The sequence below is a fragment of the Manduca sexta genome, chromosome 25, assembly GCF_014839805.1.
Source record: "Manduca sexta isolate Smith_Timp_Sample1 chromosome 25, JHU_Msex_v1.0, whole genome shotgun sequence".
Classification (NCBI taxonomy): domain Eukaryota; kingdom Metazoa; phylum Arthropoda; class Insecta; order Lepidoptera; family Sphingidae; genus Manduca; species Manduca sexta.
In genome coordinates this window covers 15,770,400-15,831,347 of record NC_051139.1, presented here as the reverse complement: position 1 = coordinate 15,831,347, position 60,948 = coordinate 15,770,400, and the positions used below count along the sequence as shown (strand labels likewise).

The 60,948-nt window shown below is 34.6% G+C and overlaps 2 long non-coding RNA genes and 7 other non-coding genes across 9 annotated transcripts; 7 read left to right on the top strand and 2 right to left on the bottom strand.

Moving 5' to 3' along the window:
- Positions 1-1,702: 1,702 nt before the first annotated feature.
- Positions 1,703-3,422, top strand: LOC119190599. The gene is made up of 3 exons (XR_005113021.1): positions 1,703-2,573; positions 2,656-2,967; positions 3,305-3,422. It is a non-coding gene; the product is annotated as an uncharacterized LOC119190599 (long non-coding RNA).
- A 24,961-nt stretch (positions 3,423-28,383) lies between these two features.
- On the top strand, positions 28,384-28,456 carry Trnak-uuu. The gene has a single exon. It is a non-coding gene; the product is annotated as a tRNA-Lys (tRNA).
- Positions 28,457-28,540: 84 nt separating this feature from the next.
- Trnak-uuu lies at positions 28,541-28,613 on the top strand. Its single transcript has one exon. It is a non-coding gene; the product is annotated as a tRNA-Lys (tRNA).
- Positions 28,614-29,416: 803 nt separating this feature from the next.
- Positions 29,417-29,489, bottom strand: Trnak-uuu. The gene has a single exon. It is a non-coding gene; the product is annotated as a tRNA-Lys (tRNA).
- Positions 29,490-31,407: 1,918 nt separating this feature from the next.
- On the top strand, positions 31,408-31,480 carry Trnak-uuu. The gene has a single exon. It is a non-coding gene; the product is annotated as a tRNA-Lys (tRNA).
- A 4,589-nt stretch (positions 31,481-36,069) lies between these two features.
- On the bottom strand, positions 36,070-36,142 carry Trnak-uuu. Its single transcript has one exon. It is a non-coding gene; the product is annotated as a tRNA-Lys (tRNA).
- Positions 36,143-38,373: 2,231 nt separating this feature from the next.
- On the top strand, positions 38,374-45,029 carry LOC115448958. The gene is made up of 3 exons (XR_003939133.1): positions 38,374-38,496; positions 38,574-38,758; positions 44,847-45,029. It is a non-coding gene; the product is annotated as an uncharacterized LOC115448958 (long non-coding RNA).
- On the top strand, positions 40,704-40,776 carry Trnak-uuu. Its single transcript has one exon. It is a non-coding gene; the product is annotated as a tRNA-Lys (tRNA).
- On the top strand, positions 41,605-41,677 carry Trnak-uuu. Its single transcript has one exon. It is a non-coding gene; the product is annotated as a tRNA-Lys (tRNA).
- Positions 45,030-60,948: the final 15,919 nt, after the last annotated feature.

The following is a 60,948-nucleotide window of genomic DNA, read 5'->3' as shown; positions in this document are numbered from 1 at the left end:
ATCAAGCCATATTCGAGTAATTACTTTTGTGTGAAACTGTGGTAAATTAATGTATGTCCAGGCAAAGCTGTCTACAGCGTAGCATTGCTTCATAAGGCAAAGGTGAGTGAAATTGGTAAAGTTGTGTACTCCATAGTGGATTGTCCGTTCGCTATATTTTTATGTACCTAAAATTCTCGAGATCGCACCCAGGGGCGTAATAAAGTCAACTTCGAGAACCTCATTTGTATTGAAGCAGGGAATTTTTTCATTAATATCATACCGGGGCAAAAGTGATGTTGGGTGTTTCCGCTCAGTATCAGAGTCTGAAGTTTTGCCTCATATGGCCATAGGCTCGCCTCTTATCACACTATGGGACGGAAGATACATGACTAACAGTGGGTGCTCTAGTTACCCCTCTGCCTATCCTACCGGGAATATATGTATGTTTATTGTAATAGCACATTGCCAAGCATCAATCATCACTAGCATAAAAGAATGTTGATGAAGTTAAAACACATTTATTTCAGATAGCCTGCAGGTCCGCCCACGTGGGAAACATTTGTCCGAGATAAATCGACTATAGCACCTAGGAATAATATCGCTTCGTATTAGTGAATTTCTAAATCGGTTTAATACTTTGTAAGATTAGCACGTTTAAACAAACTAACTATTTACCTTTATATTATTAATATAGAAAAGTCATAGCAGGTTTAACGTTCAAACAGCATTGAGAAATTGAAATAAGTACCTATGTGTCGCAAAACTGTTGAATTTCGACCGATTTTTGCTATGGAGTCGAGCGGAGCAAATATGTAAGGAACAATTTCATCCGATCGGTTTGTTCACATTTTCTGAACGTGTGTTCTGAGTTACTTTCATTTTATACTACCTAACTTAAATTCAGATGTAATCTGAAAACATTTTTATTATGCAGTTTAAAATAAATCTTATTTTATAAATGCGAAAATACAATATATATTTGTATGTTTTGAAACGCAGAAAAAACTGAAGGAATTTGAATGAAATTTGACACACCGGTAGACCATGTCCGGGATAAATACTTTTTATTGTGTTTATTTGATCCCATGAAAGTTATTAATCTGATTAAAATATATGGCGCTGGTATCGTATAGTGCTTTAAGGGCGTTTTTAGCGGGAAATATTATCACGCGGACGTTGCCGCGAGCAACACCTATTTACACTATAAATATTGTCTTAATATTTATATGTAAATGTATTCACAAAACAGCTTTTCCCTGTAATCTGCTAAAAAAATACAATTATATATTTTATAGCATTAATTCAACGTAAATCCTTTTTTCTAATAAAATGGAAATTTTAGGTATAAATACAATTTGCAATGTTCTTTATATTAATTTTATAACATTACGCAAATATATATTTTAATTCTGTTTTATGTAGTTTCTTTTGATTCGAAACATCGTTTCAATTACTGTAAGCCTAAATTAATAACTATATCAATATATCATAAGTGATTTGAAAGAACAAAATTTAACTGCTGTAAGCAAGATTCCATATCGATATACATATTACACATATTAAATCCCCATAACTCCAGATCGAAGTCAATATAAAAACAACAAACAAATGAATTGAGAACCTTCTTTTTAGAAAATTCACTAATAATAAGACAGCAAAAAATTTGACTTAGAAATTAATGGTCTTATTCATAATAACACTATCAGAATTATCGGAACTTTATCTGGGCGTTATCAGAGGCATGTAAAAAATTTGTATTTATAATGGTTCAATTGCGCTAAAAGTCCCCGATAAAGATGCTTTGATTTATCGAGCCTGACGCCCGTCTTTACACCTATTTTAAGCGTTCGATATCAAAAAATGGCTGATGTCGGTCAGCTGTTTCGTGTTTGACGCTTGTTGCCAAAGTCAGTCTGTACTTAGAAGTAAACAACATTTCGACCGTGTAGCCCATAATTTTCGTTTCAAGAAGTAATTTTATTTAGTTACGTATTAAAAATGCAAGCTAGGCTGCTTTAGGTGAAAAAATGTGTCGTCAGAAATTCGATCCGTTTTCTCTGGATAATGATGAATTCCGTAAACGGTATCATTTTTCCAAACATACGGCTGCATTTATAAGTGACTGATAGTCCGCGAAGAGTTGCAGCTTCACCGTATAGGTTGTGGCAGATCACCAGAATTGCAAGTATTAGTTAACTGCATTGACATGTTGGAATCGTCATGAGGTAAGTTAATCCTATTCCATATTTATACAGACTTCGGTAAGTACGTATACCTAATGATGAGCTACTTTTAGATTCGTTTTCTTAATAGATGCAAGATGTTGCAGACCTCTATGGATTATCTCAAGCCACTACCGGTGGTATATGTAGCAGAGTGGAGCGTGCGCTCGTATTACATGCTGCAGATTATAATTATGCTCCACTTCTTTTCAGAGGAACCCTTGTTAAGGCTAGAATTTCACCATGTAAAAGAATTCCCATATATAATTGGTTGTATTTATTACACCCATATAAAATTTAAAAATATGGTTGTGATGCAGCCTAATATTATATAGAAAAGGATATTATTCCCTCAATGTTGTTGTTCAGGTAAGATTTTCGGGAATATGTAAAGTTATAAATTAATTTAGGTCTACTTCATTGCATAAACTAAACTCAAGAATTGTTGTAGGTGACTTGTGATGCTAATCTTCAGATCAGAGATATTGTTAGATGGCAAAGCAGCACTCATAACTCCCGGATATTGCAACAAGAACTTTGGTGTGTGGAAACAGCATTTTCAATGTCTGTTCCATAGCATATCTAAAATTTGGCAATGTGAAGACTACTATTATGGCTCTTGCAGTGTTGCACAACATTGCAATTGCTCAAAAAGAAAGATATATGCCACAGAAAAGTGTGTCCGATACTGAAGAGGTGTCAGAATCAACTATAATTATCATCATTGACCCAAAATCTAGACTAATGTTGTTCACACTGAAAGGTAACTAATTATACAACATAATTAAAGTTAGTCATTGTCATTTATTTTTATAAAATTTATATTTTTCTTTCATTAATATATCAGTTTTATTTTTTTATATCACTGGAGCTCATTGTCCATCTGAATAGCATGCAACTCTTTCCTGTGTTGCACTTCTACTGTTGCAATTTATTCTGCAGATGTGGGACAAACCTGAAATTATGCAATGTATAAGCATTCAACATAATATTGAAATAAAAAAATATTTATTCAAATATACATTAGTATCCCACAGGATTATAGCATAAAATTTAAATTACTTAATGATGATTAATTAATACGTCCCTTATATTTCCAGGTGGAGGTGGATTATAGTATACTAATGCATCATATGCATGCCTTAATCTGTGTACTGAACAAATTGTACATCATATTTGATTATATGTTAACTTGTCATAAGAGCCTTTTATATGCCTACGTGATAAATAAAGGTTTTTATTTATTTTATTTGTTATTTTAATCAATAAAGACCTCAAAAATATTTTTACTTTTGGCCTACCTAATACAACAGTATCCCTACATGATTATAGCATAAAACGGATACATACATATCTCCTTTATATTTTCTACTGGAAGTGGGGTCTGAGGAGGCACAATGAGCATGATCTAAAAATAAAATTGATTTATTCCTTTTATATTTCATTGTGCTGTTTTAACTTTTTTATTTGTGCTGAATGCCACCAGGGTACATAATCACTATTGTATATTATCCTAATATTTTTTTATATGAATATTTTAAGGATGGCTATCATAGTGCGTATGTCCAACCATTTTAGCGCAATTTCCTGCATGCGTTCTTCCAAGTTTTACAATGAATTTTGAGAACATCAAATAAATCTTCCTCTTGTATTTATTTTGTTTACTTTTTTGACAAATGCCATTGTGACAATGACAAATTTTTTTTTTTATTGTCTGTTTCTAGAGACAAAACTTGGTAGTAATTGGTAGAACTTATTTTAATTATTTTTTTTCAACGAAATGGCAACATTGTGCACATTTAAAGGCCTTTTTGTTATCGGAGGTTTATGAAACCATTATGAATAAGAAATTTTATCGAAGGTTCGATAAGCTTATAGGACGTTTTAACTATTTGCGATTTATACCTTCGATAAGGGTTTTATTATGAATAAGACCATAAATATGCAGCATTGTGTCAGATAAAATAATGAACTAATAGACATATTTATTTAACCAACTCTTTAATTACCCTTTACTTTAACCGTAAAGAACTAAAAAAATCCATATAAGAACGGAATACCTGATCCCAGTAATACATATAAATCACTGTTTCGCAAGAGAAGACATGATTGAAGGAACGTATTTGAAAATGCGAAGACATATTGCTTGTATGCAGGACAAGGTTGCCCGCGTACTAGGGATGGAAAACCCTCGAAGTAAACTGACTCACACTCTGAATCAGTTCGCGGGTTCATTTTTAGTAAGTGGTCCTTCGTAGTAAACTGATTTACAGAATTAGTTCGCGGATAAGGTTCATTTTTAGTACATGGTGGTAATTTGTAATCGCCCAGTTAACGAGCATCGAACACAATGTAAATGACCTTCCAGCCCCATATAAATGTGTAATATTTTGGAATTAACTGTTCCGAACAGGCCGGCATAATTGTGTCGACTGGCCAGAGGTAATCGTCATTCAACAGTCTAAACCCTACCTGGACCCCACTTCGGTTATACGTGTTAAGTGTGTTTTGCAATCAACTGTTCCGAACAGGCCGGCATAATTGTGTCGACTGGCCAGAGGTAATCGTCACTCAAATTCAAATTCAAATTCAAATTCAAATTTTATTGCACTCCACAATCATTTTATACATAAGATGTTACATTTTAATACACGTGACATAATCGTGGACCCTGTCGGGCACGGCAAAGTTTCAAGAGAGAGAGAAAACTATACAATTAAATACTTATAATAGCTATTTGTTACATGCATGTACATATTATTATATTTTATTATTTTACTTTATACAACTACTAGACTTTTTTATTGATTATGTAAATTTTAGTGTTTTAATATGTGTGTGTGCACGCGTGTGTGTATGTGTATTACTATAATATTATTATTAAATACCTAGTCTTGCCATAAATATTGTAATAAAGAAAAAAGAAAATTGTTAACTGCAAATAACATTTATTACTTTTACAGTGTGTCAGTTTAATACATAAATATAAAACAATTAAAAATATAAAAAGCTTATTCGAAGTGGTCTCCATTGGCTGCAATACAGTCCTTTTAAACGATGAGGCCAGTTATCAATAGAAGCACGCACTCTTTCCATGGGAAAATTCTTCACTGCCAATCGTATAGATTGTTTTAGGGACTCAAATTATCATGGCGTTTAGAGCAAGCTGTACTCTCTAAAACTGACCACAAATCATAATCCAGCGGATTAAGATCGGGACTAGACGACGGCCAGTCTTCAGCTCTGATGAAGTCCGAAACGTTCGATTCCAACCAAGACTGCGTGGACCGAGCTTTATGACCCGGCGCCGAGTCTTGCTGGAAGGACCATACTTGGTTATTGAACATGGTGATGTTAAGGGGCTTAACTACCTTCTCAAGAATGGTATCTTGATACACTTGTGCCGATGTTTTGATACCTTTTTCACAAAAATATGGCTCAGTCACTCCTTCATAGCTAACACCCCACCAAACCATCACTGAAGTCGGATAATGTCCACGTTGCACTCTGTCGACTAATTGGGAAGCTTCCTTAGAGCTTTGAGCATAAATACGGTCATTTTGTTTGTTAAAATGTTGCTCAATTGTAAAAATTTTCTCATCCGTAAACAAAATTTTTCTGTGACCTCCCTTTGCGTACCGCTTCAGTAGTTGTTTCGATTTTACCACCCTATTCTTCTTTAAATTATCAGTTAAGAAATGGCCAGTGCGTCTCTTATAGGCTGCAAGTCCTAAGTCATCTTTTAAAATACGCGACATGGTTCTAGGTGCTATCTTCATTTCCCGAGATAAAATCTTTTGCTTTCGGACAGGATTTCTTCGAATTCTTTCCCTTACTGCTTTGACCACCTTTTTCGTACGAACACTACGTGGACGGCCAGATCTTTTCTGTCACAAACAGAGGAGGTCTCATTGTACCTATTAATAGCCCGGTACACAAACATTTTACTAATACCAAGTGTATGGAGAGTTTTAAAAATTGCATTTGGCTCCATACCTACTTTGTGTAATGCTATCACAGCGATTCGGTTCTCTTTATCACCCCACACCATTTTAATATCGCAAAATATTTTACAATGTATTGGCGCCAAAATGAGAAAACACAATGAACAATCGTATAAAAATGACAGATTCGAAATTCAAATGTAATATTTTTTTATAATTAAGTGTAACAGTATTTATGGCCAGACTAAGTATATTATACATATTATTTTCAAAGTTACACTTTTTAAAAAAAAATATATATATTTGTATTGGTATCGTTTTATTTACTATGTTGTATTATAATATTATCTTATGGGTGGTATAACTAATTATTATAATATATTATCATCATTTAAATATTCGGTTATCTTATAATAACATTTATAATGTAGAAATTTTTTTAATTTATTAATATATAGACTAGTTTTAGTTTCTTCTTTAATACTTTTAGGCAACTTATTAAATATTTTTATAGCCATAACATAGGGACTAGAGGAATGCATGTGTAACCTGGAGAATGGTAAGTTTAATCTGTTTTTGTAGCGCAAATTCATTGAGGAGTTTATTTCCGCTCTTGTTGGGAAAAAATTTGGGTGTTTGTGTACGAATTTCGAAATTTCTAATATATAGATGGATGTAAGCGTGAGGATACGGTGAGTTTGAAAATGAGGTTTGCAGCTATCAGTTTGTTTAATATTAACTATTATTCTGATTAGTTTTTTTTGAAGCGTGAAGAGAATTTGTGCGTCAGTACTGTTTCCCCATAGTATCACACCATAAGAGAGCCACGAATATGCATATGCATAGTAAGAAGACAGAGCAGTCCTTACATCGGTTGTCTTTTTTATTTCATTATAAAGCATAAGTGAATTTTGAAATTTTTGATTTAATTTTTTGAATATGTTGCTTCCAATTTATATGAGAATCTATGTCCAAACCTAATAGTGTAACATTTTTTACTAATTCTAATGTAGTACCCTTATAACTGATGTCAATGTTTAGTGGTTGTTTTTGTGGTGGGTGGAAAGTGATTAATTTCGTTTTTTGGTAGTTCAGTTGTAAGTTGTGTGATGTCATCCAGTTTTCAGTCTTTGAGAGTATATTGCAGATTTTTTCATTAAGATTTGTATGGGATTTACATGAAGTGAGAAGAGAGATATCGTCCGCGAATAGGACGCATGGCCAGTCTAAGATTTTTGGAAGATCGTTTATATAAATTAAAAACAAAAGACAGCCTATAACACTTCCTTGCGGAATCGATGCATGAATATTTTTGCTTAGTGAAAATATTTTTTGTATTTCGTTTGTGGCGTGATTGTAGTTGTCTATTTCTACTATTTGGCTTCTGTTTTGTAGGTACGATTTGAACCAATCGTGACTTTTCCCTCGAATTCCTATCCCGTGCAGCTTATTAAGTAATATTTTGAATTGTACTTTATCATAAGCTTTTGTCATATCTAACAGAATTCCTATGCCATAACTTTTATTATTTATAATGTTTAATGCTTCTTGTATGTATTCATAAACTGCTAGGGTAGTAGAGCGTTCCTTTCGGAATCCATTTTGACTATCATCTAATATATTATATTTTTCACAGAATTTATAAACACGGTTATACATGGCTTTTTCGAATATTTTAGAGGCTGTGGGTAATAAGGCGATGGGTCTATAGTTGATTGGTTCCGTTTTGTCATCTTTTTTATGTAGGGGTTTTATAAGAGATATTTTTAATAAATCGGGAAAAGCTCCTTCTTCAAACGATTGGTTTATTAGACTGGTTATCGGTAGGGTTAATTCGTCGACGCATTCCTTAAATAAAGAAGGTGACAGTTCATCGATACCATGGCTTTTCTTGTTTTTTAAATTTAATATTATACATTTGATTTCTTTGTTGCTTACTGGAGACAGAAATATTGTATTTTCACTAGGATTTATTACAGGTATTCCCTGCGGTTCGAGGCATGACAAGGTTTTATTGGTTTCACCTACAGATGCGAAATATTCATTAAATGTGTTTGCGACTAAAAAGGGATCGGTAGTGATAGTATTATTTATTTTTAATTTTATGTTATATTTTACTTTTTTTATTTTTTTATTTGTGCGTTCATTAATTATATTCCACATGGTCTTGGTTTTATTAGTGGATTTCTTTAGTTGGTTGATATAGTATAATTTTTTTGCTGTCACTATTGTTCGTTTCAAACATTTTTCATATATTTTGTAATGGTTTATAATTATTTTATTATTTGTTTTTGACGTAAATATTTTAAGTAGTCTTTTGTTTTTACACGAGTTTTTAATACCAACAGTTAACCAATATTTTTTAAAATTAGAGCTTACTTTTATTTTACGTTTTGGGATACATTCATCTAAAATTGTAAGTAATGTGGTGTTAAATGCTTTATAGTTTTCATGTATATTTTTATTTGGTTTTATGATTTCTGTCCAGTTTATTGCCTGAAGTTGAGACTTAAATTGTTGTACATTTTTATTATTGTATAGTCTTTTATTAGTGTACCATGTAGTGTGGGATGTTTGATCGGGAAGCTTCATATTTAATATTGTTCCGTGGTGATCTGAAAAACCTAATTCCTTAACAGTTGTGGATAAATTGTTATCTTGAAAGTTTGTAAATATTAAATCTATGCAAGATGAAGTAGTTAAGGTAACTCGTGTTGGTTTTTTTATGTGTTGTGTTAGTCTGTATTCTGCCATGAAATCTAGGAACATATTTGTTTTTGGCGTATTTTCTAGTATATTTATATTGAAGTCTCCTCCTATAATAATTTTATGTTTTTGATATTTTTTATTAATATATTTTAATATTTGTTCTAATTGACTATAGAATATTTCCTGCTCTCTCCTGTTCCAATACATACTTATTAATAAGATATTATGTTTAGGAAAGTCTATTGCACATAATTCAATAATATAATCTATGGACTTGTTTGTGATGTCATTTCGCTCTGTATATTCTATATGTTCTTGTATTAGGATGCAAACTCCTCCACCTGTACGGTTGCTTCTACAGTAGGATGATGCGAGCTTATAGCCTTTTAAATGTATATATTCAATCTTTTCCTTATTTAACCAGGTTTCTGAAATGCATATTGCTTGGTATATAGGCGACTCATCGATGTAGGCCTCTAGGAGATGTTGTTTATTATATAGGCTTTGGAAATTTTGGAATAAGATATTAAAATGCACATTTATCTTTTCGAAATGTATAAATTTTAGCGGATTTCGAAGCAGTAGGTTCCTTTTGTCCTTGGCTTCGTCTTTGTGAGTTATTTGATATGGGCGGGGTACAAATATTTTCTAAATTTCTATTGATTTCTTCGTTGGTGTACATATCTTCTAAGTTAGCTTGTTTCCCTTCGATATATAACGTGTTGTTACGTATCACAGCATGGTGACCTTTCTTTCTAGCGCTTTGCATTACTTCCTGCAGATGTTTTCTTGCTTTCCTTTCATTTTGATCAAGATGTTCTGATATATAAAGTTTAGTTCCATAGAAATATTGTTTATTGGCTAATATATATTTAGCAATTCGTTTGCTTATAAATTCAATGACAATTGGCCGGTTTTTATTGTTATATTTTCCTATTCTATATGTATCCTCTACATACAGGCTTACATCCATATGTAGGATGTCGTGAAATAATGCTATAATTCTGTTATTCATGTCATTTTGTGATTCCCTGTAATATTCCGCCAATCCGTAAAGAACAATTTTCTTGGAATTATTTTCTGGGTTGTGGTAATCATTGGTAAATTTACCTTTTAACTTAATTAATTCATTAACCAATTTTTCTTTTTCTGTTTTTAGGGTTTCTATTTCTCTGGATAATTTATGTATATCATTTTTTCTTTCATCATTTTCTTTTGCTAGGATAACAGTGTCGCACATAAATTCTTCTCGAAGCTTTTTAATTGCATTCTTAATTTCTATTTGTAATGTATTTTGTAATTCTGTTATAATAGATGTATTGTTTTCTTTTAAACGTGTAATTATTAAATCGCTTGGATTCTCCATTGTAATTATAGTTTCTGTATTTGGACTCGATATGACATTGTCTTCGTTGTTATTGTAAATTGTGTCTCCTAAGATGCTTAAATCTTCGGAGCATGTGGTGTCGCTCAATGAGTTTGGCTTCTGTGATTTCTGCCTGTATGTGATGTTATTCATATTCGTTGGTGATGAAGATACAGTTTGTTGAGTATTTAGTTCATGGTCACAAGGATGTATAGGTGTATCAATATTTCCTTTTTTGGGCACCTTACATTGGCAAGCTGGACAACGCCAAGTGTTTTTGTTTTTTGTTGACATGGTGCGGTTAAAGTAGTACTTCGATACACTTGCACATTCGAGATCATATCTATTTTTACATATGCTGCATTCTAAATGTTCCTTTACAGGGAGTTTTTGTTTACATTTTGTACACACGGGAGCCATTTGAAGAGTAAAGTATATAAATTTTATTTATATACTAATTTGTTCTTTAGTATACTAGTTCCCTCTAGCGACAGTATAGATAAGTAGGTGGTTAATCGATCGGTGTACGACTTGATGCACGACTTGATGCTGTGTTTGCAATAATAGATGGCGCTGTGAGAGTAGGTGGGTTTCTTTTTTTTAGTGTGAATTTTCTGGGTATTGAGTGGTTTTAGTTAATTTCACTCTCTTACCTCGCTTAAAACTTGTTTATCTCCTTTTTTAATTGATTTTTATCACTTGGGCCGAGTTAAACCAAAGTTTCTGCATTATTCGATAAGCTTCAAATTTGATGACCGTTAATAACTCAAATATGAATTTTAACGCAGAAGTCCTATAGCTATTGGGATCATAACACTCTATGCACTTTTGTATAACTTTTTATCACTGCACAACTTGTTTTTATTTAGTTCTGAACAAATTAACTATTTTTAAAGTAATTTTATATGGGGACTCGATGTTTATCGCGCAACAGTAGCAACAGTCTAAACCCTACCTGGACCCCACTTCGGTTATACGTGTTAAGTGTGTTTTGCAATCAACTGTTCCGAACAGGCCGGCATAATAGTGTCGACTGGCCAGAGGTAATCGTCACTCAATAGTCTAAACCCTACCTGGACCCCACTTCGGTTATACGTGTTAAGTGTGTTTTGCAATCAACTGTTCCGAACAGGCCGGCATAATTGTGTCGACTGGCCAGAGGTAATCGTCACTCAACAATCTAAACTCTACCTGGATTCCATTCCGATTATATGTGTCACTTCGCCATGCCCATTAAAATAATGGGTTTAAAACTTCATCCCCCATTATATTATTTTTAACTTACAAAGTCTCTATCGCTTTTACTTCTAGAATGAGTACTGTAGTCGGTCACTTGATAATTCTCCTCATCCATGAATTTTATATCGCCTAAGGATACGTAGTCGCGATGCATTCTTTAAGAATTCAGCTCCGGCTCTCTTGACCACAAGCAACGCAACAAAGCCGGCACTTCACGTCTTTGTAACACCACGTGCTACTTCAGTCAATTTGTAGACGAACTGTATGTCTGTTGGTATATTTCATTCATAATACAGCTCAAGCTTTACTGATTAGGTAGAAGCGTTATAAAATATTACACCAAGTATATATTAAGTAAGCAAAGTTTAGTAACCTTATCATTTACCAATCCCAAATGTCTTTTTCTATTAATTTTAAATTTCACAAAAAGTTCCATTACCCATCTTTAAAATTGACAATTTTTTTTCGAATTTTTATGTACTACTAAAAGAACTGTATCATTGGAGACGTAATAAGGTATCGTATCGTAGTTCATCGCGTCCACATCACTAGCGTGTAGTGCAGTTCCAATATGTAAAGCAGTCATCAATCTCTCGGGACGGATCGAACCCGCTACGAATATTAAACGTGCTACGTGATAGAACGTGACTAATCGAAAATTAATCGCGGAGTGTTTTATGAACGTCTTCGGTCATACAGCGAGTGTTCATAGTCTAAATTAGATGCCATATTTAACATTTTTTTTAAGTGTAAACGTCGCGCGGATGTTTCGAACTTGTAGCTGAAAACAATACAGTACTTTGGAACTGAGTTTTTGATTTTTTTCTTTATTGCTTTGAATGACGAGACGAGCTTGCCGTTCGGTTGATGGTAAGCGATACAACCGCCCATAAACAGTAGAAACACATTCCAACACCTTGAATTACAAAGTTGTTTGGTACTCCACTGCGCTCCCCATCTTGACACATGAGATGTTAAGTCTTATTATGTCCAGTAGTTACACTGGCTACGATGTACTTCAAACTGGAACATAACAGAGACTACACACTGCTGGTTGGCGGCAGAAATAGACATTGCGGTGGTACCTACCCAGGCGGACTCTCACATATGGAGAAGTACCAACAGTTTAAATATTTTACAATACCTAATGACTTCACGATAACACAGAAGTCTATGGTTGCTATTCTAGAGTGTTTAAAGTCGATATTCGCACACCCGTTCGTCACACATTGCCTTACCAGAATCGGTGGCGTATTTGTATTGAATGCACGCTACGATTATTGCGCTGAAGTCTTGGGTTCGAAGCTTGGATCAGGTAAAGTGATACTAAATTTTTGTACTCAGTGTTAGACCGGAGTCTAGGAAGGCCCAATATATGGCAAAAGGTCCACCCCCGATTACATGGAACATAACATAGCTGTCTAAATGTACCTGTGTTACACCTCTGCCTACCCCTAAAAAGGGAAAATAGCATGACGATTAAAAACAATCATCATTTCCAGCTTTAAACTTGAACCAAGAAATATTTCTTTAAATCCTGGAAAAGCCGCTACCCGTTAATATCGCTGCATTAAGGGCATATTCCTGTGCCCCGTCTAATTTCCCTCGGGAACTGTTAGCCACGTGAAATACACGACAATAGCTAAGGGAGTCGACTCAACTAAGAAATTATGGCCGCGATTATGAGGGGAATCATTGCTGTATTAATCAAAATGTTTCTTGAAATATTACTTTATGGTTTGAAGTTATTGGAATATGCTAGTTTGTTGGAATTTGCAAGACATTATCCAAGGCTGCAGTCTTCGAACAGTCGGGAGAAAATTAGACTCAAGAAGCCGCGATAAAATCTGTAAAATAGATTTATATCAAGGTATTATCTAGTTGACTGCCTCAGTGGCGTAGTTGTACTGCATGCGCGGTCCGGCAGCGCTCTGAAGTCTTGGGTTCGAATCCCGGGTGGAGTAAGGATATTTAGGTATTTCTGTTCAATATTAGCCCTGAGGCTGGAATTTGTATCTGATATGGATCACCATATCATAACCTATCAAGGTTCGCCCCCTATCACATCATGGGACGGAATACACTTGGCGAAACGTGGGTGCTCTGGTTGCGGCTCTGTAGACCCCTTCTGGGGTAAATTCGTGATGTGTGTTTTAGTATCTAGTTGTTTTGAATTCTCAAGTCTCTGGTTTAAATCGTGTTTATTTAAAAAAGTATCAAAAAGACAAGTTGCTTGCCTGATACCATACGTAACTCTCCCATAAATAATAGCTACACTACTTACCATTTTGAATTGCAAAACATGATACTGCATTAGTCATTGAATACCTAGTAATTACGGTGGCAATTTCACCGAAATACGTCAGTGCTTGGACAATTATGTTGAGCAACAGATACTAAACATGTTGATTATCTAAATCATAACACATTCACATGGTTCCTGTGTTTTGTTAATGAATAAATACGTCAGTGATCATGATATCAAACAAGATTTGATTAATAAAGTGAAAAATATAGTCTAGTTTTTTTTTAATATGGGAGTATGAGGAGAAGTGAGTTGGTGCTGATCGGAGTTGACTTACGGAACAATTAGTCGAAACATACAAGGTTTTGTACATAAGATTTAAAACAATATAGCATGTTCTGTTTGCATCTGTATATCTGTCCCTTTTATTATAATAATGCTTTTTCACGCGTCTTCACTCGCATGAAGATGTTTCTTGAGAATAATAGTCCTGTTATATATTTTTTTTATAATAAAAAGTAGCATATTTTACCAGGGTCTTAAATTATCTCCATACAAAATGTTATCGAAATCCGTTTAGTCGTTTTTGAGTTTATCGCGTTCAGACAGGCAGACAGACATAGCGGGTGACAATGTTTTATAACGTATTCCATCATATTATATTATAATCAATCATGTATGATATTGAGTTGAACCGTTTACACAGCGCACGCAACGAAAGCCTTAAAAAGGAATAAAATTTCCGCGTTTTTGTAACATTTTTCATTGATGTTCCACTTCTATTGGTTAAAGCGTAATATTATATAGCCTATAGCCTTCCTCGATAAATGGGCTTTCCAACATTAAAAGAATTTTTCAATTCAAACCAATAGTTCCTGAGATAAGCGCGTTCAAACAAACAAAACTCTTCAGCTTTATATATCGAGTTTTTGACATACTATGTAAAATTATATAGAGAGTAGTGTAAACGTGCCAGCTTTATTAAACTGACCTATAATTGTGCTAATACACTAAATCAAAGATGGCCACCAATAATAATTAGTAATCAATGAATCAGTTAGTGTTGATCTAATTACCGCATTTGTCTTCCCAGCGAGCCATGGTCCGCCTCGTGATGTTGTCCCGTGGAAATTATCATGCTTGGGACGGATTTAGACGCGTTAGTTGGTTTCAAAATACTGAAGCATGTTCCGTGAAGTAAATATGAAATGGAAGTTGTGGGTAGCTTGTTTTGTAAGCATACTGAATTTTACTTTGAAGGAGGTTATCCTGTTTAATATAAGCATTTATGAGATCTTATGTTCTGGTGCTTGTGGCTCCGGTTGTCTTTTTTTATCACCAGCACGAATATATGTTAAGACATAGACCAGTGATTCCCAAAGTGTTCTATATCGACCCCTAGGGGTCTATGACAACAAGCAAGGGGTCTACGTCAGCGAAAAAAAAATTTGGGGGTCCATGAAATGAAAATGGGGGTCCACGATAGTGGATCTCAACACATACACTGATAGTACCTATTTACTTACATAATACTATCTTATAATATCAAGACATATATATTATATATTATTTATAAAAGTACCTATGAAGTAAAAAAAATATTATATATGTTTATAAAATTGTGTAAACTAAGTTTTAGGATGTTGGTATTCGCTTTGTGGTCGCAATACATTTTGAACTTGTAAAAACCTGAAAGTCGCAGTCCCAGAGCTTCGCTAACTTGCGCTGACTTGTTTAATTCGTCACTGTTACCAATCTCCTAACGAAAAAAAGAAACAGACTGTACATAATTAGCCGAGGAGATTTAAGATTAACCCTTACAAAATTGACGCCAAATGTTGATATTAAATGTTGAAATTTATTATTAAAGCATCAGGTTCATCCTTCTCACTAAAAATATTGACTTATTGCTTATGTTATTTTATTTATAGTTTATTTTATGTTTATTTAATGTTACGTATATTTTACATAACAGATACAAAAAATTTTTTTGAGTAGTTTTAATTTAAATTCAATCAATAAATGTATAAATTAACATGTGTTTATACTTTAAGTTTTAACACTAAACTTCACTACAGTTAGAAATTTACAGGAAATCAATATCAGGTAAGTAGGGGGTCTACCCAACGCGGAAAAACATGGCAAAGGGTGTACGACACAAAAAAGTTTGGGGAACTCTGACATAGACAAACACAAAGCCTCTTTGTGTTATGGGAGTAGGCAGCAGTGGTGAAGGGTCCATATAACTCGATTCCTATCGGCTTCTCTTTATATAGAATCTAATTGTAATTAGAACGATTTGCAGACTGCATTCATGCATGTTAGTACATATATGTTGTGTCGGGTTCCCTTTTAGAAAATTTCACTCGCTATTGATCGGCAGGACAATGTTGTTTAAATTTATGAAATTGGAATGATTCAAATGTTCAACTGTTACATAATTGTGTGCGCTTTTTTATTCTGATTGTTTTTGACATGCAATAATTTACTAGTAAATAAGTGGTTATTCTGAAAAAAATTTAGTTTGCTTAGCTTCCTTAATACGCCAATTCTGCTGTGTGACTGCCACAGCGACCAACAGCCCAGGAATATATACACAAATTATATGTACTTTGATAATAATAAATATATATGTAATAAATTAAGTCGATAAGCTTTGTGCTCAGGCGAGTAAATAGCTCTAATAGCCTCTTTAAACAGGGGGTCAGATACCCCTAACAACTTAATAAATCCGACCCAGTTTACAATAATGGTGGGCCATTACAAATCTGTTCAAACATACATTTGTGCGTCATATACCGGCTGAATATTCAGCGGCCACAGTCATTAGTAGACGATCGTTAATCCACGCTCTTTGATGAACCGGAGTTGGGTTGTCTCTATTTTCGACTTTGTAATGAAAATGATGATGTTTACAGCGTATTATGTTTATAGAAATATAAATAACTAACTTTTGCTCGCAATTTCGCCCGCGTGGAGGAGTTTTTGGGATAAAAGTCCCGTTATATATTTTTCCGGGATAAAAAGTAGACTATAACTTTTTTTATTATTTAAGGTGGTAGCTCAAGGTCCATTTTCATACATTTTGTTTCGGCTTTAATCTGGGTAACTAAACAAGTATTGGCAAGTAAAGAATTTAAATTCACGTCTAGTTAGTGATTAGTTCTCGCAGTTGAAGAAAAACGTAAAAATAATTAATAATCATGGATATTTCGGCCTTTAAAATTTAATATGACGAAATTTTAAAGGCAGAAATATCCATGATTATTAATTATTTTTACATTTTTCTTCAACTGCGAGAACTAATCACTAACTAGACGTGAATTTAAATTCTTTACTTGCCAATACTTGTTTAGTTACCCAGATTAAAGCCGAAACAAAATGTATGAAAATGGACCTTGAGCTACCACCTTAAATTATTATTTTAGTAATTTCCTGTGTGCTTTCTATTTTTAAATTTAGAGTTTTTTAAAGAAGAATTCTCGGGAAGTATTTTGTTGCAGGGTGACAATCGCAGTGTATAGCGCTTAGAAATTCCAAGTTATGGGTTATATTTGGAAAAAAATCATGATGATACCACTAGGTGAGGTTTCTGATCTAACCGTCAGTACCATAAAAACTGTTGAAGTACCAACCTTTGTCACTAAGAATAACAAAGCAAGAACATATCACGCCTTCATCCCCAAAAACGTAACCTAAGCTGCAACCAAGATACACACTTTTTATGTACCTAACGGCCTGCAAATAATATATTAAAAACGCCTATTCATATTAGTTTTACACAAAAATGACTTGGAATATTCCGCCAGTTATTTAAATATGTTATAATGTATTTTCCGCAGTTGCCAGTGAAATGACAGCGACGCGACGCGACGTCCCGGCACTCCAGGCGTCAGCTTGGCAACTTTCGCATGTTACAATTTGTTCACACGTTCAGACAAAGGATATTAAACTATATTCCAAGCTATTATAATCTCATCTTACTTTTAAGTCATATATTTCCAATGGGAGCGAATTACCTACATAAAGGTTACACACACACACACACAACATCACGCATTTATCCCCGAAGGGGTATGCAGAGGCGCAACCAGGGCACCCAATTTTCGCCAAGTATGTTCCGTCCCATGATGTGATAGGGGGCGAGCCTATCGCCATATCGGACACAAATTACAAACTCCGGCCTGATGCTGAGCAGAAAAACGCAAATATCACTTTGCCCGACCCGGGATTGGAACCCTCGACCTCAGAGCGTTGTCGAACTACGCATGCAATACAACTACGCCCCCGAAGCATAAAGATTACCTATTCATTAATCCAGGACATAGACTAAATAGTGTCAAATATCATTCCGTTCCGTTCAGTTGTTTCTGCGTTTACTTCTAACAAAGATACAAACAATTACAAAACGCATTTATAATATTAGTAATATAACATAAGGTAAGAATGGATAAAGTAAGATGCTTTTATCGAAACTGTAAAAACCTCAAGCGAGACAGCGAGCTTAGCTAGTTTAATATAACGGGGAGTTTCCCCATTTTCTCGTTTTTACAGTAATTTCCTTGAAGCAAACTCGATTATGGCGAAGGAATTAAATTAGCTTTTTCATAAAAAGAAAACACAAGCCGATATTATAGAAGTGAATGTTGCAATTACGGCGAGACATTGGTACGGATATTTAATAGTATTTAAAATAGAAGAAAATTAGCCGATATTGCTACTTTTAAGTGCATGTTTTTGAATTAGATCCTTCGTGTAGCGTTGTATTCATTGTTAATTGATTATGTTTCGTTTGAACGTGAAAAAAAATGACATAACAGAGTTCTCCATAATAATTTCGAAGCATATAAAGTCTAATTTCAGTTTGATGTAAGAGCCGAAATGGAAAGAAAGCCCATGCGCAAAAAAAAAGACAATTTTATGCATGACTGAAATTAAAGAAATAAGAATAAGTAAGACTTTACCTTGACATACTTACCTACTTGTCCCAAATTTAGAAATACGTCTTGATCAGGAAAATAAAAAACACATCGCCATGTTGTAGTAAGTCATGTAAATAATTGCAATAAATTAACTTTAAAACATTATTTTTTCCTGATCCGACTGAAATAACACTATGGCCACCTCGTATTAGATACATTCTGATTCTAAATTCAAATCTCATTCACCATAAACAATCATAAAGTACCACATTAACATTCTAATTTCAAAAAGGACTTTAAAATGAGGTTCGTAAACTAGCTAAAAACTAAACCTAGCGGTCCACGGTTTAGTTCTTAAGCGCGGTGTGGTAAGCCGCGAGATTTCATTTAATCCGGCCCAGCGCCCGGCTCGCATTGACGTTTAATCGCCGCCCGCCGCATTTAATTTAACAAACTCTTGTAAACTTTTTTTTCTTTACCACACTGATCTGGCCTGGTTCCTGGCTCCTTTCATTAATTCCTTTCGCATTACGCCTTTCCCTTGCATTTGCGTTATATCGCCCTTATTTCTTAGAATTTTAATTTTAATCTTGGTTTCTTTTGATTAATGTATTTTGATGTAAGTGTTTAATTTGATGTGCAAATCTTATAATGACGTGTTAAAGAACCTAGTGAATCTTTAGGAGATATTAATGATGCCATAAATGGTTACAAACACGACTTTTGTTTGAATGACGATGACAACAAACCGCTTGCCCAATGGTAAGCTACATAACCTTAATAAGAAAGAATATAATCAAAAACTTTGAATCATAAAGTACTGTATATTGTACTGCGCTTATCACCTTGAGTTTTAAATTGTGTAATCTTATAAAGTATAGTAATTACACTGGCTTCACTGCTCTTCAAATGATTATATACTTACAATTTATATTTACACAATGCAGCTTCGTCACATAATAAGGCATTAACGTCTTACTTCCTAGACTTTTTAATAACGATAGAACATGGAGTGGCTCGTTCCAAGAACCCTAACTGCGTCTAAATTAGATTACCACATATAGAAAATCCTTTTCCTTTTCCTGTACTCCAATTTACTTCAAACCAATAAAAATGTATACAAACTTCCGCCAATAACTGCAAACACGCGCGCGTCCGAGCGCAGCGTTAATAGAAAGGCAGCACAAATTACATTTAGCCACGAAAACTACGATGATATATCACGAACACGCTGCATTCGTGTCTGCGCCGATTACTGGTGCACGAATTCATCCAAAAACCCATTTTGAACTGAAATACCTTTTAATAAGATTGATAAAACGATTTTCGTGAAGAAAATTATAAAAAAAAATTGTGTTTTCATTGATACTAAAATAATTTTGACAAATTGTAATTAATTGTATTTTTACTAATGCTCTATACGTATGGTAGAGGCAAGGCAACAACACACCACAATAGCGCTACCGTAGCAAGAGGGTATAATATGAAGTTAGCAGTTGTAAACGAAGTGAAGTTTGCTCATTTGAACAATTTAATATCTCTGGTGATTAGTGTGGCTAATGAAACTGCAGTATATCAAACTTCAACTATTTTGCGTAGTAATTGATAATTTTGTAAATATAATCTATAAAACTCCTGTAAGATTAATTCATTATCCTTATCTAATAACTTTTTACTTATATACAACGCACGGCATACCAACTAAAACCCCGCAGCGGCCGTCTTCGGCGCGTTAGAGACGGTTGCGGACTTCCTCAGACGTAGAGTGTCTAAGTCTTCGTCCGCAGCCGCCCCTGCATGGTACCGCCTAGCGGCCCGCCTCTTATTTGGGGCTCAGAAGCCCCCGCGCTCCGATCATGAGGCCTACTGCACACTGCCGTCCATCCCGGAGGTCAACCAAGGTATGCAAAGACGCATAAAACGCACTAGGACAGCCTCCTGCTGCCCGCCGACGACCCCATCATGGCCCCTATTAGTCGCCCCTTACGACAGGCAGGGGATACCGTGGTGGAATTCTCCAAACGTCCCCATTCCACAGGGCGGAACTATTTGCTACCTTGGCGCAATTAATTTGTCGCTCTTAGACGGACACTTTTCCATACATAGAGATGGTTCTCCTTGCCTCTGCCTTCCATAAATATATGAGACCGCTCTTGACGTAGGTTTCCACTCATGATCGTTTTTCTTTCATAAATCGGCTCGTTTCCCTTAACATTCGTCTTTTACCTAGTATTTCTTATCTACTCCTATTTAATATTGTTCTTTATTAAGCTATAACCTACTTTGTTGTACAAAATACCATACAACTATAATTGTTTTATTTCAGATTTATACTTTATATATTATGTCTACCTTAACTAAATTAATAAATAACTGCTATTTTTGTAAACATACGTTTCCCTAACTTTGATGACGTTGGCGGAGCATAGGAACCCAGTGCTTATAGCCATAAATAAAAGAAGTATAAATTTTATATCGATTTAAAATCGACAACCCTACAATCGATTTTAGATATCGATTCTACAGGCCTAAAGCTAACATTTAATTGAATACTCCACATGCCGCGTTCTATTAACTTGTCACACATTCACTACAAAGGATTAAATGGCGTTGTACGCGAACAGGAATCCGTTTGACGTTTAACTGACACGCAGCCCATTTTCAATATCTATGGATTGATGGGGTGTAAGTTTGTAATATTTTTGATAAACGGAAATCTATGACAGGAATTTTGTTGATTAGGCACGTTAAAATTGTTTAGGGAATTTAGATTCAACATTTTTTTTTATGAAATCCATGTATGTTGTTAAAATTCGAAGAGTTTCAAATAAAATAAATGTATGCAAAATAGAAAGTATATTAAATTAAAATATTATTTGTATTTACTAATCTGTGAACTCTATCATTTTGTTTTGGTGAAAAAATCATAACTAGTTTGATATCTACTTAGCGTGTATGGTAGGTATTTTTAATCAGTTTATATATTCATTAAGAATTATAGCACTTTTTGATGTGTTGGAACTACGTAAGGACAAGAAGGTACTTACTACAACTGTCTCATTAAAAACCAACATGAAGTTATACTTAAATTAATTCTTTATTTTTGTAGCGTGAATACGTGTAGGTTCACCATCACTTTCTTTTCCTTATCTATATTTCATTTCAAGGCGGGGTGTATCTACCACTCTTCTGCTACATGACTGTTTATGATCCGTAGCCACGACCATCAGGTGGTCATCGCTATAAAAAAACCTAGGCAATAACCACTAAGCAAAATCTAGAAATCTAGAGACGTAAAAAATGTAAAATTTAAATAAGTATTTCAAAACCTATTTACAAAGAAATTGTATACGTATAATCTAGTTCATATCAAAAATACACTACTCAACTACATTTTCACTCTCTATACAAACTTAAAGCCATCAATATCTTTCAAACTTAAAATATTTTTCATGAGGTAAACATAATTTTCTTGCAGTTAAAGAATTTCTTCCGCTGTAAACTTTCTCAGCAATGATTGATTACAGAAATAATGCCAGTATGTAATAACCAAATACTGTGGATATTATATAGACTTAAGCAAGTATTTTAAGTAGATAGATCTTAAGTAGATATTTAAGGATTTATTATGGTAGGTCTCTTATATGTAAGAGTTCGCCTGAGTAGGTACTACCACCGCAGTGTGTTTCTGCCGCCAAGCAGCTGTGTGTAGTCACTGTTGTGTTCTAGTTTGAAGGACATAGTAGCTAGCATAACTACTGGACATAATAAGTCTTAACATTTCATGTCTCAGAATCCCTGTAATTCAAGTTTTGGATGGTGTTTCTACTATTTAAAGGCGGTTATATCGCTTACCATCAGGTGAACGGCAATTTCGTCTCGTCATTCAAAGCAATTAAAAAAGGTAATGAACTATTTATTTAACAAAACTTGAGCTGTAGCTTAAGTGGTTGTTGAAACTCAGTCGGCGAAGTCCGATGACCGAAATTCAACTATCAAAATCCATTACATTTTGTGACTTAAGATATTATTTATATGTTTTTATCTTTTTATTAAATAGCATCGATCTTAAGATGCTAAGATGCTAGTTGATATCACGCTTTCAAACGAACCGAAAGCGGCCCTTAACTCTTTTTATGCGACTTAGAATAAATGAGAAATTTGATAATGTAATGCTTGTTTGTTCTGGTAGCATTAAATTAATACTTGAGCTACTGTTCAATTCTAGTCCCAACTTGATCAATTAAATCTTGCCTTAATATGTTTTCGATAACAAAACAAATCAGACTTGAAGTATTGTATTGAGAACCCCTCTTCTTGATTGAACATTTTATTATCAAATTTCTCAAAAAGTACCATGCACATGACTTTTATGTCTAAACAAGATTTTATACAAAAGTCCCGCATCACACACTATACGAGACAGCCAATGACCTTAAATCTAAACCCATAAAAATAGCGGACGACTTTACGGGTGACGTTAAAATTTATAACCGCTGTAGACTGGATGTATGCGTAAACATATTTTATTTTCTACAAGATTTAGCTTTGTAACAGGTGAGGATTTTACAGAAAAAAGAAATAAATTACCTAATGAAAAACATACCGACTGACTGTAAACGTAATGACTGCCTCGGTGGCGTAGTTGTATTGCACGTCCGGTACAATAGCGCTCCGAGGTCCTGGGTTCGAATCCCGGGTCGGGCAAAGTGATATTTGAGTTTTTCTGCTCAGTATCAGCCCGGAGTCTGGAATTTGTGCCCGATATGGCGATAGGCTCTCCCCCTATCACATCATGGGACGGAACATACTTGGCGAAAAGTGGGTGCCCTAGTTGCGCCTCTGCATACCCCTTCGGGGATAAAATGCGTGATGTTATGTATGTTTTATGTATGAAAAACGTACGATTGCTAGAAAAGAATGTTTGAAATGTTTTGTGAACCTAAGTTCTCTTGTTTTTTTATAATATCTTACGAAACTTCTTCATGTTAATTCATTTAAAAAAGAGCCCTCTAGTAGATTTAGGAAGAATCAAGCCTTATATTCAGTAAGATAGTGTGTAAGGTTTTTGTTGGTGTCTGTGTTTTATATGGGAAGCTTAGTGTGACACAGCGTTCCTGCACAACTACGTATGTGCACTTATATAGCTGCGCAAGTGTGTGTCCGTACATAGTGCAAGAATAGCCGATCTTATCCCTATCAAATATCTCCCAAAATCCCTAACCTAATTTATAAATTGTAAGAGGTGTCTCTTCATATCCCATCCAACGCTCCTTTCCTTAGAGCACTATTCACATCCTACTATCAATCAATTCCTGTGTAATATCGCGTGTCGTCAAACGATGACACCACTCCATCATAGTCATCACCTTGAACTTGATGACGTCATGTTGGGAACAAATTCATGCTGCGATAACGGTGCTTTGTAATTCAAAGTTTATATTATATAGGCGTCTTACGAAGTAAATTAAATATCGGCTTAAGCATACAATGTATGAAGCGAGGAGCAAATTTTAAGCTGACCAGAAAAATAAAAAACCTCATCGTGCTGTGAATAAAGTATGGACCTGATTTCTTGAGCTGACAATGTTAACTTTAAAACGAAAAAGCACGAGTTGGGCCACTACAGCAGGTTTTTTACTTCCTAGTTAAGCTATATCTGACGGCAAGTATCAAGACTACTCATGAACAATAGCAATGCCATTGGAACCATGATTAACTAGTGCATCATTCTACGGCAAACGTCAAGACTATCCATAAACAATAGCAATGCCACTTGACCCATGAATTACGAGGGACATAATTCTAATAGCCTACTAAGAACGCAACGATATTCACGTATATTTGGAATATCAATCAATTACAAGCTTTTGACCGTGGCCCGGCCCACGTGAAAAAGTTTTGCCGGGATAATAAATATTTTCCCAGAGTCAAAAGTCAAAAATCTATATAGCTTTAGTCAATAATATTACTACTGACATAACTCAGTAGTGAAAAAAATACAAAATTGGTACACTAGTTTCAAAAACTAGTTCCTACAAACCTACAAACTCACAAACTTTTTCTCGCTAGAATATTAGTATTTATTATCTTAAGGAAAATAGATTTATTTTATCGAGCACTAAAAAACCTTTTAATCTCAAGATATAAAGTTCGCATCCATCCTTTCGCTTCCGTAGATCCATCTTCACTATATCGATTAGAAAAACTTAAATTGACTTACTTGAGGTATTAACTTTTAAAAATTCAACTAGCGGGTTTAATTTTCTCACTCTTTCATTATAATTTATTAACGAAATTTACTTTCAACACTTTTTATTAAAGTGCAACCAAGTAAATAATTCGGCTAAGGTTAACGCTGCTTTAGAAGAAACGACGTGAATGACTACTTGATATTAACTTAAGGCACTTGTATTTCAAGTTTTCTTTAATTTTTATCGGTGAAATACTTTGTCGCCGCAAGATAAAATCCAACTACTCTCCCCCGTGGACATGTCCGCGTGAAATTCTCAGTGGAATTAAAAAAGTCGGTCGTCGACCCAATTTCCCGCTGAATAAAAGTAGGTCATCCATGTACCGCAAGATGGCGCTTTATTAAGAATGGAACGCGACTTACAATCTAAAACTTTTCGTATAACTTTATTCCAGAGAGACCGAGCTAGATCAACTTTTAATCCTAAAACGTAGTAACTCACGAAGAATATTTTTTTGGAAAATAAAAATATTTAACACAAAAGTTCTAATCCACAACAATATTTTATAATACAATATAAAATTTAAGCCTTTGTCTGAATGCGTTTATTTCAATTAATACCATTTTATTTTCTGTTCCCGCGACGGATTTTAATGCGATCGGATTCAAAAGCAAAACCACTAGTAAAATAGTTAACTTTGTTTTTCGGGGATAAACTCTGAAACTAGTAATATGATAAAAAAATCTCTTTTAAGAACTTATAATGATATTTATTTTATTTGGAATAATTATTATAATACCCTATTCAGATATGATTTTAACAACAGTTAAGTAATTTTGTAAAATCACAGATATAATTGATTGTGCGACAATCCCAAATTATCGAAATCTTTGTTTACAGAATACCAATTCGCGTGATATGCGTCATATCTCCCTGATCGGTTAGTAGGTGCTGTTTGCTTCACCACTACAACACATTCTCACATTCTGGCGCTATTTGATTGTGAATTCAGAAGCGAGCCCTTACAGAATAGCACAGCTGGTATCATACGAGTTAAGTCGTGAGCAAATCAAATTAAAAACAATACATTTCATTCATTAATTCACATAAAAGGCGAACTTTGATGTTTTTTGGTATTGATTATGTTTACGAACAAAAATATTTGTCTATTAAAATTATTTGAGAACATGGTTTAGGGATTTCGAAATTTAAAAAAAATAATTTTATCTAAAAATTAAACCGCCTTCAAAAACCACTCAAAACCAAAAATTAATTTCACATAACAAGTATATATTGGATACCAATTTTGGAGTCGGTGCCTAATTAAAATTGCTAGTTAGCTATATTTCTTGCATAGTCCATCTATGAGCTAAATTTCTTTCAAATCAATTAAAAGGAGTAGGTTTGCGTATACTACTAACAAACATACACAGTGAAAGGTGTAATACCAAGCACATGTGTTTCATCTTTTTATTTCCTCTTTTTTCGAGGCAGGGAGTGTAATACACCCACATTTGACCAGCTATATGTAACAGGGGAAGAATTTGGGTAGTATACAGTTCACAAATTTAAATATTTCCTTAATAGCTTCCATTTGCTGTGATGCGGCGGTGCGTTCATCTCCGGTGACGATCTGACTTGCTGACTTTTTACGCTGGCAGCACATTGTTTTCGTATATTCGTTAATGTATTTATCTAGCTTAACTAGCAATTTTAATTAGGCATCGACTCCAAAATTGGTATCCAATATATAATTGTTATGTGAAATTATTTTTTGGTTTTGAGTGGTTTTTGAAGGCGGTTTAATTTTTTGTTAAAATTATTTTAATTTTTTGCTTTTTTGTGTTAGTAATAAATAAAAAATAGACCGTCTCAATGGCATAGTTGTGTTTCGCTCACGATACGACTATCGCGCTGAGGAGTTACACCTCTGAGTACCACTGAAAAGGGGAAAAGGTGTGATGCTATATATATGTATGTAAGAAATAGATTCAAGCAAACCTAACGCAAAAACACAACTGATATTATTTGGCTCACAGTACGACTATCGCGCTGAAATGTTACACCTCTGCCTACCACTGAAAAGGGGAAAAGGTGTGATGCTATATATATGCATGTATGTAAGAAGTAGAGTTCACTAAACCCCTACACATAAACACAACTAATGTGTTTCGCACGCAGTACGACTATCGCGCTGAAATGTTACACCTCTGCCTACCCCTGAAAAGGGGAAAAGGTGTGATGCTATATATATGTGTGTAAGAAGTAGATTCAAGCAAACCTAACGCAAAAACACAACTGATATATTTCGATCATACTATAACTATCGCGCTGTAGTGTTACATCTCAGCCTACCCCTAAAAAGGGGAAAAGGTGTGATGCTATATACATATATGTATGTATGTAAGAAGTAGAGTCAATTAAACCCAACCCAAAAACACTACTGATATGTTTCACACATAGTACAACTATCGCGATGAAATGTTACGCCTCTGCCTACCGCTGACACGGGGAAAAGGTGTTATGTTATAGGTAATAGTATGTGAGAAGTACAGTCAACCAAACTCAATGCAAAAACATAACTAAATACGTCACAGGAAAGCTAAATTCGCGATTTCGTTTTCTTGGACGACATAATTATTCTAGTTTTTTAAATTTTAAAACCAAACTACCGAAGCGATGTTGAAAAAAATTTTATGGGACCAATCTGGAGAGAAATTCTTTCGAATAAAAAAAGAATTTTCCAAATCGGTTCATAAACAAGCGAGTTCTGAGGTAACAAACACACAAAAAAAAAAAAAAAACATGTCGAATTGATAACCTCCTCCTTTTTTTGAAGTCGGTTAAAATCATCTATAAAGAGAATCTTCTACAATGTTGACATGTTAAAAAATACAAACACAAAACACCAAATCCGCAGCACAACTGTATTCTTTTTTAACTCTCTTATTTTGAGAAGATTTATAGCGTCGGGATTTGTGTTTCTTCTCGGCTTTTGTTTAATGGTAAATGACTTTATTTAGGCACTTAAGCCTCTCTCATTTGCCTCAAACAATTTTATTTTACGCAAAAGGGGAGATTAATGGACGTTACTAATATCTTATGGCTTGCAAACTTTTGTTGTGGATTGGTAGCCATTATTAAAGATTTCAATATGGCCGACGTATTTTAAATTTAGAACGCTGACGAACGTTATTTAAAATATATTATAGAGTTTAATAATTAATTAAGTTACGTTATTTAAAATATATTATAGAGTTCAATGATTAATTTAGTCAATAGTCAAATTTGTGGAATGTTCAACTTAATTTTAACATAATGTTATTTATGAAGAATTTTATTAAATATGTAAATAAATTGACTGTATAAATATATAGTATCTGATGATTTAAACATTTATCTTACTGTTTCAAAGATGTTAAAGAACTTCAAGAGGCTTGTTCCTTTTTAAAATTATTTTCTATGGGATGAATGTTACTGATTGCAGGCGAAGGCACTTATTATAAAAACAGCCACCTTAGAATCAAGATTATACACATATTTTTGGGAAAGTTCTCATAGCCCGGATAGCTCAGTCGGTAGAGCATTGGACTTTTAATCCAAGGGTCCAGGGTTCAAGTCCCTGTCCGGGCGGGTTATATTTTGAACTTACTACTACAAAATTATATTTGTTTATAACTTATTAAGTAAGCCTATTAACTGGAATAAAATAACATAGCCCGGATAACTCAGTCAGTAGAGCATTGGACTTTTAATCCAAGGGTCCAGGGTTCAAGTCCCTGTCCGGGCGACTAAAGTTTTGGTAAAGTCATCGCAAGATTTTAATTTTATTATCACAGCTTTAGATGACTTTACAAACACATAATTTCACCCAACAATTTACTTACTAAAAATAATTGCATATTTTTTTCCGTGACATCTCTTCCCTGCTAAATTCTAGCCGTTAACTTATAATTTTAGAAGTGCTTATATATTATTATGTTTTAATTTCTAAAATTAATCACAACAATTAAAACACCAAGATGAACTTACACATCTTACTGGGGATGTTGTTTGGCGTGAAAACAAAGAATCCATATCGAGGGCGAACTTGTTTGAGAAATGATCTGAAAATGTTATGAGTAAAAACAATTCTCCTCACTAACGGCATTTCTGACGTAAGTCTAGATAGAGAAGAAGTGAAATCTGAATTAAAGAGGAAATAGATACCTTTTGATTAAATTTCGTGGAACAGGCGCAGATTTAAATATGTGTAGGTGATACAAAATGTGCGTAATAGGGACTTGACTTGGACTTTTGGATTAAAAGTCGAATGCTCTACCGACAGAGCTATTCGGGCTGTAGGACCCTAGTTCCATTAGCAAGGAAATATGATTCCTTATAAATGTTACCCCTAATATAAAATGTCCATAATTATATAAGTAATTTTAATTATTACTTAGAAATAATAATAATTATTCCTATACATTGTTTTGACGTATCATAAGTGCAACTTTGTTCGCCTACGTGATAAATGAAGTTTTTAATTTTTATTTTTTAAGGTCATTTGCGAAGTAATAGGTACGTTTGTAGTAATAAATCCAAAATGTACACGGCCCGGACAGGGACTTGAACCCTGGACCCTTGGATTAAAAGTCCAATGCTCTACCGACTGAGCTATCCGGGCTACACACTCCTTACCATAATTTATATTCCTATTTCTGCGTATTTCTATAAAATACAAAACGTAGAAATACGCCAATTGACACTGTCATCAAGGGCGTGGTGACATACACTCTCTGGCACTTTTAACTGACACCTGCCATGTAAAATACGCGCTGAGTGCTTCGTTACGAGGGAAAAGGTTTCCTTGTTAAAGATAATATGCAAAATGCGTAAAGATTTACATAATTTCAAATATTACTTGTACAAATATTAATAGGTTCTCAAGTCGTAAGTCCATAATTTTTGTACTCCTCCCCCCTCCTGTACTTTTAAATAGCAATTTTTTCGATAATTTCGAAATTTTCTTTAGGGACAATGCCCCCGCGAGCCCCTACAAAAAAGCCTTGGCTATATACAAAGCTACACATAATGACCTTGTACTTATTAATAGCAATCTTTTCGATTTTTAGAAATTTTCTTTGGGCACTGGTCCCGCGTGCCCCTACAAAAAAGCCCTGGCTACTTGTACTTTTTAATAGCAATCTTTTTGATATGTTCGAAATTTCCTTTGGGGACACTACCCCTACGTGGCCCTACGAAAAAGCCCTGGCTATATATAAAGCGCATAATAACACGCTCCACTTATTTTAGCGGAGGTTTCGCCGGGTTAGGGGACTTAATAATTATTCATGGTGTTGTGCGAGTGCACTAAGAAATAATAAGAATATGATATCACAATAAAAACACAAGCGGAAAGTTGCACCCTTGTAATGAGGGCCATAAGGGAAGTTAGTCTATATCAAGAACTTTGAATAACAAAGATCAGCATAACACAAGTTGCGCTGGTTATCTTAAAACGTAAGGCATGCTACCTAATTATTACATTGACTACATCTTTCAAGTCAGAATACAATCGTATATACATCTGCTAGTGGTGAGATACAAGAGATAAATAAATAAGATGAACTCGTACTCTACCATAGAGTTGATAGTTAGATACGACGTAGAACTACGAGTATACTATGTAAAATTCATGACAACCTTGTGAGAGCTGTATGTATTCGCATTCGAAGAAAAAAATAATTTTCAATATCGGTCTACAAACGGTTTGAGTATTGGTCTTAGCGACGATAGCCTAGTTGGGTGTGGAACGGACTGCCGAGACGAATGTCCGCAGGTTCAAATCCCAAGGGCACACACCTCTGACTTTTCTAAATAATCATGTGTGTATTCTTTGTGAATTTATCGTTCGCTTTAACGGTGAAGGAAAACATCGTGAGGAAACCTGCACATCTGAGAAATTCTGTATAGAAATTTCGAGGGTGTGTGAAGTCTACCAATCCGCACTAGGCCAGCATGGTGAACTAAGGCCTAATCCCTCTCAGTAGTAGAGGAGGCCCGTGCTCAGCAGTGGGTAAGTATATAATACAGGGCTGATATTATTATTATATCGGTCTACAAATAGCGGAGTAATCGCGTAACAAACACACAAAAAAAACATACAGTTGAATTGAGAACCTCCTCCTTTTTTGAAGTCGGTTAAAAAGAAGCTAAATGTTGTTTCAATTACGAGTCGTCACAGCATGCACATAATACAATATGAGTGAAAGGATAAAACAGGGTAAAAAGATGGTACATTTACAAACCTATTGTTATCTATTTTAAAAGGTTATCACAAATAATATTTTATATACAATATTTCTTAAAGTATTATTATAACAAAAAGTAAATACGTTTATTAATTATTATACCTCAATACGGCACAATATTTTCAATAAAGTACAAACTAAAAAAACATTAAACAGATTAGCTTAATTTCCTAAATGTTGGTATTTAAAAATATTATACTTATTACTGGTGACAATTTGAAATAAATTATTTTATGTTGGCAACACGAAAGAAACCATTTTTATAGCACTAATTTGTATTAAATACATGTAGCCCGGATAGCTCAGTCGGTAGAGCATTGGACTTTTAATCCAAGGGTCCAGGGTTCAAGTCCCTGTTCGGGCGATAATAGTATTTTGTTTCGTTTTTAGTTTAAGCCAACATTTCTATCAGGTTGATCTGGAATTTTTTAAAGGAGGTATTTGTACAGCTGTAGTCTTCTCGTACCCGATGATGATGTATATTTGTAATGTAATGATTTTGCTATCAATATAAAATTGGAATATAAAGTTACTTTACATTTAGCCGTAATTTCCATCTGAAAACGTAAATTTTATTTGAAGTTATTTTATATTGTGTTCTTTATATTTTCAGAATGAAATAACTAGTAAATAATAAGTTTAGTGCTTAACAACTCTTTACAAAAACATCTTTTTATAGTATGAACTGAATCTTTTTTTTTCTTATAGAGACTGCGTTACCTACAGTTAAAACATTCCATATTTTTTACAAATCAATAGTACATATAAACTTGTATTCAATAATATCCTTCCAAATAGACAGATGCTAAATATAATCAGCCAACACATTACATCAGTATCTTATAATATCAAAATACCCAATTTGCTCACCGAGACCGTGCGCGGCTGCGGACTGGACTCTGGAATCCCAAATGTGATTGTGGACTTACCGGCCTCGAGGCTTAGGACCTGGTTATAGAGATAAGTTTGAGTTTGATTTATTTTGCTTATATTTTTGTTACAAATGTATTTTAATTATTTTCTAGCATTACATTGAAATTGTTTGACGTGCACCTACAATGTTCTATCTCTACACCACCTCAGGTTGACTGGTAGAGAATGCCTCTGGCATTAAGTCTGCCTTTACATGTTTTGTATGAAATGCAATAAATAAATAAATAAAAATACAATATTATTGTTTCCATCGATACATATGTACTACGTACTAGATTTGGCTTTCCGTACACTCATTGTATTCGACTCAATTGTACTGCAATCCGTACACCTGACTTTTGTATGATTTCTACATTGACAGCGTGTGGTTATATACGGATTGATGCCCATAATATAAGAATTCGATTCTAAGTGTAAACCTGGACGTGAATAAAAAATATTAGTCAAATAAGTAAAATGATTTGTTGTAAATAAATAGGTTATAACAGTGACGTTTTGGTTGCCATTTTAGTTCAGATTTTGAACAAATAGTTTATATGGACGTTCGTGTCTATAGAATATACGTCAATGATTATTTCTAAATAATAAAACACTAATAGAGTGCAATAAATAGCGACTGTCAGCCCATAAATGGATATTTTTCAGATCCAAAACCCATTATACAAAATTAATTAATCTACATACATAAATATCCATAGAAACGTCATATAACATAAACATCTAAGTAACAAATCCCCGATTCCAATTTAAAAACTGGCACACGAGAGAAAAAAAAAACATAATCCCCACTAACGATTTAAAATCCGAACACGAACCGGCGCTAACCGCGCTAAATCAACTTTGAACTTTACCTGCATCTCTACCAAGGATTATCGGTAATATTTTTCATATTGAAGATATGAATACCTTTGGTAATGAATGCCTTTTGCCTCTCTCTTTTATTCATGTTCATGGCACTTCATATGATGTTAATCTATGTTTTTATGCATGATATAAGACTACTGTATCTGATTATAGGTAGTGTTAGTTGTCTTACTAGATTGATAGAGAAATGGAACTCAAGAAAGCTATTGATGGTTTATTTTCGCTTGTAAATAATTTGCAAATACATTGCAATACGACACAATGATGAAAACTTTATAAATTGTACACCATACGACAAATTAATTACTAATAAACAGCATTCCAACAAGCCGTAGTGTATAATTAAATATATAAATAAGTCTTTGTATTTACTTCTTGTACATACATTTCTTAAAACATACATGTCTATATTCATTTATTATTTAAGAATAATATTTGTTTTGTATCATTTGTGTTTCATGTATGTACGTACAATAAAGAGTTACGTATATATGTATGTAAAGTATGTATATGTATATATGTTTATTATATATTATTTTAGATACGTCTTCACCTCGTCATAGGCCTCTTGAATTTCGCTAAAAATACAGTGAATACCTGAAAGTAAATAACTAAATCAAAATCTCACCAAAATGTCGAAACAGCAAATAGTAGTTAGCGTGAAAATTCGAAGCGGACTCCGAAACTGAATAAACAAAACAATAAATTGCTGCAACTGCGATCGCGACTCGTTAACGCTCGCCGTGTCGCTTCGACTAACTGCGAAACACTCGGCGAGATGGTGTGCCCGCAAATGTAAGTTTATTGGTGGTAGGTCTCTCATATGTGAGAATCCGCTTGGGTAGATACCACCGCAATGTCTATTTCTACCGCCAAGCAGCAGTGTGTAGTCATTAGTGGCGAAAGGCAAAAGGTAATCCAAGGCAAAAAATGGCCTTAGATAACATATCGCGGTCGATTTAAAAGAAACCAAAAACTAAGTCAAACATAAATAAACCTAAAAGGGAAGCCGGTAGGAATCGGGTTGTAACGACTCCCCCCCCCCCCTGATAATCTGTTGTGTTCCGGTTTGAAGGGCATAGCAGCTGGTGTTACTTCTCTTGGGCTCAGAGACGCCCTTGCAGAGTAAGCATGAAAGTAAACAAGGTTTTCCGTGGAACAAGAACTTATATTTTTCTAATATATTACACGTTAGAAGACAACCGTAAGAAGTTAGCACACAGCGCTTAGTAACAGTACATTATTAATTCCAAATACAACAATTCAGATACCATTATGCTGCCAGTTTACAGTACATTATAAAGAGGCTTGGTATTTGCCTATGCAACCTCAACAACTTCTGCCTAGTGTAACACATCGAAAGTCGCAGGAAATATTCCAGCTCTTTCTGGACTATGCTACAAAACAAAGAGCCATTTTTTCGAGTATTATTATTTTTCCTCTCCTCTAGGTACTTCGTATATTTATGTAAAGTCTTGTATTCTCAGATCTTACTTATAAATTATAAGTAACGTAGACCTTCCTGGTAACAGAAAATCCAATATCAAAAGTTATAACTTACCTTAACTGCAGTACTCACGCTAAGCACGAGATTTATACGCTCATTTTAAATTGCCCAATGGCTCAGTAACAGAGTACTTGAGCTGTAGACTGGAAGTTTGTGAGTTCGATTTCTAAGTCAAGTACCAAAATTCATCTATTTTAATATTATAAGTGCCTAATATACCGACGGGCTTGTTTCCAACATTATTCGGGCACATAACTTTGGAGAATTATGATGGCACTATTTGCTTCTCTACTTACCCCTTCCACGATAAAACTGTGCGAGGTATTTCAAACCTTATGTCAACATAGACATCCTCGTTAAAAACTGCGAATGAAGAGTTTTCGGCTGTTTAATAAACACGAAACTGCTTTCGAAGCGGCAAAATTGTTTATGCATTTAATAACTCAATACAAATGTTTGTGCGTTTGTATAAGGAATATTACTTTGAAAGGGAGGCGAGTTTTAAGATTAAATGTCTATCTTACTGGTATTTAAAAGAGTAACATTAAGTTTTATTTAATTATTGCGAAAACTACATACGTATAGGAACTTATTAATGGTTCGTAAATTTCATGGCTTTTATTTTATGTGTAAATTTTGATTCTGAGTAGATAATTTTGTGGACAGAAGTTTACGCTGTTGATACAATAACACGTATAAAGTTTAGAACTTATTAATAGAAGTGACTTAATTTTTTCTGAGTCGCTGTCAAATTAAAATCAGTATGTTAAGATCGCCGCTACTTAATAAACAGACAACACCACCTCAAATGATATCTTAAGTCTCTGATTGAGACAGCTTTTATTTATCGAACAGCGCGCACTCAATGGGCAATACGCGCTCAAGTGACAGCTCAAGTTCTATTTATCGAATTACTTACCGAATACTTTAAATATCTACTTAAGACCCTTCTCAAAAGTATGATTCGTTTATTATTACAGCCCTTAGTGTCACTACTTATTAAAAGCACGTATTGAAAATATATCTACACATAGGTTTTGAGTGTAATAATATCAATAAGCATAATAGTTACTTGTACAAATAAATAATAATAATATCAGCCCTGTATTATATCAGTTCCCACTGCTAGGCTCGGGCGCCGTCTACTACTGAGAAGGCCTCAGTCCTTGAATAAAAATAAAATAGTTTATTTTATCGATAAATAAGTGAAACTGCGGGCCTTAAATGCTATCGTACATTTACTGAAATAATTTGTTATTTCACTAATGTGTATTTAGTTAAAGCTGATTTTAGGTGAATAGTATGTTTAAATAATTTAAATTGACGTTTATAATTTTTGGGTCAGCAAGCCGGTTGTGTGTTTAATAATTTTACTAGATTTGAAGTACATTCAATTACAAAGTAAACTTTACAATTTATTTATGATTGCTGCACAGATATAATAAAAAAAATCAGCTTTTCGTGTTATGCGTAAACTTAAATAAAATATAACAAAATATAGTCCAAATAAGGACTTTAACCCTGGAACCTTGGATTGAAAGTCCAATGCTTTACTGACTGAGCTATCCGGGCTATGGGACTTTCACCTTGTTAAGGCCTGTATTTACTGAGTTAAGAAGTGTGTAATAATGAATCCAAAATGTAAAAGCCGCCCGGACAGGGACTTGAACCCTGGACCCTTGGATTAAAAGTCCAATGCTCTACCGACTGAGCTATCCGGGCCATACTAATCTTGCATAAATAGCTCGCTATTTGGCACAGGCTTTTAACTTAACCTATTTTCGGGTTGAATATTGATGGCAAATATTTCATTTTTAGCGGTGCATAATTTTTGTGTGGTGGCATAGAATGATAAAGCGTTTGTCATTGTATTATAATTAAAACTTATAATATTTTAAATCTGCTCTCTGTTTACCACCTACTACAAAATATATACATTAGAATTTGGATTTATTACGTGTGTCTTCAGTTATATTTTCCGAGAATATTTAATGTAGAGACAGGAACTATCTTAGATTTTATTATATATTACACAACTTACATAATTATTGTAAATAAATTGTCGACTCCGTATGCCGTGTTCAGTTTTATGCCTGAACCACGCTGTCTTGTCGCAAACTAGATTTCGACTTAGCAAACGACTTAGTATATATAGTTTTTGTTAAGTTCCACTATTAGTATCACAAAAGTGAAGTATAAATCTCGTAAAGCCGTTGGTCATGCTAATTTCTGGTTTTACCGGACTATGGGAGTGAAGGAACAGTGTGTACCTGTATATTACGCATACCCATGCACTATAATATCTCCTGCGTATCTGGCTGATCTCCGTTAACATTGGAATCCGTAGCCGAAAATCGACTAAGACAATATTTTTTTATTTAACGGAAGGCGTAGCACAGATATTTTTTTTTTATTAAAAAGAAAGGCATAGCACAGAAAACAATCATTATAAACAATACTTAAGCACTAAATTATATTAAGACTAGATTGTCTTCCTTAAACCTATGCCCTAATTGAAATTATTCATTCATTAAAGGAAGTACATACATATGGATAAATACTTAACGAAAAGGACGATATGTTTTCCCATTATAATGTTCATAATCGTCCTATACGCAAAGTGCTTCGGGGATTCCAGCATAATCGAAGGTAATGGCGGGTAGAGGGATTAGAACGGCCAGAGCTATAGGGATTGTGGTCACTGACCCGCGTTATACTATAAATGAGATTTCCGGAATATTCTACATCCCATTCGAACGTACACGTGTGATATTTATTGTAAAACTTTTGGCTCTATGATAGAGGCACCTTTGTCGGTAAAATTGGGTAAAATAATTTAAACTAAAACAGGAAGACAGACTGTATTAAAGATTCTTTTGTAAAATCAATGGGAATAAAAAATGTAGCACTAAACGTTGTCATTATGATATTAAACATTTAAAATTATTAAGTAAAATTTATATAAATTAAAAATGTCTGTTTCTTTTAGTGTATGGGTGATTTGTGTTCGAAAATTTCAAAAGGGGTTTTGGGCTATGATGCCTACGGAGTTGAAAGGTAGCTTACTATATACATAATAACTATTAAATTATTATTACAATAATACTCCATTGAAGCTGTTATAATCTCTTTAGGAACAACATTGACGTTACTTTAAAATCTTGTAATTTACCTTCGAATCCCAGGTGGGTCAGAGGGACCTTTACGTGACCTCTGCAATCAAAGTGAAAAGGGTCAAACCTCTACGCTTTACTTGTCGATATAGATTTTATTGTTCGAAACAGGGGTCAATTGAACGCAGGGCTTAGCATATTATTATGCATAAACAAGTAGAAGAATTTTAAGGTATTAAAACAAAAAAAGTTGGAAATCAGAAGTCACAACACTTTCCAATTTTATGCACGATTTGAAATGTTTGCATTTTAATGACCAAAACTTTTACCAAGACGCCATACTTATATAAGGGACTCATGAGATTTATAGATTACAACAATTTTGGGCCCGACGATATTTAAAATCAAAATATTTTTTGCGGATCACGCAATTATTTTATTTCGATGAAAGAAGACGCCTAAACTCCAGAAACATTTTTAGTTAGTGTTAAGGAATGAAGTTTTGAAATTCTTGAGCTCAAAGGAAATCTTGTTACTTCACGTACCTAATGTTCTAGAACCCGAAAAATGGCGAAATGAGTTGCTAATTCCGCCGACAGCAAACACAAGTTATATTACCATTAAACATAATTATATATTTTTATATCATATAATTTTATAATAAATATTTTATTTTTAAGAACCTAATTTCCAATCGCCGCAACGTAATTTCGAATACATTTATATCATAATTAAGGCTGGCTTGGACAACGACTTACTAAACCTATTTAGTGCTAAACACATTAAAACTTCGTGCTGTCACTGTCATCTTTTTAAGAGTTAACGAAGACAACACTGATTAAAACATATTTAGCGTTGGGCAAAGAGAATATAATTACGGCGTTGGGATCAATGGACTTGTTTCCAGAGCCGTAATGAATAAATTTAAAAAAATTAAAACATATTTATCGTTAATCATATTCAGTAAGTTATATTATAATTCTCTTTGCAGTAAGTGGTTGTGCAAGTCAGCATAATAGAAGTTCATATTCGTTCTACAGATAAAACAAATTCCAACAGGCACCAAAACCTGTAATACCAAATCCAACATTCCAACGTCCCATACCCAAAGGAAAACAAATCGTTCACATCTCGTGTTCCGTGAACCGATTGTTTCGTGAACAAGCGCGATACATTAATCAAGCAGTTATCGATGTCCGGTCCGGGGAGCACTCCGACCACTCAGGTATCCCGACACAGTTTTCATTTCCAATTCCATAAACATTCGCTTTGTTCCTTTTGATTCTTGTTCGGACGATTAGTTTGTCCTGGATTATGCAGTTGAATGAAGAGAACATCTCGCTCGCCTGTTGGTAAGCAATAGGACTGTTAAACAGTGGCAACACCATACAGAACTTTTAATTAAAAAAGTACAGAAGGCCTTCGCTGCATTCGTCACCCTGATACATAGAATGATGTCTTTTTATGTGCGCGACAAAGTGACCTCACTGCACCTGATGGTAAGTGGAGTCAGGTCCAATAGAATGTCGACTGACGAGTGATGATTACCCCTCGGCAGTCCAAACAATTATGCCGGCCTGTTGGAACCGGATGTACACAGGCTAATTCCGGAACGCGATAAACTTACGTGGGCCACCATGTCGGGTTTTAACACCTTGCGTACATGGTCGCTATCTGCGCGGATATAAAATATATCCTACCATCTGCAAAACTACTACATCTAGCTTTTTAGATTATTTTCACAAAAAGTTTGCTTATGAGATTAATTATTTTATTAAAACTTCACTTTGCCATAAACAGATCTCGATCGTCGATATCTTATCAAACTTTTAAACACAAAATATCAGTAAAGCAATTACACATTTGTAATTAAATGTTGCTTCTAAACACCTTAGAGTAATCGATCCAGTATACATTTCCATAAATTCAATCGAACTTTGTGCAAAAACAAAACGCTGCACGGCCTGATTTGCATGGCTTGCAGTAGGCCAGTACTTTTGACCAGCCTACCGTGCACTGCCTTTGACAGCCGCCTTACATACGCTTTGTACACCTTCATAATAAACTAGACAAGGTACACAAAGCCTACAACCTTCTATACATATTATGAAACAAAGTCACCTTTTCTGATTGTCTGTATGCGATCGATTTTCTCAAAATCTACTGATCAGATTTTTATGAAATTTGGTATGGAGATAGTTTAGGACCCTGGAAAGGTTATTAGCTATGCCGAGAAAATATATAGCGGCACTTTAATCCCGAAAACTACTTTACGTAGGCGAAGTCGCGAACAAAATCTTGTGCTTTATAACAATAAAAATCAAGGATGAAACTAATCTACGAAGGTACCTGAGAAGTCTCTGAAAAAATTTGGAAAATATGTGAAATCTGCCAAGCTGTACACACACCACGCCACCACGCTAGTTGTACTAGCGTGGTGGACTAAGGCCTTAACCCTTTCAGTAGTAGTAGAAGAGTAGTAGCAAAGGAGGCCCGTGCACAGCAGTGGGTTAGTATCTCATGCAGAACTGATTATTATCATCAGTAATAAGTCGTCTTATCGATATATATAAAAATGAATCCCTATTTCCCTGGGTCACGCCATCACGCGTGAACGGCTGCACCGATTACACAATATTTTTTTTTGTTGTGTTTGTTATTGTCAGGAGAAGGTTCTTATGAAAGAAAAAATTCAAAAAATTGCGCGGTAAATTAGAAAGTTTAACAACAATATTAATTTCACATAACTGTCATTGGTTTGAAATAACCTCAGGAAATAACTGTTAGCGATCGACAGAATGCGCGCGTGCATACATAGTTAAGACAGGATAACGTCTGTCGGGTCAACTAGTTTGAAATGTATATCGATGGAAATATGCGTGTCGCAAGATGTCACGGCGTCCTAAGATATCAATACAAAAATAACGTATTTACAGAAAATATGCTAATATACGCATCAAAACGTGCAATCACGATATGGAAATAATATGAAGTATTTTTCATTGGGGTTTCGCTATTTGGCGTGGCATATTGGGTAACCGTCAAATGAGCGCAAAATTTCTGTATGACAATCTTCCGCTTTATGATGATGTTAGAACTCTTTGATTGCCCATAAAAAACTATGATATGAGAGGAATTGTCGAAGCACATTTTTGGCGATTGTTAGTATAGCCCGGATAGCTCAGTCGGTAGAGCATTGGACTTTTAATCCAAGGGTCCAGGGTTCAAGTCCCTGTCCGGGCGGTTTACATTTTGGATTTGTTACTACAATATTATATCTATATATATAAAAATGAATTGCTGTTCGTTAGTCTCGCTAAAACTCAAGAACGGCTGAACGGATTTATCTTATCTTGGTCTTGAATTATTCGTGGAGGTCTAGGGAAGGTTTAAAAGGTGAGAAAAATTCGAATAATTGCCGGGAAAATCCTCAAAACAGCATTTTTCTATTTCCCATACAAACGTTTACTAAAAAAAATTGAAAGTCAATTTGTAATTTATTACCGCTGCATAAAGTTCAAATTCGCGTGCGCGTTGGAGGATCTAATATCGCGTTCTGAAACTCAACAAAAGTGAAAGTGAATCGCGAACGCGACAAAATTGCATAGTCTCAAAATACATAGTACATAAATAGTGGTCGGCTTCGAGAAACTCAATTTTAGCTAACTTCAGTTGTTAATATAATATATAACTCAAAGGTGACTGACAGTGATATATCAAGGAACAGCCCAAACCATTGGACGGATCGGGCTAAGACTTTACATGCATAAAGCTACTATGACGTAGGCATCCCCTAAGAAAGGATTTTGATAAATTCTACCCTTAAGGGGATAAAATAGGGGATGAAAGTTTGTATAAATGTTCTTAGATTTTCGACTGATTGAACTGAAATTATAGATTGGGGATAAAATTAGTTTGAACCTATAAGTACCGGGAAAATATGTAGCAAGACTTTTATCAAACAGTGGAATTTTATCCTGGAAAACACCTTCACGCGGGCGAAGCCGCGAGCAAAAGCTAGTCTATTTATAATTTAGTAACTAGGCCTATAAACAGGAATAAAATGATATAGCCCGGATAGCTCAGTCGGTAGAGCATTGGACTTTTAATCCAAGGGTCCAGGGTTCAAGTCCCTGTCCGGGCGGTTAACGTTTTGAATCAACATTGTCAATTTTTCTAACGTAATTTCGTAATTTTTTCTTCGTAAATTCGCAAAATTTTTTAGTTTCAAAGTCTGCTCATGTGCAAAAATGTATAAGACTGAAAATGAAGAAAACACGGCGGTATTTTTATGACGTGGGTAGATATGAACGTGTGTAGCTTATAGCGAATGAGGCGGGCGCGTCTCGCCCCATGTGCTTCGTACAAAGCGATGTGTTGAGCGAGGTATTACCATGAATAAGAATTTTTTGGGATAAAAAGGGTACATTATATGCGTTAAATAAATAATATTATAATTCGATATGTGTTTCATTCATTCATTCATTCCATTAGACATTTTTGAAAATACGCTTGCCATACTCAGGTGCCGAACCGGCTTAAATCCAAAAAAAAATGTTCTTGTATGTCATCAATCAATAGGGCCAATTATAAGGATCAACTCTCTAATAAACATGCTAAATTAAATGATAAAATAAAAATAAATACCCAGGTGGACTCTCACATATAATATACCTACCAGTGAAATACTGAATATATGGAAAAAAACATTCAATAAGTAAACATCTCATAGTTCTCTAATTTGGAGATAGAATGACGAGGCTCAGACAACGGAATCCCTCATCTTAAAATAAAGGACAAAGGACAATGACGGATGACCGAGCTTATGAGTGCCAACGACCATGCCAGTACGGGCACGACAAGTGCCTCCACTGCACCTGATGGTAAGTAGAGTGGGGACCATTAAAATGTCGATTGACGAGAAATGTTTATCCTTCGCCAGTCAACACAATTACGCTAGCCTGTTGGAACCTGATATACACAGGCTGCACCCGAAACGCGACACAGTTACGTAAGCCTCTGTGCTGGATTGGATCGGATCTTGGACCTAGGCACATAGGCAAAGGATGGGAACACCGTAGGTTCTTAGTCAGTAAAAGTCTGACACGCCCTCCCGCCCATCCCAAGGCGGGAGATAGTCAACTGACGATTTACCTACGTAAAAAAAAAAAAAAAAAAAGCCTCTGTGCTGGATTTTAACACCTTGTATACAGTGGTCGCTATCGGACGGATATAAAATATATCCTACCACCAACAATAGGTTGAATAGAAAACGCACACGTTGGCACATGTAACAATAGAATAGAAATGCCATAAGCAGCCCCCATCCGAACAATATTCATATACCACCCCATAATACTTATCCCAGTAAATCCCAAACCATGCCCACCACACATCCCCGGTGCTATTGACATTGGTTCCGTGGTATTAGGATATCAGCACCGATCGCTGCACGGTGACCGCGCACCGGCTATATTCAGCGGCTTATACACCAGGCTATGCGGCTTCGATGAAATTGAATTTTTTGAATTCACCGTTTATACCATTTGTGATACGTGCATTTCGGTGATATGATTTGGATTTGGAAATCAGATTTTCGTCGAATAGAATTTACGGAGTTCCATTGCTATTTACATTATTTAATATATGGATTTCGGTTTTTTTATAATAAAATGTTCTTTAACAGTGTCTTAGGGAAAATAGGTGATTTGTACATTTCTGTAGATTGGTTTGTAAGTATTACTGGGGATTAATAATTATCGCTATGACAAGCGCAGTATAGACGTTTGATGCTTTGAAACTTGAGTTTTTACATCGCTAGCATCAGATAATCATGACGTTCTGAGCAACTATTAAAAAATCCCCATTTTTAACGGAGTTCAGCCAGGTATGCAGGTGATATTATAGTGCCTAAATGTGTGTGCAATATACAGCTGTACTCTCTGTTCCTTCACTTTCATAGTTCGGTGTGACGGCAATCCAGAGACCGGAGGGAGATACTAGGACTAATATGTATAGCATTTAGAAGCTGTAGCTTCATGTTTTCCGGACACGGGAGTATCTCATCACCAAATTCCTGACTCCAAATGACAACTGAATCATTTTTAAGATGGTAAAACCCAGAATGTTTTATGATCCGACCCCGGATTCGAACTTGGGACCTCAGCGTGGCGGTCGCATTCATACCGCATTCGAAATAAACTACGCCACCCAAGCATCCATCTATTATTGATTTCTACCATAACAACTATTAGCAACTGTTTTCTTGTTAAGTACAGCATCTTCCAACTACTACACCCCCCCCCCCCGCTCCACCGAGGAAGTTCTTGTGCACTTGGTCTCCACACCAAATACAGGCCCATGCGAGGGAGGACATTTGTCGCGGAGTTAAGTACACAGTTAAATGTGTATACCTCATGGTTGCCAATTCCCATTGAGACCTATGACGGTTCGCGAACGTTTTTTGTCCTCCACCTATCCTAAGAGTTTTCCTTATCCTTCCTTCACACTGCCTTCCCAGCTATCCTCCCAACTTTACTCTAGGTCCTTGCTAAGCCGGGGGATCGGTGTTAATTGCGGGGTCCGATATCCAAAAACAAAAAATAATCCTTATGACTCGCTTAGAGGATCCATACAACACACATTCTTCCAGCAAACACTAAACAGAATGTATTACTAACGTATAGAATGATATATTGAATGAATTTGTTCAAATTGTTTGCTATTTCTACTGAGAAACACTCTACGTCAGTTTGAATACTTGTCCAAAGGGAAATCAGCGGTGGCCAATAAATAACGTGTTCCTTACATACGCCACTCGCTTTATTGCCTTGAGGGATTTGTTAATTGTGCTCGTAAAGGTCAAGAATTGTCCGGGTAGTAGAAAAATAGGGAATTTAGTAGTTGTAAAACGATTTTTGAGAGCAATATATATTTTTTATTTAAACACAACACATGGTTTACAAGCGGACTTAATGCCAAGGGCTTTCTCGCATAGTCAACCTTAGAATGGTGCAGAGATAGACAAAGGCAAGAATATAATAAAAAAAAACAGTATACATAAAACAATTGCATATATGCTTATATATTTATACATAAATACACTTAAAATGTAACGAACTAACTACTTAAACTTAAAATCTAACAATAATTCCAGAAATCTCATTTGCAAGTCAGCCGTATGGAGGACGATCTGATTTCGATATTTTTGCGTATTTTTTAAAGCATTGAAAAATATGTCTCCGAACGATAGTCTTCATCATCAGCCACAGGATGTCCACTACTAAATATGTGCCTCTCCCAAATATTTCCAGATATACCTCTTGGAAGCGGCCCGCATCCAGCGACGTCCTGCGACTTTTGTTACGTTCTCAGTCCACCTCGTGGGTGGACGTCCGACGCTGCGCAAGCCAGTTTGTGTCCTTCACTCTAGAACCTTCCATACGCATCTTATGATAGCTTTGATATAAAGCAAAACATTAAAAATTCTATGTTTATCTTGTTTCTAGCGTTGAATATAGGTTACTTATAACACAACCTCCAATGTAAATCTTTAAAAAATAACTAGAATTGGACGTATACAGTACAAAATCTTTATTACTCAATCCCATTTACACTTGTTCAATTTTATTCACTGGTTGATTCACGATGAACAAAACGGGAACGTTGTGAATACATTAATTGAAAATGAAACGAATGGATTTCGTTCATAACAAATGTATATTTAATTAATCGATACGCATACATTATACATCCTGTTTAATACGCCTGTTTATGTAATTAAAATATTAAAGGGTTTTAAAGGAAAATACCGCAAATTAATATTATAATAAATAATATCAGCCCTGTATTATATACTGTCCTATTGTTGGGCACGAGTCTCCTCTACTACTAAGAGGGATTAGGACTTAGTCCACCACGCTGAATTAGTTTGGATTGGTAGACTTCAACAATTTTGAGGTTATGCTCAAAATTCTTATAGAGAACTAAGGTATGCAAGTTTCCTCACGACTTTTTCCTTCACCGTAAAAGCAAGCGATAATTTACAAAAATACACATATGATTTTGGAAAAGTCAGAGGTGTCTGCCCTTGGATTTTGAACCTGCGGACATTCGTCTCGGCAGTTCATTCCACAACCAACTAGTCTATCGCCGCTTTTTACTGAGTTATTAGGACAAATGAATTATGAAATGAAATAACAATTCAATAAATTTGGCTTAAGGTTCTACGTGCGTGACCGTCCTGCACTAGAGTCAAAACCTCACTGTTAACTTTTGTCGAGGTAAAACTACCATAATATAATCAAGAACCTGGTTTATCCAGTTCTGTTTCTTTTAATAAACATCTTAAGAAACATTCGTATTTATACCAGTAGGAAATAAAATAAATAACAAAAACCATTAGCATAATTTATTAAAATCTCAATGATAAATAAATTCTCAATTTTCTCTAGAATTCAAATCCCCAATATTTCATTCTAAACGAGTCATAAATCTTCATTCAAACAGATGTTAGAATTCATTAACTGGAAGTTATTTTTCATAAATTACAAGATGTCTTGAATGAGCCTTGAATACACAAACGAGTGGTTTCACAAAGTTGTTTTTACGTCGCTTTTATGGGTGGTAAAAAGATGCTAGCCTACAAACCCACACTAGGATAGCGTGGCAGTCCAAAGCTTCCACCCTCTCAGTAACAGAGGAGACCCGTGCCCAGCAGTGGGACAGTAATCAGTATATACAGGATTACTAATCTGGTATTATTAAGAAGACTCCTGAAATATGGTGACCTGGGAAGTGCTGGGTTATATTCGTAGTCAGTCTTTACCATATGTAACAATTTTCTATTGTATTTATGTGGCTTTGGAATAATACTCAGTGCGTATAAGGTATATTGCACGTCAAATTATGATCCAAATGAGAGACGCTGTGCAGGAATGGTTCAGGTCTAACCAGTGCTAGGAAATTCTGACAAACATCGTGCTTGGTAACGAACGCCCTTATGTATACAGGGTGATTTTGACATAGCGTTACTAAATGAAACCACATACTCGTCTTCACCTTTGCTGACATTGTGCCAAAAATCATTAATTAATAACGAATATTTTCACCAAAAATCCTGGTATCAGTTTTCAGAATTTTTGATCACTTTGATATATGGCGTGTGTGAGTGTATTTCTGACTGAAAGTATGATGTGGCCGCTGTGACGAATTCTCTTAGAGTAGTAGTAGTGGCGTTAGGGCAAGTAAAATTAAAATGACTTTTTATGAATATTAATTTTGTTCGAAAGTCACACTTTTTTATTTTACATCTACGGCTCAAGTAACTAATTGTAAAGTTTTATTTCCAAGTATATAAGTATATGGTTTCATGTAGTAACGCAATGTCAAAATAATCCTGTATATTAATTCGGTTGTTTATAATAATTTTGACTAAGAAAATAGGCTCATTAAATATGATTGGCAGTTCCGAGATAATTCAATTATCGCAATTAATCAAATTATAATTTATTAGAACATAACAGCATTAATCAATTAATGAGAAGTGTCACCGAAAGTGCTCGAGACATCTGTGTCTGTAGCGGAAGAAAATCTTTAGCGGATGAACAACACCTCAGTCCCCCCGTGACCATGAAGGCTGCAAAGTCTTCGAAATGTCGGGAGAAAATAAAATACTAACACCACAATAGAATCCGAAAATTAATTTAATTTCAATGTCTAACATTCGCTTAAACATAAGAAATCATTACGTAATACAAATAGTTTTCTAAAGAGAGAAGAGACAAGACCAAACAGAAGTTTTGCTGGTGATAGGATATATTTATATCCACCTGAATAACGACCTCCGTAAACAAGGTGTTAAAACCCATAATGGCCTACGTAAGAGTGTCGCGTTCCGGGATCAGCCTTCATATATTCGGTACCAACAGGCCGGCATAATTATGTCGACTGCCGAGGGATCTTTCGTCAATCGACCTTCTATTGGACCCCACTCCACTTACCATCAGTGAGATCACTTAGCCGTGCACGTATAACAGCATTTTTATGCCTGATGCTAATAATAAATAGCCATAACATGTTTAATTAAAAATTTCTGAACGACACTGCACTGCGTCACTGTTCACTATGGAATATTGTATAATTACTGACATAAAATTATAAAAAAACACTACAATACCACAAATAGAAATATTCCAATACAATTTCTATGCAAATATACCCTTTAAAAATGAACAAGTAATTTATTGTTAAATTTTTCATTAGTGTAAAAATAAACAGAGTAGAGCTCCTCTGGCCTCTCATTATAGGAACCGTTCAATAATGCCAAGAAACGAGTCTAACAACGAAAGGCTCCATCGAAATATTAATTAGCCCCTTTGTGTTAAATGACACTCTATTGGAATTTTGCGAACGTCCAACGGAACGTCGCGTCGGGTAAATAAAAAAAACCGAGCTATTCGACTTGTTATGTTTTGAAAACATTTTAACGAGTTTTTAAATGGAATTGCAATGTTCGAAATTTAAAATCATTTTTTAATGTGTTTTGTTGATGTATTGACTGTTATTAATGTGTTGTTGCGGTTTTTAAGCATTTAGAATGTTTTTCACTCAGTTTTTCAAACATAATTTTGACACATAAGTTATAAATTCAAGAAAATAGAATGCAAACAATGGCCAGTATAATTACCGTGTGTCGAAATACATTTAAGCATCCTAAATTTTCCAAAAACACGCGACTTGTAAGTCAATGTGGTTTAATTTTGATGTTTGTGATTGAGAGACTAAAACTTCAGTCACGTGTTAGTCAAACCAATCCCAATAAAACGACAAGGAGTCATAACGTGTTTTTTGCCAGATTCTAAACACACCGATATTTAACCAGTATTTTCCGTTGTTCGAAAATTGAAAAATAACCATTAATATAAAACTGTCTTTCCGGATTTTACAGCGGTTTTTATATTATAATGTAGTAAAAAATAGATTTATTTCAATATGTTTCGCGTAAACATAAGAAATCATTATAGAAAAATATCCAGTTATAATATGTTATATCAAACCAGCCATCTCATTCATCTCATCTATACTATTATATAAAGCTGAAGAGTTTGTTTGTTTGTTTGTTTGTTTGTTTGTTTGAACGCGCTAATCTCAGGAACTACCAGTCCAAATTGAAAAATTCTTTTTGCGTTGGATAGCCCTTTGTTCGTGGAGTGCTATAGGCTATATATCATCACGCTATACCCAATAGGAGCGGGGCAGTAATGGCTAATCTCAGGAACTACCGGTCCAAACTGAAAAATTATTTCTGCGTTGGATAGCCCTTTGTTCGTGGAGTGCTATAGGCTATATATCATCACGCTATACCCAATAGGAGCGGGGCAGTAATGGCTAATCTCAGGAACTACCGGTCCAAACTGAAAAAATCTTTTTGTGTTGGATAGCCCTTTGTTCGTGGAGTGCTATAGGCTATATATCATCACGCTATGACCAATAGGAGCGGAGCAGTAATGACTAATCTCAGGAACTACCGGTTCGAACTGAAAAATTCTTTTTGTGTTGGATAGCTCTTTATTAGTGTAGTGCTATAGGCTATATATCATCACGCTATGACCAATAGGAGCGGAGCAGTAATGGCTAATCTCAGGAACTACCGGTTCAAACTGAAAAAATATTTTTGTGTTGGATAGTACTTTGTTCGTGGAGTACTATGGGGTATATATCATCACGCTATGACCAATAGGGGCGGAGCAGTAATGGCTAATCTCAGGAACTATCAGATCGAACTGTAAAAATTATTTTTGTGTTGGATAGCACTTTGTTCCTGGAGTGCTATAGGCTATATATCATCACGCTATGACTAATAGGAGCGGAGCAGTAATGGCTAATCTCAGGAACTACCGTGTTTGAACTGAAAAAATCTTTTTGTGTTGGATAGCCGTTTGTTCCTGGAGTGCTATAGGCTATATATCATCACGCTATGACCAATCGGAGCGGAGCAGTAATGAAACATGTTGCAAAAACGGGGAAAAATTATTAGTTTTGAGAGCTTCCGTTGCGTGCGCTGCGTAAACGGTTAAAGTTATGCAACAATGATGTATGATGGGATTATTCCTCTTAAAAATTTCTAAAAAATATATTATAAAACAAAGTCCCTCGCTGCATGTCTGCCTGAACGTGTTAAACTCAAAAACTACCCAACGTATTAAGATGAAATTTGGTATGGAGACAGTTTGAGAGGCTCCCGGGAAACTACTACTTTTATAACGGAAAACTTTAGCCTAAAAAACTGTTTAACGCGGGCGGAGCCGCGGGTAAAAGCTAGTTCTATTATATATACAGTTGCATTATAGAGGATATGTAACCTTATCTTATGTCCACTTGGAACACTGTCATATGGAAGTCAAGTGATAAACTTACAATATGTATCACCTTTTTAAACAACATAAACAAAGGAAGTTATCATTTCGAAGTGTATTTTTATTTTATTAACTGATTTGGATAATTCTTTTTTTATTCAAAAGGATATACTTCCTAATTGGTGTAATCAAAATATTTTTGATATCAGTTCAGTATTTATATCTTCTTTATTGATTTGCACGTTACATACGGTGTAATATACAAATACATTAAAAGGTCCGTCAAGTATTATTGCTATTATGCTGCTAATCCCGACTACAGACTGGAATCTTATTATTCCAACCCAATATTCTTACATTGGTATAAACAAACTGAACCTTCTCGAGGCGTGTTCGCAAAGAACTCAATAGCACTCTAAAACTGCTTCAAAGTTCATTTAACACCCAGTACAGAAAAAAGAGGTAAAACTGTTCCGCGGTTTACACCACTAATAGAAGGAAATCTATAGATAAAAGGATTGTATTTGTCTCTCTGTGGGTAGTTTATAGAAAAAACTGGAACAAATTACTATTTATCAAAGAGCAGAAATTTATAAAAAAGAAGATCAAAAGTCACCCTATAAGTAGCGTTTTGAATGTACTTGTATTTCTTTCTATATGTAGTTTCTTAAGAAAACTGTTTATCGTTTTAAGACTAATTGTAGAATGTGTTATACAAATATATATATATATATATATATATATATATATATATATATATATAAGTGCAAATAAATAAAAAAATCTAACCAAAAAGCTTTCCTGAATATACTAAAGTGCTAAGACATTTTCACGACGGTTTAGTAAATTGCGCTCGCCAAATATAATTATTATAAGTTGACCAAATACAAAAGTCACGCTTGTAATTAAGCTCCTAAATAGTAGTCAAATGAGAATAGTCCTCTACATTAACTGTTAATTATTTATCTTATAGCATTCATTTAAACGCTGTAAAACATGCTGTAAGGCTAGTAATACATTGGCTGATAATAATTAAGATATCTCGGCGTCCTATCCATTGACAATATCTTTAGAATGTGCAGTATGAATTCGCACAGGATAATTAAAATCTAGTCATGTGTGAAATGAACCGTCGGTCAAGGGGGTTCTTTCGGGATTCTTACTAATATAATAATAATATAATAATATCAGCCCTATATTATAAGGTATATTGTTCTACTGCTGGGCACGGGCCTTCTCTACGATCGAGAGGAATTAAGCCTTAGTCCACCACGTGGGCCTAGTACGGCTTGGTACACTTCACACACCTTCAATATTTTTACAAGGGACTTCTCAGGTATGCAGGTTTCCTCACGATGGTTTCCTTTACCGTTCAAGCGAGCGATAATTGATAAACAATACCCATATAACTTATTAAAAGAGTCAGAGGTGTGTGCTATTTGGTTTTGAAACCAACCAACTGGGCTATCATTTCCTTCATTCATGCTTTATAAATACACTTTAAACTTTAAGTAACAGACACAAGGTATGTTTTAGGTAGTACTAAATAAATATCAACAATGGATAATTAAGAACACGCTGAATACAGGTTTTTGACAGGTCCGTCTGAAAATCTTCATGTCACTGATAATGATTTAAGCAAATAAATTATATTCGGTACTAACTTTTCCATTTACACAATTCAAGACTTCAAAGCTGGTAACACAATAACATTACTTTGACTGGAATTGAACCTGAGACAGCCTGGCTGCCGTACCGCATGCGCAATACAACCACACCGAGGCAGTGAAAGTTTTCCAGTAATATGACCTTTAGTACAAATCCGGCCATAAACAGATTTATCCCGCACATGTCTGGCAGCGGTCCAGTTTGCAACAAGTTACCGCGGCGACAATATTGGGAGGGCGGGTTTTGCGGCTCGTGACGTTTCTTAGAGCCTGTCATGGATAAAAATTAGTGTTATGGAATGATATTTTGTTTGAATATAATATTACATAATGATTTCTTATGTTTACGCAAATGTTAGACATTGAAATTAAACTAATTTTCGGATTCTATCGTGGTTAATATTCTATTTTTCTCCCGACGTTTCGAAGACTTTGCAGCCTTCATGGTCACAGGGGGGACTGAGGTGTTGTTCATCCGTAAAGTCGAAGTTAAAATATCTACCTACATTTTACAATTATACAACTTTTTAAATTTTTTTAGCTGTTGGTGATCCTATCTACGCAGAATGAGCTCACAGTGTCTCGAAGTCTGAAAATACAAATAGAAAATAAAATACTAAAATATTAACCGCGATAGAATCCGAATTTTTTTTTAATTTCAATATAATATTACATTTTTAGTATTTCTATATTATATCTATATTAGGCTGCAAAGTCTTCGAAACGTCGGGAGAAAAATAAAATACTAACCGCGATAGAATCTGAAAATTAGATTAATTTCAATGTCTAACATTCGCGTAAACATAAGAAATCATTAGGGATAAAATTGATAAAAAAAAAAAAACACAATATAGAACAAAGAAGCCATCTCGGGCCGGCAGGTAGGGGTGTACAAAAAGAAAGCGTGTCGCGATCCTCACCGATGAGGACATGAGCCCAAGCTAAGCTATTATTTCATTGCCTTTAATAACCAATTCACATTTAAACCACAAACTATCAATCATCACCTCTCAAAAAGGCCATGAACAATCGTTAGTATAATTCAACATTGCCAAGGGGGCTTGCCAAAATTGCCCTAACTACACGACGATTGCACTACAAGCGTTGAGCGTTGTTGGTGAGACGAATGGCCGCCTCGTTTGAATTTTGATGAGGCCCATAAGAGTTGGGTTGTGTCCAATTTGAGCAATTGTCTAGTAATGTTAAACGGTTTAGTTCAATTAAGGATGTTTGTGGGTGGATGTATTTTTTGGCTGGAATGTTAGTATCTTTGGAGACATCACGTGTTTATTCCTTTACAGGGGTAGGTTTAAGTATAATTTTATATTTCCCCAGCCGTATCAGACCACATAATATATGACACGAATTTAATTAATATCAACAGTTATAACTTTACTATTAGTTATCAGCTTCTTTCAGTAGGATGATTCATGGAAGCGTAGATCTGTTAATACGGCATGTAAGGAAAAACAAAAGAAATTCCACCCAATTTCCAATTGAGATTTCCACTACAAAAAGCGCCCTAGCGACTCGCTAAAGATCTCCATTTTAAATTGCCTCGCGATTCACTTTCACGATTCAAAACAAAACGGCCAATTACTCTTTCGGGTCACGTGATCCTTTGTCCCTTTCGCTCTCATTGGCTTTTTATCTTCCGTCTCCGGTTACCGAAGTCTGAAGACATTACACGGGTAATCCAAGCCCATTCCACATTCAAATTAAGTATGATAAAATAACGTTTTAATATTCACTTGTGGGTGCACCTGAGCTTTATTAGATGGCTAAGCGTGATGGAATGGATGGTGGGGTTCTGGATCGAAGAATACCTAGGATTATCAATATAGACACGATTAATTTACACTTATGTTATAGGGGTTAGTTTTGCGTGTTAATTCCAAGAGACCAGAAAGGTATTTCTGAAATTCGCCACCGATTCTAAACTATATTTTGTGATGAAATTCGCAAACACCATTCTAGCAACTAAACTAACTTGGCTTGCGAATTTCATTTTAAAATATAGATTTTATGATGAAATTGCAAGCCGAGTGAACGAAGTATTTTCTTTTCACCAGTTAAATACAGCTATATTGAAACTACCATTAGACATTCGAAGAGTGACTAACAATAACACTAATCAATATTTAAGAATCTTAGAGTGACCCACTTGAAATAATCCATAGAAAGGGTCCAAAACCTATCAACAGATAAGGAACCCTAAGAGTCGTAGTATCGCAATATGGCGCGTTTGTACGCCCTTACATTTTAATATGTTCCGCGCACGAGGCGCACACGTCCTTACTGCCGAAGGCTCTATCAAGGATATTGCTTAGTAATGCTATTCAACGGCAAGAATTCCATTTTCTAATATAGATTATGTAGATAAAGGAATAATGGGAAGGTAAGCATACAGTCTAGCGTAGGCAGTGTGCCTTGTCAGTTTAAAAATGTATTATCGATTTAAATACTCATGCTTTTCATCCCCTATGAGGTATATACAGGCACAACGTTTCATTTAAAGCATATGAACCAAATTTATACTAAATTTTCAATAAATATGTCAAAGAATGTCTGTGCTATCCAATGTTACAAGGATAACAACTCGCTAAATTGCACCGTAAATTCCATTCGTGACGGTTTTCATCTAGCTTCTCCTCCTATAAATGTCCGCATACCTGAGGTTAATTACCTTTTACTTCGATATTTGTCTCTCGATTTGTTCGGAGCAGTCGACATTTATCACACACATCCATTTATTTGATACATTTCGTTGCAGTCTCACCAATGAATCGAGATTCCGTTCCTCCATTTCCTTGATATGCGTCATCAATTTGCTTTCCAAACCGTATTTACGATACAAAAATAACAAAAACTAGAACGACGTCAGACCAAACATAAACTTTGTAACAAATTACAAATTTCCAGAACCGATCGCTCGTGATGAAAGGGAGCGGTTTGGCCGGTTGATTCCGTTCCGTACAAAGCGGCTCGTGTCCGGCGGCCCGGTGGCACATGCCAGTTTTTTCCCAATAATCACGTCTGACGTTTTGTTCAACTTTTCACGGTATTATTCCGGTTGTCGGTGTGATTTTTGCGTGGAATAATGTAGCAGAGAATATTTTAGAGTTGAATGTCGTTTGATAAATGGTGTCGTGGATTTCTGGAGCGGTTTCAGCTAGTTTGGTAAAGAAAATAATTGATTTCCATTATTTTAAAGGTGGTAGGTCTCTCATTTATGAGAGTCCGCCTGAGTAAGTACCACCGCAAAGTCTATTTCTGCTGCGAAGCAGCAGTGGGTAGCCACTGTTGTTTTCCGGTTTGAAGAACATTGTAGCCTACTTGCTATTATACTTAACTACTGAACATAATAAGACTTAACATCTCATGTCTTAGGATGGCGACCACAGTAGAAAACCAAACAGTACTTTGTAATTCAAGGTGTTGGATGGTGTTTCTGTTTATGGGCGGTCGTATAGCTTACCTTCAAGCAAACGGCAAGCTCGACTCATCATTCAAAACAATAAATAAAAATTGAAATTTTCGAACAAAGCCTGTAAAAGAACGTAAATCTCATTTCTTTGCCGGCGTAGCTATGTAGCTTCATGATGAGCGTTGTTAGGATTACGATAAATTAAAAATGAAATAAAATAACAAGGTAGAAATAAAATAACAAGGTATTGCGAAGCTTACCATCCAATATTTCTTAAGGATATAAACGTCGGGCGCTATTTTTTCATAATAGAATTTGTAATGTAGCAATGATATGGAATATTAAAATATATTAAAGATAATAAAGAAGTAAATACGCCATTGGAACGAATTTGAAGAATCTAAACCTTCCTAAATGGAAATATTAGCTGCCTATTTGTTGCTATTGGTTTTAAGTACATCAATTCTTATAAGTTATTCTCAGAAATTTGTTTGTGTTCGTACGGAACACTTTTCATTTGATTTGTTATGAAATATATTTTCTTTTTTAATTATAATCATTGTAATTTAATGTCACTTACTCATTAACACAATTATTTCAATTATAGCGTTTCATCAGACAAAGTATTCGTGTATAATTATTTTACTATTAAAGATAATAAACAGCACACCACATGCCAAAGCTAGCCATGTGTAGCCAAGCCAAAACCCTTCAATCGAGCCAGCCAGAAGTATTAACATCGTCTATGGTCCGCCGTTGATTGTTCGTGGCACAATATCCAACTATTAAATCTACGAATATAAATACCCAAGCATACATATCAGGGGACACAATATTATTTGCACTTGCATTACGCGGAACGATTTCCGTCTAATTAAGTATAATGATTAAGTCATTTGCATTTCACATTTCTGTTTTACCCAAAAAACATAGCAAAATACCTAAGTTCAAATCAGAATAAAAACTACAAAAAACAAAGTAGTTTAATCGAAACATCTAGAACGATTTCTGGAACACTTCAGAAAGCCATGACATTCGTTAATAGAGTCCACTCTTGTTTCCTTTGTCGTGTTTAATAACTGCTAACCGATGTTCTGATTTCCCGCCTTTGTTGGGTTTGAAATGGAAGTAATGACTTTGAGGTTATGCCGGACATAACCTCAAAAAAGCGGTCTTATTGTTGTTTTGATTGGATTTCTAAGTTCTGACTAAAGTATTATTACATGACGTATACATAGTTGAAGTTGTGTATGTGTTTTTCATGACGTGATTTGAAATATGGTATACATTATTTTTTAATAATCAAATTACATATAGTTATCCTATATAATATTACATTAATTTTATATTATAACTAGTAAATAATTTTAAACGTATATATTTTAGTTCATAACGTCTAGTTGCATAGAAACTAACGTTATAAAGTAGAGAATTCTCATTGAGGAGTAAAGTTTATTATTTTTTGTTAATATACTTTAATAATTTTGTTATATTTATTAAGCAACGTTACTTTGTCAAAAACTGCGCTGATGTCTTGTCCGCAAATAATTATTTCAATTGAATTGCAAAATTGAAAGTCTTTCACAACTCATACATGCCTCCCAAAATAATCAAGCCCAGAATAAGAGTGAATGTTGCGTATTATTTTTTCATACAAACAATGTTCCAATCCGACTTTGTCGTCAAAAAGTTACATCATAATTTCAAATAAAAATTCCCCAAAACTCCGCTAACACGTATATCGTTTTAAAAACTGCGTAATCTCCGTTCTGACACAAAACCGATGTTATCTGTGATTCATTGTCGAATCTCTGGGGTAATGCGGGTTTACGTGTTAATTTATTCATTATTTTATTGACAAAAACATTGTTAAAATTTAATGAGATTGTGGTTATTGCAATAAAAATATGTATTTTGTTTGTCAAAGGGAGAAAGTTGATTAAAAGGTAATGTAATTTTAATAAAGTATTGCTCTTGATCAGACATATTGATTGTAAAAGTAGCGGCGATAGCATAGTTGGGTGTGGAACGGACTGCCGAGACGAATGTCTGCAAGCCTAAATCCCAAGAGCACACACCTCTGACTTTTCTACAAAATATGTGACGTGTATTCTTTGTGAATTATCGCTTACTTTAACGGTGAAGGAAAACAATATAGGGCTAATAGTATTATAGTCAAAAAAAAGGTTGTCAAAATGCAATGTTATTTTAATTAAGTAGCAGCAGGTAATCAAGTTTATTGCTACTGACCAGTGATATTGATTATAAAAATTTAAATATTAAAAATAAGCGGATTTAAATAACAAAATTAAGAACTGACAGTCTTATTGCAAGTAGTAGCCCTTAGGCTGTTCTCTAAGACACCAATGCCTAAAAAAATCAAGTTTATAAACTTTAATACCGCTTAATTAAAATTACTAAGAAAACGTTAAAGAAAACTCATTAAAAACGGATACAAGACAGAACTCCGTGGAAGCCAATAATCGTTCTTATAATGAGTTAACAGGAATTAACGACAAAAACGGAGAATGTCGAATATTCTTTAATTAATCTCGGAGTTTGGGGGAACTGTATTTCAATGTTAAATTGTTGGAGGATTTGGCGGTTTCCTGGTTAGGGAATTTGATTTCATCCTTCTTAAATCTTTTTAAATAGTATAAGCTTGACTAAAATCACTTTATAATGTAACGATTCGTAGGATTTGTTGAGAGTTTTATGTGTATTGTTAGGAACTGAAGCGATTTTGAATAAAGAAAAAGAACTACTTATCACTGACTACATAAATATTTTCACTAATATTTTACCATCTTACCGATACGACTTGTCAACGACAAACTACCTTGGTCTATCAAACGCTCGGTGTTTTAAGCAAAAGGTATCACAAATACTCTTACAAGAATATTTTTATCCTAACAGTATGTATTTAGCTTGCTGATAATGTATCTAGCATAGTGGTTTCTATAACGATGAAAGAAAAATGTTACTGGTGTACATTCGATGTAGTGTAACCTTTGCTAATAGTAAATAAATATTTCCAATCATATATGGAGCTTTCTGTATAGTTCAGCTAAAGATATTAAACATTATAGTTAGTTATAGACCCGAAATCGGAGTTTTTGTGCTCCAAAAGTTACTATCAATTGCTAATAAGTCTTTGTCTTATTTGAAATGTTAGTGACAAGATGTCACAGCGTCCGAGACTTTGGCAAAAATACTTGTGACTCATGGATCATTTTTGGCGCAATGTTAGCAAAGATAAAGACGAATATGTGGTTCTAGTTAGAAACGCAACGTGAGAACGAACCTGTGAATTGTATATTTTACAGGGTTTATATGCTTGATATTTTTTTAGACACAACACCCATCTCTTACACAAATAAAACAAGCCCTTTACAACTTCCAACAAAAGAATGCGAACTTGCTTCAACATAATTTTATTACTTTTCGATCCAATATGTTATTTGGTGATTTGTTTGCGCCGGTTAGTTGGGAATTACTTTGGCCGAGTTTCTAATAGTTTTCTTTATTGGATTCTGTTAAGTGAGATTAAATGGAGGTCGTAGTTTCATGGAGGTAGGTTTCTCAGATACCAGGATTTACGTTTGCTATTGGTTACTTAACTTCTCGGAAAGTTTGGATTTAGGCTTGTTTGATTAACGCAGCTCTCAGAAATAAAATAAAAAATAATGATGTGCTGGTGGTGGGATATAAAACTCTGAGCTAGGACGAGTAATTTTTAAGTTGGAAAAACCTAGTTACAATTATTTTTGGCTCTACCCGGAATTCGAACTCCGGAATTCAGCGCCATAGTTGTATTCGTACCGCATAGGTCATAAACGCCACCGATAAGAAAATATTAGAAAAATATGATTAAGATGGTATTATACAAAACTTATAAGCAAATTCGACTAGCACTTTGTGAAATTCAGTAATTTCGTATCGAGAATAGGTAGTGAATAAGAAATGAGGCTTTTGTTTAAAAATTCGCCAAAACAAAGCCATAAATAAAGCTCTGGAAGTTCGCCCGCTCGCTAACGATATTTATCCGAAGCTTCGCACAAAGCTTTTTTAATTCAAACTAAACCCAGAAATATTGTGTCTGAAATGTTAATTAGATGTTAGAAATGTAGCTAGGTCTTCACAAAACTGGGGTATCCAGTACTGTTTTTATTTTTACACTGTAAAGCAATACTAAATACTTTTTATCGATATCAACATTGTAGGTAGTACAATTACGCGGCATTAGATGTAAAATCTAACGTTGCGGTTTCTCATTAGAAAGAAAGAATAATTTTAATGTCGCGGTATACATGATACAAAAAAAGCAAAGGGTTTAAAACATATTCCATGTCCCAACTGCGACAACTAAGTAAGTATTTCAGCACAAGTTACGTCAAACAACAACACAACCAAAACACAGTACTATTTTTACTGGCCACCTGACTTAATTAACATACGCTAAATCAGCCATAAACCACAAACATAATATTATATACTTGATTAGTTTTTGCTTGCGACTTCACCCGTTTGAAGGGGTTTTCCGGGATAAAAGTCCCGTTATATATTTTACCGGGATAGAAAGTAACCTACAACCTTCCCAGGGCCTTAAGCTATCTTCATACCAAATTTCATAAAAATCTGTTCCGTATATTTTGAGAAAATCTATAACATACAGACAGAATAGAGGACTTTGTTTTATAATATTATGTATAGATTATATCAAACGGCCAGTGCCTGAGATTGCAAGTCGACGCGCACCGGCGCAATTTCATTGAAAGTGATACAATATTAACCACAATACAAATACAATATTATTAATTGAAAGTGATACAATATTATAGAGATATGAAAGCAATTTTTAAAATTAATTGCATATTTAACGACAATTACATTACGCTGCGATGTATCGATAAAGCACTATACGATCAACCGATATTCAATACGATATTTTGGCCATACGATACGTCTCGACATATCGTATACATATCATATGAACGTATTGTATAAATATTTTAGTGTTTTATTTTTCTAATTTTCAGATTCACATTTCATAACAAAATTTGATAAACAGATACATTTAGGGTATGAAATATTATAGGTGTAAATATTAGAAATGTAGGTACTTGTTTAATGATTTTTTTATGTTTACACATTGAAATAAAACTATTTTGCGGAATATATCACGGTTTTTGTATTATAGTTGTCTTCCGACGTTTCGAAGACTGCAGCGTTTATGGTCACGGGGCGGACTGAGGTGTTAGTCGTCCGAAATTACTCTGTATTTTTTTTTTTCGAAACTTACACTTTCTTATTTTACATCAATGGTTCGAGTAAAGTATTGTAAAGTGTTATTTTTAAGAAGATAAGTATGTATTTTTATTTCATAAAACAATATCTAAATTGCCTGAGGAACGAGGTAAAAATTACCACAATTAATAATAAGAAAGAAAAAAAGAAATTTATTTTGCAACAAAAATACAATATGTTTGTAACTAGTCTGTATTAAATCCGACTATCATTAATAAAATAGAAAATAGCCAGAAAAAATTATAAGCTATCATACTGTAAACAAATTGTTATACGACACTGCAGTTTCAGTGTGATATTTTCTTAATTTCCTCTGCATACCTACAATCGTGGAGAAACTCGACAAACCGTGAAAACCTTTGGGATTAAGGAAGTTTAATAAGCAGGTCACCGTTAAACCTGTTAAAAATTTACCAACACAGCATTATACGCCGCGCCGGGACAATATTTTGTTTAAGTTGTACCTACCTAATTATTGGTCAATATTTTGATTATTTTAAATGAACTGTTCCAAATGTCTGCGCATGACAAATTGTTGGCTAGGCTTTGCGAAGCGATATATAAACAGTGTACAAATATCTAGAGTGGTTTCTTTGAGTTTTTCCTTATTTCTTGCTAATATAAGCTTATATAACACGTACCTACCTAATTACTTTAT